Genomic DNA, 72,089 nt, shown 5'->3' with positions numbered 1-72,089 from the left:
CAAGTTACAGACTAAGCTAAGCAAAAGTGAACCAGGCCTTTTTACTGTGAAAACGGCACTTTGGGACTGTGAAAGTGACATTTTGGCCCTGTTGTCCCAAACTGCCCCAGCACTTCCCACATTGCTCAAAGTGGCTAGCTTTCATCCCAACACAGTTTATAGGGCCATACGGTACATAGTTTTCAAGTTACAGACTAAGCTAAGCAAAATTAATATTTTTTTTTTTACTGTGAAAATGGCACTTTGGGACTGTGAAAGGGTTACGGTTAGGGTTAGGGTTTTGGCCCTGTTGTCCCAAACTGCCCCAGCACTTCCCACATTGCTCAAAGTGGCTAGCTTTCATCCCAACACAGTTTATAGGGCCATACGGTACATAGTTTTCAAGTTACAGACTAAGCTAAGCAAAAGTGAACCAGGCCTTTTTACTGTGAAAATGGCACTTTGGGACTGTGAAAGTGACATTTTGGCCCTGTTGTCCCAAACTGCCCCAGCACTTCCCACATTGCTCAAAGTGGCTAGCTTTCATCCCAACACAGTTTATAGGGCCATACGGTACATAGTTTTCAAGTTACAGACTAAGCTAAGCAAAATGAATCTTTTTTTTTTTACTGTGAAAATGGCACTTTGGGACTGTGAAAGGGTTGGGGTTAGGGTTAGGGTTTTGGCCCTGTTGTCCCAAACTGCCCCAGCACTTCCCACATTGCTCAAAGTGGCTAGCTTTCATCCCAACACAGTTTATAGGGCCATACGGTACATAGTTTTCAAGTTACAGACTAAGCTAAGCAAAATGAATCTTTTTTTTTTTACTGTGAAAATGGCACTTTGGGACTGTGAAAGGGTTAGGGTTAGGGTTAGGGTTTTGGCCCTGTTGTCCCAAACTGCCCCAGCACTTCCCACATTGCTCAAAGTGGCTAGCTTTCATCCCAACACAGTTTATAGGGCCATACGGTACATAGTTTTCAAGTTACAGACTAAGCTAAGCAAAAGTGAACCAGGCCTTTTTACTGTGAAAATGGCACTTTGGGACTGTGAAAGTGACATTTTGGCCCTGTTGTCCCAAACTGCCCCAGCACTTCCCACATTGCTCAAAGTGGCTAGCTTTCATCCCAACACAGTTTATAGGGCCATACGGTACATAGTTTTCAAGTTACAGACTAAGCTAAGCAAAATTAATCTTTTTTTTTTTACTGTGAAAATGGCACTTTGGGACTGTGAAAGGGTTGGGGTTAGGGTTAGGGTTTTGGCCCTGTTGTCCCAAACTGCCCCAGCACTTCCCACATTGCTCAAAGTTGCTAGCTTTCATCCCAACACAGTTTATAGGGCCATACGGTACATAGTTTTCAAGTTACAGACTAAGCTAAGCAAAAGTGAACCAGGCCTTTTTACTGTGAAAATGGCACTTTGGGACTGTGAAAGTGACATTTTGGCCCTGTTGTCCCAAACTGCCCCAGCACTTCCCACATTGCTCAAAGTGGCTAGCTTTCATCCCAACACAGTTTATAGGGCCATACGGTACATAGTTTTCAAGTTACAGACTAAGCTAAGCAAAATGAATCTTTTTTTTTTTACTGTGAAAATGGCACTTTGGGACTGTGAAAGGGTTGGGGTTAGGGTTAGGGTTTTGGCCCTGTTGTCCCAAACTGCCCCAGCACTTCCCACATTGCTCAAAGTGGCTAGCTTTCATCCCAACACAGTTTATAGGGCCATACGGTACATAGTTTTCAAGTTACAGACTAAGCTAAGCAAAATGAATCTTTTTTTTTTTACTGTGAAAATGGCACTTTGGGACTGTGAAAGGGTTAGGGTTAGGGTTAGGGTTTTGGCCCTGTTGTCCCAAACTGCCCCAGCACTTCCCACATTGCTCAAAGTGGCTAGCTTTCATCCCAACACAGTTTATAGGGCCATACGGTACATAGTTTTCAAGTTACAGACTAAGCTAAGCAAAAGTGAACCAGGCCTTTTTACTGTGAAAATGGCACTTTGGGACTGTGAAAGTGACATTTTGGCCCTGTTGTCCCAAACTGCCCCAGCACTTCCCACATTGCTCAAAGTGGCTAGCTTTCATCCCAACACAGTTTATAGGGCCATACGGTACATAGTTTTCAAGTTACAGACTAAGCTAAGCAAAATGAATCTTTTTTTTTTTACTGTGAAAATGGCACTTTGGGACTGTGAAAGGGTTAGGGTTAGGGTTAGGGTTTTGGCCCTGTTGTCCCAAACTGCCCCAGCACTTCCCACATTGCTCAAAGTGGCTAGCTTTCATCCCAACACAGTTTATAGGGCCATACGGTACATAGTTTTCAAGTTACAGACTAAGCTAAGCAAAAGTGAACCAGGCCTTTTTACTGTGAAAATGGCACTTTGGGACTGTGAAAGTGACATTTTGGCCCTGTTGTCCCAAACTGCCCCAGCACTTCCCACATTGCTCAAAGTGGCTAGCTTTCATCCCAACACAGTTTATAGGGCCATACGGTACATAGTTTTCAAGTTACAGACTAAGCTAAGCAAAATGAATCTTTTTTTTTTTACTGTGAAAATGGCACTTTGGGACTGTGAAAGGGTTGGGGTTAGGGTTAGGGTTTTGGCCCTGTTGTCCCAAACTGCCCCAGCACTTCCCACATTGCTCAAAGTGGCTAGCTTTCATCCCAACACAGTTTATAGGGCCATACGGTACATAGTTTTCAAGTTACAGACTAAGCTAAGCAAAAGTGAACCAGGCCTTTTTACTGTGAAAATGGCACTTTGGGACTGTGAAAGTGACATTTTGGCCCTGTTGTCCCAAACTGCCCCAGCACTTCCCACATTGCTCAAAGTGGCTAGCTTTCATCCCAACACAGTTTATAGGGCCATACGGTACATAGTTTTCAAGTTACAGACTAAGCTAAGCAAAATTAATCTTTTTTTTTTTACTGTGAAAATGGCACTTTGGGACTGTGAAAGGGTTGGGGTTAGGGTTAGGGTTTTGGCCCTGTTGTCCCAAACTGCCCCAGCACTTCCCACATTGCTCAAAGTTGCTAGCTTTCATCCCAACACAGTTTATAGGGCCATACGGTACATAGTTTTCAAGTTACAGACTAAGCTAAGCAAAAGTGAACCAGGCCTTTTTACTGTGAAAATGGCACTTTGGGACTGTGAAATGACATTTTGGCCCTGTTGTCCCAAACTGCCCCAGCACTTCCCACATTGCTCAAAGTGGCTAGCTTTCATCCCAACACAGTTTATAGGGCCATACGGTACATAGTTTTCAAGTTACAGACTAAGCTAAGCAAAATGAATCTTTTTTTTTTTACTGTGAAAATGGCACTTTGGGACTGTGAAAGGGTTGGGGTTAGGGTTAGGGTTTTGGCCCTGTTGTCCCAAACTGCCCCAGCACTTCCCACATTGCTCAAAGTGGCTAGCTTTCATCCCAACACAGTTTATAGGGCCATACGGTACATAGTTTTCAAGTTACAGACTAAGCTAAGCAAAATGAATCTTTTTTTTTTTACTGTGAAAATGGCACTTTGGGACTGTGAAAGGGTTAGGGTTAGGGTTAGGGTTTTGGCCCTGTTGTCCCAAACTGCCCCAGCACTTCCCACATTGCTCAAAGTGGCTAGCTTTCATCCCAACACAGTTTATAGGGCCATACGGTACATAGTTTTCAAGTTACAGACTAAGCTAAGCAAAAGTGAACCAGGCCTTTTTACTGTGAAAATGGCACTTTGGGACTGTGAAAGTGACATTTTGGCCCTGTTGTCCCAAACTGCCCCAGCACTTCCCACATTGCTCAAAGTGGCTAGCTTTCATCCCAACACAGTTTATAGGGCCATACGGTACATAGTTTTCAAGTTACAGACTAAGCTAAGCAAAATGAATCTTTTTTTTTTTACTGTGAAAATGGCACTTTGGGACTGTGAAAGGGTTAGGGTTAGGGTTAGGGTTTTGGCCCTGTTGTCCCAAACTGCCCCAGCACTTCCCACATTGCTCAAAGTGGCTAGCTTTCATCCCAACACAGTTTATAGGGCCATACGGTACATAGTTTTCAAGTTACAGACTAAGCTAAGCAAAAGTGAACCAGGCCTTTTTACTGTGAAAATGGCACTTTGGGACTGTGAAAGTGACATTTTGGCCCTGTTGTCCCAAACTGCCCCAGCACTTCCCACATTGCTCAAAGTGGCTAGCTTTCATCCCAACACAGTTTATAGGGCCATACGGTACATAGTTTTCAAGTTACAGACTAAGCTAAGCAAAATGAATCTTTTTTTTTTTACTGTGAAAATGGCACTTTGGGACTGTGAAAGGGTTGGGGTTAGGGTTAGGGTTTTGGCCCTGTTGTCCCAAACTGCCCCAGCACTTCCCACATTGGTCAAAGTGGCTAGCTTTCATCCCAACACAGTTTATAGGGCCATACGGTACATAGTTTTCAAGTTACAGACTAAGCTAAGCAAAAGTGAACCAGGCCTTTTTACTGTGAAAACGGCACTTTGGGACTGTGAAAGTGACATTTTGGCCCTGTTGTCCCAAACTGCCCCAGCACTTCCCACATTGCTCAAAGTGGCTAGCTTTCATCCCAACACAGTTTATAGGGCCATACGGTACATAGTTTTCAAGTTACAGACTAAGCTAAGCAAAAGTGAACCAGGCCTTTTTACTGTGAAAATGGCACTTTGGGACTGTGAAAGTGACATTTTGGCCCTGTTGTCCCAAACTGCCCCAGCACTTCCCACATTGCTCAAAGTGGCTAGCTTTCATCCCAACACAGTTTATAGGGCCATACGGTACATAGTTTTCAAGTTACAGACTAAGCTAAGCAAAATGAATCTTTTTTTTTTTACTGTGAAAATGGCACTTTGGGACTGTGAAAGGGTTAGGGTTAGGGTTAGGGTTTTGGCCCTGTTGTCCCAAACTGCCCCAGCACTTCCCACATTGCTCAAAGTGGCTAGCTTTCATCCCAACACAGTTTATAGGGCCATACGGTACATAGTTTTCAAGTTACAGACTAAGCTAAGCAAAAGTGAACCAGGCCTTTTTACTGTGAAAATGGCACTTTGGGACTGTGAAAGTGACATTTTGGCCCTGTTGTCCCAAACTGCCCCAGCACTTCCCACATTGCTCAAAGTGGCTAGCTTTCATCCCAACACAGTTTATAGGGCCATACGGTACATAGTTTTCAAGTTACAGACTAAGCTAAGCAAAATTAATCTTTTTTTTTTTACTGTGAAAATGGCACTTTGGGACTGTGAAAGGGTTGGGGTTAGGGTTAGGGTTTTGGCCCTGTTGTCCCAAACTGCCCCAGCACTTCCCACATTGGTCAAAGTGGCTAGCTTTCATCCCAACACAGTTTATAGGGCCATACGGTACATAGTTTTCAAGTTACAGACTAAGCTAAGCAAAATGAATCTTTTTTTTTTTACTGTGAAAATGGCACTTTGGGACTGTGAAAGGGTTAGGGTTAGGGTTAGGGTTTTGGCCCTGTTGTCCCAAACTGCCCCAGCACTTCCCACATTGCTCAAAGTGGCTAGCTTTCATCCCAACACAGTTTATAGGGCCATACGGTACATAGTTTTCAAGTTACAGACTAAGCTAAGCAAAAGTGAACCAGGCCTTTTTACTGTGAAAATGGCACTTTGGGACTGTGAAAGTGACATTTTGGCCCTGTTGTCCCAAACTGCCCCAGCACTTCCCACATTGCTCAAAGTGGCTAGCTTTCATCCCAACACAGTTTATAGGGCCATACGGTACATAGTTTTCAAGTTACAGACTAAGCTAAGCAAAATGAATCTTTTTTTTTTTACTGTGAAAATGGCACTTTGGGACTGTGAAAGGGTTGGGGTTAGGGTTAGGGTTTTGGCCCTGTTGTCCCAAACTGCCCCAGCACTTCCCACATTGGTCAAAGTGGCTAGCTTTCATCCCAACACAGTTTATAGGGCCATACGGTACATAGTTTTCAAGTTACAGACTAAGCTAAGCAAAAGTGAACCAGGCCTTTTTACTGTGAAAATGGCACTTTGGGACTGTGAAAGTGACATTTTGGCCCTGTTGTCCCAAACTGCCCCAGCACTTCCCACATTGCTCAAAGTGGCTAGCTTTCATTCCAACACAGTTTATAGGGCCATACGGTACATAGTTTTCAAGTTACAGACTAAGCTAAGCAAAATGAATCTTTTTTTTTTTACTGTGAAAATGGCACTTTGGGACTGTGAAAGGGTTGGGGTTAGGGTTAGGGTTTTGGCCCTGTTGTCCCAAACTGCCCCAGCACTTCCCACATTGGTCAAAGTGGCTAGCTTTCATCCCAACACAGTTTATAGGGCCATACGGTACATAGTTTTCAAGTTACAGACTAAGCTAAGCAAAAGTGAACCAGGCCTTTTTACTGTGAAAACGGCACTTTGGGACTGTGAAAGTGACATTTTGGCCCTGTTGTCCCAAACTGCCCCAGCACTTCCCACATTGCTCAAAGTGGCTAGCTTTCATCCCAACACAGTTTATAGGGCCATACGGTACATAGTTTTCAAGTTACAGACTAAGCTAAGCAAAAGTGAACCAGGCCTTTTTACTGTGAAAATGGCACTTTGGGACTGTGAAAGTGACATTTTGGCCCTGTTGTCCCAAACTGCCCCAGCACTTCCCACATTGCTCAAAGTGGCTAGCTTTCATCCCAACACAGTTTATAGGGCCATACGGTACATAGTTTTCAAGTTACAGACTAAGCTAAGCAAAATGAATCTTTTTTTTTTTACTGTGAAAATGGCACTTTGGGACTGTGAAAGGGTTAGGGTTAGGGTTAGGGTTTTGGCCCTGTTGTCCCAAACTGCCCCAACACTTCCCACATTGCTCAAAGTGGCTAGCTTTCATCCCAACACAGTTTATAGGGCCATACGGTACATAGTTTTCAAGTTACAGACTAAGCTAAGCAAAAGTGAACCAGGCCTTTTTACTGTGAAAATGGCACTTTGGGACTGTGAAAGTGACATTTTGGCCCTGTTGTCCCAAACTGCCCCAACACTTCCCACATTGCTCAAAGTGGCTAGCTTTCATCCCAACACAGTTTATAGGGCCATACGGTACATAGTTTTCAAGTTACAGACTAAGCTAAGCAAAAGTGAACCAGGCCTTTTTACTGTGAAAATGGCACTTTGGGACTGTGAAAGTGACATTTTGGCCCTGTTGTCCCAAACTGCCCAAGCACTTCCCACATTGCTCAAAGTGGCTAGCTTTCATCCCAACACAGTTTATAGGGCCATACGGTACATAGTTTTCAAGTTACAGACTAAGCTAAGCAAAATGAATCTTTTTTTTTTTACTGTGAAAATGGCACTTTGGGACTGTGAAAGGGTTGGGGTTAGGGTTAGGGTTTTGGCCCTGTTGTCCCAAACTGCCCCAGCACTTCCCACATTGCTCAAAGTGGCTAGCTTTCATCCCAACACAGTTTATAGGGCCATACGGTACATAGTTTTCAAGTTACAGACTAAGCTAAGCAAAATGAATCTTTTTTTTTTTTACTGTGAAAATGGCACTTTGGGACTGTGAAAGGGTTAGGGTTAGGGTTAGGGTTTTGGCCCTGTTGTCCCAAACTGCCCCAGCACTTCCCACATTGCTCAAAGTGGCTAGCTTTCATCCCAACACAGTTTATAGGGCCATACGGTACATAGTTTTCAAGTTACAGACTAAGCTAAGCAAAAGTGAACCAGGCCTTTTTACTGTGAAAATGGCACTTTGGGACTGTGAAAGTGACATTTTGGCCCTGTTGTCCCAAACTGCCCCAGCACTTCCCACATTGCTCAAAGTGGCTAGCTTTCATCCCAACACAGTTTATAGGGCCATACGGTACATAGTTTTCAAGTTACAGACTAAGCTAAGCAAAATGAATCTTTTTTTTTTTACTGTGAAAATGGCACTTTGGGACTGTGAAAGGGTTAGGGTTAGGGTTAGGGTTTTGGCCCTGTTGTCCCAAACTGCCCCAGCACTTCCCACATTGCTCAAAGTGGCTAGCTTTCATCCCAACACAGTTTATAGGGCCATACGGTACATAGTTTTCAAGTTACAGACTAAGCTAAGCAAAAGTGAACCAGGCCTTTTTACTGTGAAAATGGCACTTTGGGACTGTGAAAGTGACATTTTGGCCCTGTTGTCCCAAACTGCCCCAGCACTTCCCACATTGCTCAAAGTGGCTAGCTTTCATCCCAACACAGTTTATAGGGCCATACGGTACATAGTTTTCAAGTTACAGACTAAGCTAAGCAAAATTAATCTTTTTTTTTTTACTGTGAAAATGGCACTTTGGGACTGTGAAAGGGTTGGGGTTAGGGTTAGGGTTTTGGCCCTGTTGTCCCAAACTGCCCCAGCACTTCCCACATTGCTCAAAGTGGCTAGCTTTCATCCCAACACAGTTTATAGGGCCATACGGTACATAGTTTTCAAGTTACAGACTAAGCTAAGCATAATGAATCTTTTTTTTTTTACTGTGAAAATGGCACTTTGGGACTGTGAAAGGGTTAGGGTTAGGGTTAGGGTTTTGGCCCTGTTGTCCCAAACTGCCCGAGCACTTCCCACATTGCTCAAAGTGGCTAGCTTTCATCCCAACACAGTTTATAGGGCCATACGGTACATAGTTTTCAAGTTACAGACTAAGCTAAGCAAAAGTGAACCAGGCCTTTTTACTGTGAAAATGGCACTTTGGGACTGTGAAAGTGACATTTTGGCCCTGTTGTCCCAAACTGCCCCAGCACTTCCCACATTGCTCAAAGTGGCTAGCTTTCATCCCAACACAGTTTATAGGGCCATACGGTACATAGTTTTCAAGTTACAGACTAAGCTAAGCAAAAGTGAACCAGGCCTTTTTACTGTGAAAATGGCACTTTGGGACTGTGAAAGTGACATTTTGGCCCTGTTGTCCCAAACTGCCCCAGCACTTCCCACATTGCTCAAAGTGGCTAGCTTTCATCCCAACACAGTTTATAGGGCCATACGGTACATAGTTTTCAAGTTACAGACTAAGCTAAGCAAAATGAATCTTTTTTTTTTTACTGTGAAAATGGCACTTTGGGACTGTGAAAGGGTTGGGGTTAGGGTTAGGGTTTTGGCCCTGTTGTCCCAAACTGCCCCAGCACTTCCCACATTGCTCAAAGTGGCTAGCTTTCATCCCAACACAGTTTATAGGGCCATACGGTACATAGTTTTCAAGTTACAGACTAAGCTAAGCAAAATGAATCTTTTTTTTTTTACTGTGAAAATGGCACTTTGGGACTGTGAAAGGGTTAGGGTTAGGGTTAGGGTTTTGGCCCTGTTGTCCCAAACTGCCCCAGCACTTCCCACATTGCTCAAAGTGGCTAGCTTTCATCCCAACACAGTTTATAGGGCCATACGGTACATAGTTTTCAAGTTACAGACTAAGCTAAGCAAAAGTGAACCAGGCCTTTTTACTGTGAAAATGGCACTTTGGGACTGTGAAAGTGACATTTTGGCCCTGTTGTCCCAAACTGCCCCAGCACTTCCCACATTGCTCAAAGTGGCTAGCTTTCATCCCAACACAGTTTATAGGGCCATACGGTACATAGTTTTCAAGTTACAGACTAAGCTAAGCAAAATGAATCTTTTTTTTTTTACTGTGAAAATGGCACTTTGGGACTGTGAAAGGGTTAGGGTTAGGGTTACGGTTTTGGCCCTGTTGTCCCAAACTGCCCCAGCACTTCCCACATTGCTCAAAGTGGCTAGCTTTCATCCCAACACAGTTTATAGGGCCATACGGTACATAGTTTTCAAGTTACAGACTAAGCTAAGCAAAAGTGAACCAGGCCTTTTTACTGTGAAAACGGCACTTTGGGACTGTGAAAGTGACATTTTGGCCCTGTTGTCCCAAACTGCCCCAGCACTTCCCACATTGCTCAAAGTGGCTAGCTTTCATCCCAACACAGTTTATAGGGCCATACGGTACATAGTTTTCAAGTTACAGACTAAGCTAAGCAAAATGAATCTTTTTTTTTTTACTGTGAAAATGGCACTTTGGGACTGTGAAAGGGTTAGGGTTAGGGTTAGGGTTTTGGCCCTGTTGTCCCAAACTGCCCCAGCACTTCCCACATTGCTCAAAGTGGCTAGCTTTCATCCCAACACAGTTTATAGGGCCATACGGTACATAGTTTTCAAGTTACAGACTAAGCTAAGCAAAAGTGAACCAGGCCTTTTTACTGTGAAAATGGCACTTTGGGACTGTGAAAGTGACATTTTGGCCCTGTTGTCCCAAACTGCCCCAGCACTTCCCACATTGATCAAAGTGGCTAGCTTTCATCCCAACACAGTTTATAGGGCCATACGGTACATAGTTTTCAAGTTACAGACTAAGCTAAGCAAAAGTGAACCAGGCCTTTTTACTGTGAAAATGGCACTTTGGGACTGTGAAAGTGACATTTTGGCCCTGTTGTCCCAAACTGCCCCAGCACTTCCCACATTGCTCAAAGTGGCTAGCTTTCATCCCAACACAGTTTATAGGGCCATACGGTACATAGTTTTCAAGTTACAGACTAAGCTAAGCAAAATGAATCTTTTTTTTTTTACTGTGAAAATGGCACTTTGGGACTGTGAAAGGGTTGGGGTTAGGGTTAGGGTTTTGGCCCTGTTGTCCCAAACTGCCCCAGCACTTCCCACATTGCTCAAAGTGGCTAGCTTTCATCCCAACACAGTTTATAGGGCCATACGGTACATAGTTTTCAAGTTACAGACTAAGCTAAGCAAAATGAATCTTTTTTTTTTTACTGTGAAAATGGCACTTTGGGACTGTGAAAGGGTTAGGGTTAGGGTTAGGGTTTTGGCCCTGTTGTCCCAAACTGCCCCAGCACTTCCCACATTGCTCAAAGTGGCTAGCTTTCATCCCAACACAGTTTATAGGGCCATACGGTACATAGTTTTCAAGTTACAGACTAAGCTAAGCAAAAGTGAACCAGGCCTTTTTACTGTGAAAATGGCACTTTGGGACTGTGAAAGTGACATTTTGGCCCTGTTGTCCCAAACTGCCCCAGCACTTCCCACATTGCTCAAAGTGGCTAGCTTTCATCCCAACACAGTTTATAGGGCCATACGGTACATAGTTTTCAAGTTACAGACTAAGCTAAGCAAAATGAATCTTTTTTTTTTTACTGTGAAAATGGCACTTTGGGACTGTGAAAGGGTTAGGGTTAGGGTTACGGTTTTGGCCCTGTTGTCCCAAACTGCCCCAGCACTTCCCACATTGCTCAAAGTGGCTAGCTTTCATCCCAACACAGTTTATAGGGCCATACGGTACATAGTTTTCAAGTTACAGACTAAGCTAAGCAAAAGTGAACCAGGCCTTTTTACTGTGAAAATGGCACTTTGGGACTGTGAAAGTGACATTTTGGCCCTGTTGTCCCAAACTGCCCCAGCACTTCCCACATTGCTCAAAGTGGCTAGCTTTCATCCCAACACAGTTTATAGGGCCATACGGTACATAGTTTTCAAGTTACAGACTAAGCTAAGCAAAATGAATCTTTTTTTTTTTACTGTGAAAATGGCACTTTGGGACTGTGAAAGGGTTAGGGTTAGGGTTACGGTTTTGGCCCTGTTGTCCCAAACTGCCCCAGCACTTCCCACATTGCTCAAAGTGGCTAGCTTTCATCCCAACACAGTTTATAGGGCCATACGGTACATAGTTTTCAAGTTACAGACTAAGCTAAGCAAAAGTGAACCAGGCCTTTTTACTGTGAAAACGGCACTTTGGGACTGTGAAAGTGACATTTTGGCCCTGTTGTCCCAAACTGCCCCAGCACTTCCCACATTGCTCAAAGTGGCTAGCTTTCATCCCAACACAGTTTATAGGGCCATACGGTACATAGTTTTCAAGTTACAGACTAAGCTAAGCAAAATGAATCTTTTTTTTTTTACTGTGAAAATGGCACTTTGGGACTGTGAAAGGGTTAGGGTTAGGGTTAGGGTTTTGGCCCTGTTGTCCCAAACTGCCCCAGCACTTCCCACATTGCTCAAAGTGGCTAGCTTTCATCCCAACACAGTTTATAGGGCCATACGGTACATAGTTTTCAAGTTACAGACTAAGCTAAGCAAAAGTGAACCAGGCCTTTTTACTGTGAAAATGGCACTTTGGGACTGTGAAAGTGACATTTTGGCCCTGTTGTCCCAAACTGCCCCAGCACTTCCCACATTGCTCAAAGTGGCTAGCTTTCATCCCAACACAGTTTATAGGGCCATACGGTACATAGTTTTCAAGTTACAGACTAAGCTAAGCAAAAGTGAACCAGGCCTTTTTACTGTGAAAATGGCACTTTGGGACTGTGAAAGTGACATTTTGGCCCTGTTGTCCCAAACTGCCCCAGCACTTCCCACATTGCTCAAAGTGGCTAGCTTTCATCCCAACACAGTTTATAGGGCCATACGGTACATAGTTTTCAAGTTACAGACTAAGCTAAGCAAAATTAATCTTTTTTTTTTTACTGTGAAAATGGCACTTTGGGACTGTGAAAGGGTTAGGGTTAGGGTTAGGGTTTTGGCCCTGTTGTCCCAAACTGCCCCAGCACTTCCCACATTGCTCAAAGTGGCTAGCTTTCATCCCAACACAGTTTATAGGGCCATACGGTACATAGTTTTCAAGTTACAGACTAAGCTAAGCAAAAGTGAACCAGGCCTTTTTACTGTGAAAATGGCACTTTGGGACTGTGAAAGTGACATTTTGGCCCTGTTGTCCCAAACTGCCCCAGCACTTCCCACATTGCTCAAAGTGGCTAGCTTTCATCCCAACACAGTTTATAGGGCCATACGGTACATAGTTTTCAAGTTACAGACTAAGCTAAGCAAAATGAATCTTTTTTTTTTTACTGTGAAAATGGCACTTTGGGACTGTGAAAGGGTTGGGGTTAGGGTTAGGGTTTTGGCCCTGTTGTCCCAAACTGCCCCAGCACTTCCCACATTGCTCAAAGTGGCTAGCTTTCATCCCAACACAGTTTATAGGGCCATACGGTACATAGTTTTCAAGTTACAGACTAAGCTAAGCAAAATGAATCTTTTTTTTTTACTGTGAAAATGGCACTTTGGGACTGTGAAAGGGTTAGGGTTAGGGTTAGGGTTTTGGCCCTGTTGTCCCAAACTGCCCCAGCACTTCCCACATTGCTCAAAGTGGCTAGCTTTCATCCCAACACAGTTTATAGGGCCATACGGTACATAGTTTTCAAGTTACAGACTAAGCTAAGCAAAAGTGAACCAGGCCTTTTTACTGTGAAAATGGCACTTTGGGACTGTGAAAGTGACATTTTGGCCCTGTTGTCCCAAACTGCCCCAGCACTTCCCACATTGCTCAAAGTGGCTAGCTTTCATCCCAACACAGTTTATAGGGCCATACGGTACATAGTTTTCAAGTTACAGACTAAGCTAAGCAAAATGAATCTTTTTTTTTTTACTGTGAAAATGGCACTTTGGGACTGTGAAAGGGTTGGGGTTAGGGTTAGGGTTTTGGCCCTGTTGTCCCAAACTGCCCCAGCACTTCCCACATTGCTCAAAGTGGCTAGCTTTCATCCCAACACAGTTTATAGGGCCATACGGTACATAGTTTTCAAGTTACAGACTAAGCTAAGCAAAATGAATCTTTTTTTTTTTACTGTGAAAATGGCACTTTGGGACTGTGAAAGGGTTAGGGTTAGGGTTAGGGTTTTGGCCCTGTTGTCCCAAACTGCCCCAGCACTTCCCACATTGCTCAAAGTGGCTAGCTTTCATCCCAACACAGTTTATAGGGCCATACGGTACATAGTTTTCAAGTTACAGACTAAGCTAAGCAAAAGTGAACCAGGCCTTTTTACTGTGAAAATGGCACTTTGGGACTGTGAAAGTGACATTTTGGCCCTGTTGTCCCAAACTGCCCCAGCACTTCCCACATTGCTCAAAGTGGCTAGCTTTCATCCCAACACAGTTTATAGGGCCATACGGTACATAGTTTTCAAGTTACAGACTAAGCTAAGCAAAATGAATCTTTTTTTTTTTACTGTGAAAATGGCACTTTGGGACTGTGAAAGGGTTGGGGTTAGGGTTAGGGTTTTGGCCCTGTTGTCCCAAACTGCCCCAGCACTTCCCACATTGCTCAAAGTGGCTAGCTTTCATCCCAACACAGTTTATAGGGCCATACGGTACATAGTTTTCAAGTTACAGACTAAGCTAAGCAAAATGAATCTTTTTTTTTTTACTGTGAAAATGGCACTTTGGGACTGTGAAAGGGTTAGGGTTAGGGTTAGGGTTTTGGCCCTGTTGTCCCAAACTGCCCCAGCACTTCCCACATTGCTCAAAGTGGCTAGCTTTCATCCCAACACAGTTTATAGGGCCATACGGTACATAGTTTTCAAGTTACAGACTAAGCTAAGCAAAAGTGAACCAGGCCTTTTTACTGTGAAAATGGCACTTTGGGACTGTGAAAGTGACATTTTGGCCCTGTTGTCCCAAACTGCCCCAGCACTTCCCACATTGCTCAAAGTGGCTAGCTTTCATCCCAACACAGTTTATAGGGCCATACGGTACATAGTTTTCAAGTTACAGACTAAGCTAAGCAAAATTAATCTTTTTTTTTTTACTGTGAAAATGTCACTTTGGGACTGTGAAAGGGTTAGGGTTAGGGTTAGGGTTTTGGCCCTGTTGTCCCAAACTGCCCCAGCACTTCCCACATTGCTCAAAGTGGCTAGCTTTCATCCCAACACAGTTTATAGGGCCATACGGTACATAGTTTTTAAGTTACAGACTAAGCTAAGCAAAAGTGAACCAGGCCTTTTTACTGTGAAAACGGCACTTTGGGACTGTGAAAGTGACATTTTGGCCCTGTTGTCCCAAACTGCCCCAGCACTTCCCACATTGCTCAAAGTGGCTAGCTTTCATCCCAACACAGTTTATAGGGCCATACGGTACATAGTTTTCAAGTTACAGACTAAGCTAAGCAAAAGTGAACCAGGCCTTTTTACTGTGAAAATGGCACTTTGGGACTGTGAAAGTGACATTTTGGCCCTGTTGTCCCAAACTGCCCCAGCACTTCCCACATTGCTCAAAGTGGCTAGCTTTCATCCCAACACAGTTTATAGGGCCATACGGTACATAGTTTTCAAGTTACAGACTAAGCTAAGCAAAATTAATCTTTTTTTTTTTACTGTGAAAATGGCACTTTGGGACTGTGAAAGGGTTAGGGTTAGGGTTAGGGTTTTGGCCCTGTTGTCCCAAACTGCCCCAGCACTTCCCACATTGCTCAAAGTGGCTAGCTTTCATCCCAACACAGTTTATAGGGCCATACGGTACATAGTTTTCAAGTTACAGACTAAGCTAAGCAAAAGTGAACCAGGCCTTTTTACTGTGAAAACGGCACTTTGGGACTGTGAAAGTGACATTTTGGCCCTGTTGTCCCAAACTGCCCCAGCACTTCCCACATTGCTCAAAGTGGCTAGCTTTCATCCCAACACAGTTTATAGGGCCATACGGTACATAGTTTTCAAGTTACAGACTAAGCTAAGCAAAAGTGAACCAGGCCTTTTTACTGTGAAAATGGCACTTTGGGACTGTGAAAGTGACATTTTGGCCCTGTTGTCCCAAACTGCCCCAGCACTTCCCACATTGCTCAAAGTGGCTAGCTTTCATCCCAACACAGTTTATAGATTCGTAATAATATACTTTAATAATATACTTTAATAATATACTTAATAATATACTTTAATAATATAGTTTAATAATATACTTTAATAATATAGTTTAATAATATACTTAATAATATAGTTTAATAATATAGTTTAATAATATACTTAATAATATACTTAATAATATAGTTTAATAATATACTTTAATAATATACTTGAATAATATACTTTAATAATATAGTTTAATAATATAGTTTAATAATATACTTTAATAATATACTTTAATAATATAGTTGAATAATATACTTTAATAATATACTTTAATAATATACTTTAATAATATAGTTAATAATATAGTTTAATAATATACTTTAATAATATACTTAATAATATACTTAATAATATAGTTTAATAATATACTTTAATAATATACTTTAATAATATACTTAATAATATACTTTAATAATATACTTTAATAATATACTTTAATAATATACTTTAATAATATACTTTAATAATATACTTTAATAATATACTTTATACTATAGTTTAATAATATAGTTTAATAATATAGTTTAATAATATACTTTAATAATATAGTTTAATAATATACTTTAATAATATAGTTTAATAATATACTTAATAATATAGTTTAATAATATACTTTAATAATATAGTTTAATAATATAGTTTAATAATATACTTTAATAATATACTTTAATAATATAGTTTAATAATATAGTTTAATAATATAGTTTAATAATATAGTTTAATAATATAGTTTAATAATATACTTAATAATATAGTTTAATAATATACTTTAATAATATACTTTAATAATATAGTTTAATAATATACTTTAATAATATAGTTTAATAATATACTTTAATAATATAGTTTAATAATATACTTAATAATATAGTTTAATAATATACTTTAATAATATACTTTAATAATATACTTTAAAAAATATACTTTAATAATATACTTAATAATATACCTAATAATATACTTTAATAATATACTTTAATAATATACTTAATAATATAGTTTAATAATATACTTTAATAATATACTTTAATAATATAGTTTAATAATATACTTAATAATATAGTTTAATAATATACTTAATAATATACTTTAATAATATACTTTAATAATATAGTTTAATAATATACTTAATAATATACTTAATAATATACTTTAATAATATACTTTAATAATATACTTTAATAATATACTTTAATAATATACTTAATAATATACTTAATAATATAGTTTAATAATATACTTTAATAATATACTTAATAATATACTTTAATAATATAGTTTAATAATATACTTTAATAATATACTTTAATAATATACTTTAATAATATAGTTTAATAATATACTTGAATAATATACTTTAATAATATACTTTAATAATATAGTTGAATAATATACTTTAATAATATACTTTAATAATATACTTTAATAATATACTTTAATAATATACTTAATAATATACTTTAATAATATACTTTAATAATATACTTTAATAATATAGTTTAATAATATACTTAATAATATACTTTAATAATATACTTTAATAATATACTTTAATAATATACTTAATAATATAGTTTAATAATATACTTAATAATATACTTAATAATATAGTTTAATAATATAGTTTAATAATATAGTTTAATAATATACTTGAATAATATACTTTAATAATATACTTAATAATATACTTTAATAATATACTTTAATAATATACTTTAATAATATAGTTGAATAATATACTTTAATAATATACTTTAATAATATACTTTAATAATATAGTTAATAATATAGTTTAATAATATACTTTAATAATATACTTAATAATATACTTAATAATATAGTTTAATAATATACTTTAATAATATACTTAATAATATAGTTGAATAATATCCTTTAATAATATCCTTTAATAATATACTTTAATAATATACTTAATAATATACTTTAATAATATACTTTAATAATATACTTAATAATATACTTTAATAATATACTTTAATAATATACTTTAATAATATACTTTAATAATATAGTTTAATAATATACTTTAATAATATACTTTAATAATATAGTTTAATAATATACTTTAATAATATACTTTAATAATATAGTTTAATAATATACTTAATAATATAGTTTAATAATATACTTTAATAATATACTTAATAATATACTTAATAATATAGTTTAATAATATACTTAATAATATAGTTTAATAATATACTTTAATACTATAGTTGAATAATATATTTTAATAATATACTTTAATAATATAGTTGAATAATATAGTTTAATAATATACTTTAATAATATAGTTTAATAATATAGTTTAATAATATACTTAAAATATAGTTTAATAATATAGTTTAATAATATACTTAATAATATAGTTTAATAATATAGTTTAATAATATAGTTTAATAATATAGTTTAATAATATAGTTTAATAATATAGTTTAATAATATACTTAATAATATAGTTTAATAATATAGTTTAATAATATACTTTAATAATATAGTTTAATAATATACTTTAATAATATACTTTAATAATATAGTTTAATAATATAGTTTAATACTATAGTTTAATAATATAGTTTAATAATATATACTTTAATAATATAGTTTAATAATATAGTATAATAATATACTTTAATAATATACTTTAATAATATAGTTTAATAATATAGTTTAATAATATAGTTAAATAATAAAGTTTAATAATATACTTTAATAATATACTTTAATAATATAGTTTAATAATATAGTTTAATAATATAGTTTAATAATATAGTTTAATAATATACTTTAATAATATAGTTTAATAATATACTTTAATAATATAGTTTAATAATATAGTTTAATAATATACTTAATAATATACTTTAATAATATAGTTTAATAATATACTTAATAATATACTTTAATAATATAGTTGAATAATATAGTTTAATAATATACTTTAATAATATAGTTTAATAATATAGTTTAATAATATACTTAATAATATAGTTTAATAATATAGTTTAATAATATACTTAATAATATACTTAATAATATACTTTAATAATATACTTTAATAATATACTTTAATAATATACTTTAATAATATACTTTAATAATATACTTTAATAATATACTTTAATAATATAGTTAATAATATACTTTAATAATATAGTTGAATAATATAGTTTAATAATATACTTTAATAATATAGTTTAATAATATAGTTTAATAATATACTTAATAATATAGTTTAATAATATAGTTTAATAATATACTTAATAATATACTTAATAATATAGTTTAATAATATACTTTAATAATATACTTTAATAATATACTTAATAATATACTTTAATAATATACTTTAATAATATACTTTAATAATATACTTTAATAATATACTTTAATAATATACTTTAATAATATAGTTTAATAATATACTTAATAATATACTTTAATAATATACTTTAATAATATACTTTAATAATATACTTTAATAATATACGTTAATAATAAATTTTAATAATATAGTTTAATAATATACTTAATAAAATACTTTAATAATATACTTTAATAATATACCTAATAATATAGTTTAATAATATAGTTTAATAATATACTTGAATAATATACTTGAATAATATACTTTAATAATATACTTTAATAATATACTTGAATAATATACTTTAATAATATACTTTAATAATATACTTAATAATATAGTTTAATAATATACTTTAATAATATACTTAATAATATACTTAATAATATACTTTAATAATATACTTTAATAATATAGTTTAATAATATAGTTTAATAATATAGTTTAATAATATAGTTTAATAATAAAGTTTAATAATATACTTTAATAATATACTTTAATAATATAGTTGAATAATATACTTTAATAATATACTTTAATAATATACTTTATTAATATAGTTAATAATATAGTTTAATAATATAGTTTAATAATATACTTAATAATATACTTAATAATATAGTTTAATAATATACTTTAATAATATACTTAATCATATAGTTGAATAATATCCTTTAATAATATACTTTAATAATATACTTTAATAATATACTTTAATAATATAGGTTAATAATATACTTTAATAATATAGTTGAATAATATACTTAATAATATACTTAATAATATACTTTAATAATATACTTTAATAATATACTTTAATAATATAGTTGAATAATATACTTAATAATATACTTAATAATATACTTTAATAATATACTTTAATAATATACTTTAATAATATACTTTAATAATATAGTTTAATAATATAGTTTAATAATATACTTAATAATATACTTTAATAATATACTTTAATAATATAGTTTAATAATATAGTTTAATAATATACTTTAATAATATACTTTAATAATATACTTTAATAATATAGTTGAATAATATACTTTAATAATATAGTTTAATAATATAGTTTAATAATATAGTTTAATAATATACTTAATAATATAGTTTAATAATATAGTTTAATAATATAGTTTAATAATATAGTTTAATAATATAGTTTAATAATATACTTTAATAATATACTTTAATAATATACTTTAATAATATACTTTAATAATATAGTTTAATAATATACTTAATAATATACTTTAATAATATACTTTAATAATATACTTTAATAATATACTTTAATAATATAGTTTAATAATATACTTTAATAATATAGTTGAATAATATACTTTAATAATATACTTTAATAATATACTTTAATAATATACTTTAATAATATACTTAATAATATAGTTTAATAATATAGTTTAATAATATAGTTTAATAATATAGTTTAATAATATAGTTTAATAATATACTTTAATAATATACTTTAATAATATACTTTAATAATATACTTTAATAATATACTTTAATAATATACTTTAATAATATACTTTAATAATATACTTTAATAATTTACTTAATAATATACTTTAATAATATAGTTTAATAATATACTTTAATAATATACTTTAATAATATACTTTAATAATATACTTTAATAATATAGTTTAATAATATACTTAATAATATAGTTTAATAATATAGTTTAATAATATACTTTAATAATAAAGTTTAATAATATACTTTAATAATATACTTTAATAATATAGTTTAATAATATACTTTAATAGTATACTTTAATAATATAGTTGAATAATATACTTTAATAATATACTTTAATAATATACTTAATAATATACTTTAATAATATACATTAATAATATAGTTTAATAATATAGTTTAATAATATAGTTTAATACTATAGTTTAATAATATAGTTTAATAATATAGTTTAATAATATACTTTAATAATATAGTTTAATAATATACTTTAATAATATAGTTTAATAATATACTTAATAATATACTTTAATAATATAGTTTAATAATATACTTTAATAATATACTTTAATAATATACTTTAATAATATACTTTAATAATATACTTAATATTATACTTTAATAATATAGTTTAATAATATACTTTAATAATATAGTTTAATAATATACTTAATAATATAGTTTAATAATATAGTTTAATAATATACTTAATAATATACTTAATAATATAGTTTAATAATATAGTTTAATAATATAGTTTAATAATATACTTAATAATATACTTTAATAATATACTTAATAATATAGTTTAATAATATAGTTTAATAATATACTTAATAATATAGTTTAATAATATAGTTTAATAATATAGTTTAATAATATAGTTTAATAATATAGTTTAATAATATAGTTTAATAATATACTTTAATAATATACTTTAATAATATACTTTAATAATATACTTAATAATATACTTTAATAATATACTTTAATAATATAGTTTAATAATATACTTTAATAATATACTTTAATAATATAGTATAATAATATACTTTAATAATATACTTTAATAATATACTTTAATAATATAGTTTAATAATATAGTTAAATAATAAAGTTTAATAATATACTTTAATAATATAGTTTAATAATATAGTTTAATAATATACTTTAATAATATACTTTAATAATATACTTTAATAATATAGTTTAATAATATACTTTAATAATATAGTTTAATAATATACTTAATAATATACTTTAATAATATAGTATAATAATATACTTAATAATATACTTTAATAATATAGTTGAATAATATAGTTTAATAATATACTTTAATAATATAGTTTAATAATATAGTTTAATAATATACTTAATAATATAGTTTAATAATATAGTTTAATAATATACTTAATAATATAAATAATAATATACTTTAATAATATACTTTAATAATATACTTTAATAATATACTTTAATAATATACTTTAATAATATACTTTAATAATATAGTTAATAATATACTTTAATAATATAGTTGAATAATATAGTTTAATAATATACTTTAATAATATAGTTTAATAATATAGTTTAATAATATACTTAATAATATAGTTTAATAATATAGTTTAATAATATACTTAATAATATACTTAATAATATAGTTTAATAATATACTTTAATAATATACTTTAATAATATACTTAATAATATACTTTAATAATATACTTTAATAATATACTTTAATAATATACTTTAATAATATACTTAATAATATACTTTAATAATATACTTTAATAATATACTTTAATAATATACTTTAATAATATACTTTAATAATAAAATGTAATAATATAGTTTAATAATATACTTAATAAAATACTTTAATAATATACTTTAATAATATACCTAATAATATAGTTTAATAATATAGTTTAATAATATACTTGAATAATATACTTGAATAATATACTTTAATAATATACTTTAATAATATACTTGAATAATATACTTTAATAATATACTTTAATAATATACTTAATAATATAGTTTAATAATATACTTTAATAATATACTTAATAATATACTTAATAATATACTTTAATAATATACTTTAATAATATAGTTTAATAATATACTTTATAATATACTTAATAATATACTTAATAATATAGTTTAATAATATACTTAATAATATACTTTAATAATATACTTTAATAATATACTTTAATAATATACAATATACTTAATAATATAGTTTAATAATATAGTTTAATAATATAGTTTAATAATATAGTTTAATAATAAAGTTTAATAATATACTTTAATAATATACTTTAATAATATAGTTGAATAATATACTTTAATAATATACTTTAATAATATACTTTATTAATATAGTTAATAATATAGTTTAATAATATAGTTTAATAATATACTTAATAATATACTTAATAATATAGTTTAATAATATAGTTTAATAATATACTTAATAATATAGTTGAATAATATCCTTTAATAATATACTTTAATAATATACTTTAATAATATACTTTAATAATATAGGTTAATAATATACTTTAATAATATAGTTGAATAATATACTTAATAATATACTTAATAATATACTTTAATAATATACTTTAATAATATACTTTAATAATATACTTTAATAATTTAGTTTAATAATATAGTTTAATAATATAGTTTAATAATATACTTAATAATATACTTTAATAATATACTTTAATAATATAGTTTAATAATATAGTTTAATAATATAGTTTAATAATATACTTTAATAATATACTTTAATAATATACTTTAATAATATAGTTGAATAATATACTTTAATAATATACTTTAATAATATACTTTAATAATATAGTTTAATAATATACTTAATAATATACTTTAATAATATAGTTTAATAATATAGTTTAATAATATAGTTTAATAATATACTTAATAATATACTTTAATAATATACTTTAATAATATACTTTAATAATATACTTTTAATAATATACTTTAATAATATACTTTAATAATATACTTTAATAATATACTATAATAATATACTTTAATAATATACTTTAATAATATACTTTTAATAATATACTTTAATAATATAGTTTAATAATATACTTTAATAATATACTATAATAATATACTTTAATAATATACTTTAATAATATACTTTAATAATTTACTTTAATAATATACTTTTAATAATATACTTTAATAATATAGTTGAATAATATACTTTAATAATATACTATAATAATATAGTTTAATAATATAGTTTAATAATATACTTAATAATATAGTTTAATAATATACTTTATAATATACTTAATAATATACTTAATAATATAGGTTAATAATATACTTAATAATATACTTTAATAATATACTTAATAATATACTTTAATAATATACAATATACTTAATAATATAGTTTAATAATATAGTTAAATAATAAAGTTTAATAATATACTTTAATAATATACTTTAATAATATAGTTTAATAATATACTTTAATAATATACTTTAATAATATAGTTTCATAATATAGTTTAATAATATACTTTAATAATATACTTTAATAATATAGTATAATAATATACTTAATAATATAGTTTAATAATATAGTTTCATAATATACTTTAATAATATACTTTAATAATATACTTTAATAATATACTTTAAAAATATACTTTAATAATATACTTTAATAATATAGTTTAATAATATAGTTTAATAATATAGTTTAATAATATAGTTTAATAATATACTTTAATAATATACTTTAATAATATACTTTAATAATTTACTTAATAATATAGTTTAATAATATAGTTTAATAATATACTTTAATAATATACTTTAATAATATACTTAATAATATAGTTTAATAATATACTTTAATAATATACTTTAATAATATACTTTAATAATATAGTTTAATAATAAAGTTTAATAATATACTTTAATAATATACTTTAATAATATAGTTTAATAATATACTTTAATAGTATACTTTAATAATATAGTTTAATAATATACTTTAATAGTATACTTTAATAATATAGTTGAATAATATACTTTAATAATATACTTTAATAATATAGTTTAATAATAAAGTTTAATAATATACTTTAATAATATACTTTAATAATATAGTTTAATAATATACTTTAATAGTATACTTTAATAATATAGTTTAATAATATACTTTAATAGTATACTTTAATAATATAGTTGAATAATATACTTTAATAATATACTTTAATAATATAGTTTAATAATATAGTTTAATAATATAGTTTAATAATATACTTTAATAATATAGTTTAATAATATAGTTGAATAATATAGTTTAATAATATACTTTAATAATATAGTTTAATAATATAGTTTAATAATATACTTAATAATATACTTTAATAATATAGTTTAATAATATAGTTTAATAATATAGTTTAATAATATACTTAATAATATACTTTAATAATATACTTTAATAATATACTTTAATAATATACTTAATAATATAGTATAATAATATAGTTTAATAATATACTTTAATAATATACTTTAATAATATAGTTTAATAATAAAGTTTAATAATATACTTTAATAATATACTTTAATAATATAGTTTAATAATATACTTTAATAGTATACTTTAATAATATAGTTGAATAATATACTTTAATAATATACTTTAATAATATAGTTTAATAATATAGTTTAATAATATACTTAATAATATAGTTTAATAATATACTTTAATAATATAGTTTAATAATATAGTTTAATAATATAGTTTAATACTATAGTTTAATAATATAGTTTAATAATATAGTTTAATAATATACTTAATAATATACTTTAATAATATACTTTAATAATATACTTTAATAATATACTTTAATAATATACTTAATAATATACTTTAATAATATAGTTTAATAATATACTTTAATAATATAGTTTAATAATATAGTTTAATAATATAGTTTAATAATATACTTTAATAATATAGTTGAATAATATAGTTTAATAATATACTTTAATAATATACTTTAATAATATACTTTAATAATATACTTTAATAATATAGTTAATAATATACTTTAATAATATAGTTGAATAATATAGTTTAATAATATACTTTAATAATATAGTTTAATAATATAGTTTAATAATATACTTAATAATATAGTTTAATAATATAGTTTAATAATATACTTAATAATATACTTAATAATATAGTTTAATAATATACTTTAATAATATACTTTAATAATATACTTAATAATATACTTTAATAATATACTTTAATAATATACTTTAATAATATACTTTAATAATATACTTAATAATATACTTTAATAATATACTTTAATAATATACTTTAATAATATACTTTAATAATATACTTTAATAATAAAATGTAATAATATAGTTTAATAATATACTTAATAAAATACTTTAATAATATACTTTAATAATATACCTAATAATATAGTTTAATAATATAGTTTAATAATATACTTGAATAATATACTTGAATAATATACTTTAATAATATACTTTAATAATATACTTGAATAATATACTTTAATAATATACTTTAATAATATACTTAATAATATAGTTTAATAATATACTTTAATAATATACTTAATAATATACTTAATAATATACTTTAATAATATACTTTAATAATATAGTTTAATAATATACTTTATAATATACTTAATAATATACTTAATAATATAGTTTAATAATATACTTAATAATATACTTTAATAATATACTTTAATAATATACTTTAATAATATACAATATACTTAATAATATAGTTTAATAATATAGTTTAATAATATAGTTTAATAATATAGTTTAATAATAAAGTTTAATAATATACTTTAATAATATACTTTAATAATATAGTTGAATAATATACTTTAATAATATACTTTAATAATATACTTTATTAATATAGTTAATAATATAGTTTAATAATATAGTTTAATAATATACTTAATAATATACTTAATAATATAGTTTAATAATATAGTTTAATAATATACTTAATAATATAGTTGAATAATATCCTTTAATAATATACTTTAATAATATACTTTAATAATATACTTTAATAATATAGGTTAATAATATACTTTAATAATATAGTTGAATAATATACTTAATAATATACTTAATAATATACTTTAATAATATACTTTAATAATATACTTTAATAATATACTTTAATAATTTAGTTTAATAATATAGTTTAATAATATAGTTTAATAATATACTTAATAATATACTTTAATAATATACTTTAATAATATAGTTTAATAATATAGTTTAATAATATAGTTTAATAATATACTTTAATAATATACTTTAATAATATACTTTAATAATATAGTTGAATAATATACTTTAATAATATACTTTAATAATATACTTTAATAATATAGTTTAATAATATACTTAATAATATACTTTAATAATATAGTTTAATAATATAGTTTAATAATATAGTTTAATAATATACTTAATAATATACTTTAATAATATACTTTAATAATATACTTTAATAATATACTTTTAATAATATACTTTAATAATATACTTTAATAATATACTTTAATAATATACTATAATAATATACTTTAATAATATACTTTAATAATATACTTTTAATAATATACTTTAATAATATAGTTTAATAATATACTTTAATAATATACTATAATAATATACTTTAATAATATACTTTAATAATATACTTTAATAATTTACTTTAATAATATACTTTTAATAATATACTTTAATAATATAGTTGAATAATATACTTTAATAATATACTATAATAATATAGTTTAATAATATAGTTTAATAATATACTTAATAATATAGTTTAATAATATACTTTATAATATACTTAATAATATACTTAATAATATAGGTTAATAATATACTTAATAATATACTTTAATAATATACTTAATAATATACTTTAATAATATACAATATACTTAATAATATAGTTTAATAATATAGTTAAATAATAAAGTTTAATAATATACTTTAATAATATACTTTAATAATATAGTTTAATAATATACTTTAATAATATACTTTAATAATATAGTTTCATAATATAGTTTAATAATATACTTTAATAATATACTTTAATAATATAGTATAATAATATACTTAATAATATAGTTTAATAATATAGTTTCATAATATACTTTAATAATATACTTTAATAATATACTTTAATAATATACTTTAAAAATATACTTTAATAATATACTTTAATAATATAGTTTAATAATATAGTTTAATAATATAGTTTAATAATATAGTTTAATAATATACTTTAATAATATACTTTAATAATATACTTTAATAATTTACTTAATAATATAGTTTAATAATATAGTTTAATAATATACTTTAATAATATACTTTAATAATATACTTAATAATATAGTTTAATAATATACTTTAATAATATACTTTAATAATATACTTTAATAATATAGTTTAATAATAAAGTTTAATAATATACTTTAATAATATACTTTAATAATATAGTTTAATAATATACTTTAATAGTATACTTTAATAATATAGTTTAATAATATACTTTAATAGTATACTTTAATAATATAGTTGAATAATATACTTTAATAATATACTTTAATAATATAGTTTAATAATAAAGTTTAATAATATACTTTAATAATATACTTTAATAATATAGTTTAATAATATACTTTAATAGTATACTTTAATAATATAGTTTAATAATATACTTTAATAGTATACTTTAATAATATAGTTGAATAATATACTTTAATAATATACTTTAATAATATAGTTTAATAATATAGTTTAATAATATAGTTTAATAATATACTTTAATAATATAGTTTAATAATATAGTTGAATAATATAGTTTAATAATATAGTTTAATAATATAGTTTAATAATATAGTTTAATAATATACTTAATAATATACTTTAATAATATAGTTTAATAATATAGTTTAATAATATAGTTTAATAATATACTTAATAATATACTTTAATAATATACTTTAATAATATACTTTAATAATATACTTAATAATATAGTATAATAATATAGTTTAATAATATACTTTAATAATATACTTTAATAATATAGTTTAATAATAAAGTTTAATAATATACTTTAATAATATACTTTAATAATATAGTTTAATAATATACTTTAATAGTATACTTTAATAATATAGTTGAATAATATACTTTAATAATATACTTTAATAATATAGTTTAATAATATAGTTTAATAATATACTTAATAATATAGTTTAATAATATACTTTAATAATATAGTTTAATAATATAGTTTAATAATATAGTTTAATACTATAGTTTAATAATATAGTTTAATAATATAGTTTAATAATATACTTAATAATATACTTTAATAATATACTTTAATAATATACTTTAATAATATACTTTAATAATATACTTAATAATATACTTTAATAATATAGTTTAATAATATACTTTAATAATATAGTTTAATAATATAGTTTAATAATATAGTTTAATAATATACTTTAATAATATAGTTGAATAATATAGTTTAATAATATACTTTAATAATATACTTTAATAATATACTTTAATAATATACTTAATAATATAGTTTAATAATATAGTTTAATAATATACTTAATAATATACTTAATAATATAGTTTAATAATATAGTTTAATAATATACTTTAATAATATACTTAATAATATAGTTTAATAATATACTTAATAATATAGTTTAATAATATACTTAATAATATACTTTAATAATATAGTTTAATAATATAGTTTAATAATATAGTTTAATAATATAGTTTAATAATATACTTTAATAATATAGTATAATAATATACTTTAATAATATACTTTAATAATATAGTATAATAATATACTTTAATAATATACTTTAATAATATACTTTAATAATATACTTTAATAATATACTTAATATTATACTTTAATAATATAGTTTAATAATATACTTTAATAATATAGTTTAATAATATAGTTTAATAATATACTTTAATAATATAGTTTAATATTATAGTATAATAATATACTTAATAATATACTTTAATAATATACTTTAATAATATACTTTAATAATATAGTTTAATAATATACTTTAATAATATAGTTGAATAATATACTTTAATAATATACTTTAATAATATACTTTAATAATATACTTTAATAATATACTTAATAATATAGTTTAATAATATAGTTTAATAATATACTTTAATAATATACTTTAATAATATACTTTAATAATATACTTTAATAATATACTTTAATAATATACTTTAATAATATACTTTAATAATATACTTTAATAATATACTTTAATAATTTACTTAATAATATACTTTAATAATATACTTTAATAATATACTTTAATAATATACTTTAATAATATACTTTAATAATATACTTTAATAATATACTTAATAATATAGTTTAATAATATAGTTTAATAATATAGTTTAATAATATAGTTTAATAATAAAGTTTAATAATATACTTTAATAATATAGTTTAATAATATACTTTAATAGTATACTTTAATAATATAGTTGAATAATATACTTTAATAATATACTTTAATAATATACTTAATAATATACTTTAATAATATACTTTAATAATATAGTTTAATAATATAGTTTAATACTATAGTTTAATAATATAGTTTAATAATATAGTTTAATAATATACTTTAATAATATAGTTTAATAATATACTTTAATAATATAGTTTAATAATATACTTAATAATATACTTTAATAATATAGTTTAATAATATAGTTTAATAATATACTTTAATAATATACTTTAATAATATACTTTAATAATATACTTTAATAATATACTTAATATTATACTTTAATAATATACTTAATATTATACTTTAATAATATAGTTTAATAATATACTTAATAATATAGTTTAATAATATAGTTTAATAATATACTTAATAATATACTTAATAATATAGTTTAATAATATACTTTAATAATATACTTTAATAATATACTTAATAATATAGTTTAATAATATACTTAATAATATAGTTTAATAATATAGTTTAATAATATACTTAATAATATACTTTAATAATATAGTTTAATAATATACTTTAATAATATACTTTAATAATATACTTTAATAATATACTTTAATAATATACTTTAATAATATACTTAATAATATACTTTAATAATATACTTTAATAATATAGTTTAATAATATACTTTAATAATATACTTTAATAATATACTTTAATAATATACTTTAATAATATAGTTTAATAATATAGTATAATAATATACTTTAATAATATACTTTAATAATATAGTTTAATAATATAGTTTAATAATATAGTTAAATAATAAAGTTTAATAATATACTTTAATAATATACTTTAATAATATAGTTTAATAATATAGTTTAATAATATAGTTTAATAATATAGTTTAATAATATACTTTAATAATATAGTTTAATAATATACTTTAATAATATAGTTTAATAATATAGTTTAATAATATACTTAATAATATACTTTAATAATATAGTTTAATAATATACTTAATAATATACTTTAATAATATAGTTGAATAATATAGTTTAATAATATACTTTAATAATATAGTTTAATAATATAGTTTAATAATATACTTAATAATATAGTTTAATAATATAGTTTAATAATATACTTAATAATATACTTAATAATATACTTTAATAATATACTTTAATAATATACTTTAATAATATACTTTAATAATATACTTTAATAATATACTTTAATAATATAGTTAATAATATACTTTAATAATATAGTTGAATAATATAGTTTAATAATATACTTTAATAATATAGTTTAATAATATAGTTTAATAATATACTTAATAATATAGTTTAATAATATAGTTTAATAATATACTTAATAATATACTTAATAATATAGTTTAATAATATACTTTAATAATATACTTTAATAATATACTTAATAATATACTTTAATAATATACTTTAATAATATACTTTAATAATATACTTTAATAATATACTTTAATAATATACTTTAATAATATAGTTTAATAATATACTTAATAATATACTTTAATAATATACTTTAATAATATACTTTAATAATATACGTTAATAATAAAATGTAATAATATAGTTTAATAATATACTTAATAAAATACTTTAATAATATACTTTAATAATATACCTAATAATATAGTTTAATAATATAGTTTAATAATATACTTGAATAATATACTTGAATAATATACTTTAATAATATACTTTAATAATATACTTGAATAATATACTTTAATAATATACTTTAATAATATACTTAATAATATAGTTTAATAATATACTTTAATAATATACTTAATAATATACTTAATAATATACTTTAATAATATACTTTAATAATATAGTTTAATAATATAGTTTAATAATATAGTTTAATAATATAGTTTAATAATAAAGTTTAATAATATACTTTAATAATATACTTTAATAATATAGTTGAATAATATACTTTAATAATATACTTTAATAATATACTTTATTAATATAGTTAATAATATAGTTTAATAATATAGTTTAATAATATACTTAATAATATACTTAATAATATAGTTTAATAATATACTTTAATAATATACTTAATCATATAGTTGAATAATATCCTTTAATAATATACTTTAATAATATACTTTAATAATATACTTTAATAATATAGGTTAATAATATACTTTAATAATATAGTTGAATAATATACTTAATAATATACTTAATAATATACTTTAATAATATACTTTAATAATATACTTTAATAATATAGTTGAATAATATACTTAATAATATACTTAATAATATACTTTAATAATATACTTTAATAATATACTTTAATAATATACTTTAATAATATAGTTTAATAATATAGTTTAATAATATAGTTTAATAATATACTTAATAATATACTTTAATAATATACTTTAATAATATAGTTTAATAATATAGTTTAATAATATACTTTAATAATATACTTTAATAATATACTTTAATAATATAGTTGAATAATATACTTTAATAATATAGTTTAATAATATAGTTTAATAATATACTTAATAATATAGTTTAATAATATAGTTTAATAATATAGTTTAATAATATAGTTTAATAATATAGTTTAATAATATACTTTAATAATATACTTTAATAATATACTTTAATAATATAGTTTAATAATATAGTTTAATAATATACTTAATAATATACTTTAATAATATACTTTAATAATATACTTTAATAATATAGTTTAATAATATAGTTTAATAATATACTTTAATAATATAGTTGAATAATATACTTTAATAATATACTTTAATAATATACTTTAATAATATACTTTAATAATATACTTAATAATATAGTTTAATAATATAGTTTAATAATATAGTTTAATAATATAGTTTAATAATATAGTTTAATAATATACTTTAATAATATACTTTAATAATATACTTTAATAATATACTTTAATAATATACTTTAATAATATACTTTAATAATATACTTTAATAATATACTTTAATAATTTACTTAATAATATACTTTAATAATATAGTTTAATAATATACTTTAATAATATACTTTAATAATATACTTTAATAATATACTTTAATAATATAGTTTAATAATATACTTAATAATATAGTTTAATAATATAGTTTAATAATATACTTTAATAATATAGTTTAATAATAAAGTTTAATAATATACTTTAATAATATAGTTTAATAATATACTTTAATAGTATACTTTAATAATATAGTTGAATAATATACTTTAATAATATACTTTAATAATATACTTAATAATATACTTTAATAATATACATTAATAATATAGTTTAATAATATAGTTTAATAATATAGTTTAATACTATAGTTTAATAATATAGTTTAATAATATAGTTTAATAATATACTTTAATAATATAGTTTAATAATATACTTTAATAATATAGTTTAATAATATACTTAATAATATACTTTAATAATATACTTTAATAATATACTTTAATAATATACTTTAATAATATACTTTAATAATATACTTTAATAATATACTTAATATTATACTTTAATAATATAGTTTAATAATATACTTTAATAATATAGTTTAATAATATACTTAATAATATAGTTTAATAATATAGTTTAATAATATACTTAATAATATACTTAATAATATAGTTTAATAATATAGTTTAATAATATAGTTTAATAATATACTTAATAATATACTTTAATAATATACTTAATAATATAGTTTAATAATATAGTTTAATAATATACTTAATAATATAGTTTAATAATATAGTTTAATAATATAGTTTAATAATATAGTTTAATAATATAGTTTAATAATATACTTTAATAATATACTTTAATAATATACTTTAATAATATACTTTAATAATATACTTAATAATATACTTTAATAATATACTTTAATAATATAGTTTAATAATATAGTTTAATAATATACTTTAATAATATACTTTAATAATATAGTATAATAATATACTTTAATAATATACTTTAATAATATAGTTTAATAATATAGTTTAATAATATAGTTAAATAATAAAGTTTAATAATATACTTTAATAATATAGTTTAATAATATAGTTTAATAATATACTTTAATAATATACTTTAATAATATACTTTAATAATATAGTTTAATAATATACTTTAATAATATAGTTTAATAATATAGTTTAATAATATACTTAATAATATACTTTAATAATATAGTATAATAATATACTTAATAATATACTTTAATAATATAGTTGAATAATATAGTTTAATAATATACTTTAATAATATAGTTTAATAATATAGTTTAATAATATACTTAATAATATAGTTTAATAATATAGTTTAATAATATACTTAATAATATACTTAATAATATACTTTAATAATATACTTTAATAATATACTTTAATAATATACTTTAATAATATACTTTAATAATATACTTTAATAATATAGTTAATAATATACTTTAATAATATAGTTGAATAATATAGTTTAATAATATACTTTAATAATATAGTTTAATAATATAGTTTAATAATATACTTAATAATATAGTTTAATAATATAGTTTAATAATATACTTAATAATATACTTAATAATATAGTTTAATAATATACTTTAATAATATACTTTAATAATATACTTAATAATATACTTTAATAATATACTTTAATAATATACTTTAATAATATACTTTAATAATATACTTAATAATATACTTTAATAATATACTTTAATAATATACTTTAATAATATACTTTAATAATATACTTTAATAATAAAATGTAATAATATAGTTTAATAATATACTTAATAAAATACTTTAATAATATACTTTAATAATATACCTAATAATATAGTTTAATAATATAGTTTAATAATATACTTGAATAATATACTTGAATAATATACTTTAATAATATACTTTAATAATATACTTGAATAATATACTTTAATAATATACTTTAATAATATACTTAATAATATAGTTTAATAATATACTTTAATAATATACTTAATAATATACTTAATAATATACTTTAATAATATACTTTAATAATATAGTTTAATAATATACTTTATAATATACTTAATAATATACTTAATAATATAGTTTAATAATATACTTAATAATATACTTTAATAATATACTTTAATAATATACTTTAATAATATACAATATACTTAATAATATAGTTTAATAATATAGTTTAATAATATAGTTTAATAATATAGTTTAATAATAAAGTTTAATAATATACTTTAATAATATACTTTAATAATATAGTTGAATAATATACTTTAATAATATACTTTAATAATATACTTTATTAATATAGTTAATAATATAGTTTAATAATATAGTTTAATAATATACTTAATAATATACTTAATAATATAGTTTAATAATATAGTTTAATAATATACTTAATAATATAGTTGAATAATATCCTTTAATAATATACTTTAATAATATACTTTAATAATATACTTTAATAATATACTTTAATAATATAGGTTAATAATATACTTTAATAATATAGTTGAATAATATACTTAATAATATACTTAATAATATACTTTAATAATATACTTTAATAATATACTTTAATAATATACTTTAATAATTTAGTTTAATAATATAGTTTAATAATATAGTTTAATAATATACTTAATAATATACTTTAATAATATACTTTAATAATATAGTTTAATAATATAGTTTAATAATATAGTTTAATAATATACTTTAATAATATACTTTAATAATATACTTTAATAATATAGTTGAATAATATACTTTAATAATATACTTTAATAATATACTTTAATAATATAGTTTAATAATATACTTAATAATATACTTTAATAATATAGTTTAATAATATAGTTTAATAATATAGTTTAATAATATACTTAATAATATACTTTAATAATATACTTTAATAATATACTTTAATAATATACTTTTAATAATATACTTTAATAATATACTTTAATAATATACTTTAATAATATACTATAATAATATACTTTAATAATATACTTTAATAATATACTTTTAATAATATACTTTAATAATATAGTTTAATAATATACTTTAATAATATACTATAATAATATACTTTAATAATATACTTTAATAATATACTTTAATAATTTACTTTAATAATATACTTTTAATAATATACTTTAATAATATAGTTGAATAATATACTTTAATAATATACTATAATAATATAGTTTAATAATATAGTTTAATAATATACTTAATAATATAGTTTAATAATATACTTTATAATATACTTAATAATATACTTAATAATATAGGTTAATAATATACTTAATAATATACTTTAATAATATACTTAATAATATACTTTAATAATATACAATATACTTAATAATATAGTTTAATAATATAGTTAAATAATAAAGTTTAATAATATACTTTAATAATATACTTTAATAATATAGTTTAATAATATACTTTAATAATATAGTTTCATAATATAGTTTAATAATATACTTTAATAATATACTTTAATAATATAGTATAATAATATACTTAATAATATAGTTTAATAATATAGTTTCATAATATAGTTTAATAATATACTTTAATAATATACTTTAATAATATACTTTAAAAATATACTTTAATAATATACTTTAATAATATAGTTTAATAATATAGTTTAATAATATAGTTTAATAATATAGTTTAATAATATACTTTAATAATATACTTTAATAATATACTTTAATAATTTACTTAATAATATAGTTTAATAATATAGTTTAATAATATACTTTAATAATATACTTTAATAATATACTTAATAATATAGTTTAATAATATACTTTAATAATATACTTTAATAATATACTTTAATAATATAGTTTAATAATAAAGTTTAATAATATACTTTAATAATATACTTTAATAATATAGTTTAATAATATACTTTAATAGTATACTTTAATAATATAGTTTAATAATATACTTTAATAGTATACTTTAATAATATAGTTGAATAATATACTTTAATAATATACTTTAATAATATAGTTTAATAATAAAGTTTAATAATATACTTTAATAATATACTTTAATAATATAGTTTAATAATATACTTTAATAGTATACTTTAATAATATAGTTTAATAATATACTTTAATAGTATACTTTAATAATATAGTTGAATAATATACTTTAATAATATACTTTAATAATATAGTTTAATAATATAGTTTAATAATATAGTTTAATAATATACTTTAATAATATAGTTTAATAATATAGTTGAATAATATAGTTTAATAATATAGTTTAATAATATAGTTTAATAATATAGTTTAATAATATACTTAATAATATACTTTAATAATATAGTTTAATAATATAGTTTAATAATATAGTTTAATAATATACTTAATAATATACTTTAATAATATACTTTAATAATATAGTTTAATATACTTAATAATATAGTTTAATAATATAGTTTAATAATATAGTTTAATAATATAGTTTAATAATATACTTTAATAATATACTTTAATAATATAGTTGAATAATATACTTTAATAATATAGTTTAATAATATAGTTTAATAATATAGTTTAATAATATACTTAATAATATACTTTAATAATATACTTTAATAATATAGTTTAATAATATAGTTTAATAATATACTTAATAATATACTTTAATAATATAGTTTAATAATATAGTTTAATAATATACTTTAATAATATACTTTAATAATATACTTTAATAATATACTTTAATAATATACTTTTAATAATATACTTTAATAATATAGTTTAATAATATACTTAATAATAAAGTTTAATAATATACTTTAATAATATACTTTAATAATATACTTTTAATAATATACTTTAATAATATACTTTAATAATATACTTTAATAATATACTTAATAATATACTTTAATAATATACTTTAATAATATACTTTAATAATATACTTTAATAATATACTTTAATAATAAAATGTAATAATATAGTTTAATAATATACTTAATAAAATACTTTAATAATATACTTTAATAATATACCTAATAATATAGTTTAATAATATAGTTTAATAATATACTTGAATAATATACTTGAATAATATACTTTAATAATATACTTTAATAATATACTTGAATAATATACTTTAATAATATACTTAATAATATAGTTTAATAATATACTTTAATAATATACTTAATAATATACTTAATAATATACTTTAATAATATACTTTAATAATATAGTTTAATAATATACTTTATAATATACTTAATAATATACTTAATAATATAGTTTAATAATATACTTAATAATATACTTTAATAATATACTTTAATAATATACAATATACTTAATAATATAGTTTAATAATATAGTTTAATAATATAGTTTAATAATATAGTTTAATAATAAAGTTTAATAATATACTTTAATAATATACTTTAATAATATAGTTGAATAATATACTTTAATAATATACTTTAATAATATACTTTATTAATATAGTTAATAATATAGTTTAATAATATAGTTTAATAATATACTTAATAATATACTTAATAATATAGTTTAATAATATACTTTAATAATATACTTAATAATATAGTTGAATAATATCCTTTAATAATATACTTTAATAATATACTTTAATAATATACTTTAATAATATACTTTAATAATATAGGTTAATAATATAGTTGAATAATATAGTTTAATAATATAGTTTAATAATATAGTTTAATAATATAGTTTAATAATATACTTAATAATATACTTTAATAATATAGTTTAATAATATAGTTTAATAATATAGTTTAATAATATACTTAATAATATACTTTAATAATATACTTTAATAATATAGTTTAATATACTTTAATAATATACTTTATTAATATAGTTAATAATATAGTTTAATAATATAGTTTAATAATATACTTAATAATATACTTAATAATATAGTTTAATAATATACTTTAATAATATACTTAATAATATAGTTGAATAATATCCTTTAATAATATACTTTAATAATATACTTTAATAATATACTTTAATAATATACTTTAATAATATAGTTTAATAATATAGTTGAATAATATAGTTTAATAATATAGTTTAATAATATAGTTTAATAATATAGTTTAATAATATACTTAATAATATACTTTAATAATATAGTTTAATAATATAGTTTAATAATATAGTTTAATAATATACTTAATAATATACTTTAATAATATACTTTAATAATATACTTTAATATACTTAATAATATAGTTTAATAATATAGTTTAATAATATAGTTTAATAATATAGTTTAATAATATACTTTAATAATATACTTTAATAATATAGTTGAATAATATACTTTAATAATATAGTTTAATAATATAGTTTAATAATATAGTTTAATAATATACTTAATAATATACTTTAATAATATACTTTAATAATATAGTTTAATAATATAGTTTAATAATATACTTAATAATATACTTTAATAATATAGTTTAATAATATAGTTTAATAATATACTTTAATAATATACTTTAATAATATACTTTAATAATATACTTTAATAATATACTTTAATAATATACTTTTAATAATATACTTTAATAATATAGTTTAATAATATACTTAATAATAAAGTTTAATAATATACTTTAATAATATACTTTAATAATATACTTTTAATAATATACTTTAATAATATACTTTAATAATATACTTTAATAATATACTTAATAATATACTTTAATAATATACTTTAATAATATACTTTAATAATATACTTTAATAATATACTTTAATAATAAAATGTAATAATATAGTTTAATAATATACTTAATAAAATACTTTAATAATATACTTTAATAATATACCTAATAATATAGTTTAATAATATAGTTTAATAATATACTTGAATAATATACTTGAATAATATACTTTAATAATATACTTTAATAATATACTTGAATAATATACTTTAATAATATACTTAATAATATAGTTTAATAATATACTTTAATAATATACTTAATAATATACTTAATAATATACTTTAATAATATACTTTAATAATATAGTTTAATAATATACTTTATAATATACTTAATAATATACTTAATAATATAGTTTAATAATATACTTAATAATATACTTTAATAATATACTTTAATAATATACTTTAATAATATACAATATACTTAATAATATAGTTTAATAATATAGTTTAATAATATAGTTTAATAATATAGTTTAATAATAAAGTTTAATAATATACTTTAATAATATACTTTAATAATATAGTTGAATAATATACTTTAATAATATACTTTAATAATATACTTTATTAATATAGTTAATAATATAGTTTAATAATATAGTTTAATAATATACTTAATAATATACTTAATAATATAGTTTAATAATATACTTTAATAATATACTTAATAATATAGTTGAATAATATCCTTTAATAATATACTTTAATAATATACTTTAATAATATACTTTAATAATATACTTTAATAATATAGGTTAATAATATACTTTAATAATATAGTTGAATAATATACTTAATAATATACTTAATAATATACTTTAATAATATAGTTTAATAATATACTTTAATAATATACTTTAATAATATAGTTTAATAATATAGTTTAATAATATAGTTTAATAATATACTTAATAATATACTTTAATAATATACTTTAATAATATAGTTTAATAATATAGTTTAATAATATACTTTAATAATATACTTTAATAATATACTTTAATAATATAGTTGAATAATATACTTTAATAATATACTTTAATAATATAGTTTAATAATATACTTAATAATATACTTTAATAATATAGTTTAATAATATAGTTTAATAATATAGTTTAATAATATACTTAATAATATACTTTAATAATATACTTTAATAATATACTTTAATAATATACTTTAATAATATACTTTAATAATATACTTTTAATAATATACTTTAATAATATAGTTTAATAATATACTTTAATAATATACTATAATAATATACTTTAATAATATAGTTTAATAATATACTTTTAATAATATACTTTAATAATATAGTTTAATAATATACTTTAATAATATACTATAATAATATACTTTAATAATATACTTTAATAATATACTTTAATAATATACTTTAATAATATACTTTTAATAATATACTTTAATAATATAGTTGAATAATATACTTTAATAATATACTATAATAATATAGTTTAATAATATAGTTTAATAATATACTTAATAATATAGTTTAATAATATACTTTATAATATACTTAATAATATACTTAATAATATAGTTTAATAATATACTTAATAATATACTTTAATAATATACTTAATAATATACTTTAATAATATACAATATACTTAATAATATAGTTTAATAATATAGTTTAATAATATAGTTAAATAATAAAGTTTAATAATATACTTTAATAATATACTTTAATAATATAGTTTAATAATATAGTTTAATAATATACTTTAATAATATAGTTGAATAATATACTTTAATAATATACTTTAATAATATACTTTAATAATATAGTATAATAATATACTTAATAATATAGTTTAATAATATAGTTTCATAATATAGTTTAATAATATACTTTAATAATATACTTTAATAATATACTTTAAAAATATACTTTAATAATATACTTTAATAATATACTTTAATAATATAGTTTAATAATATAGTTTAATAATATAGTTTAATAATATACTTTAATAATATACTTTAATAATATACTTTAATAATTTACTTAATAATATAGTTTAATAATATAGTTTAATAATATACTTTAATAATATACTTTAATAATATACTTAATAATATAGTTTAATAATATACTTTAATAATATACTTTAATAATATACTTTAATAATATAGTTTAATAATAAAGTTTAATAATATACTTTAATAATATAGTTTAATAATATAGTTTAATAATATACTTTAATAGTATACTTTAATAATATAGTTTAATAATATACTTTAATAGTATACTTTAATAATATAGTTGAATAATATACTTTAATAATATACTTTAATAATATAGTTTAATAATAAAGTTTAATAATATACTTTAATAATATACTTTAATAATATAGTTTAATAATATACTTTAATAGTATACTTTAATAATATAGTTGAATAATATACTTTAATAATATACTTTAATAATATACTTTAATACTATAGTTGAATAATATACTTTAATAATATACTTTAATAATATAGTTTAATAATATAGTTTAATAATATACTTAATAATATACTTTAATAATATACTTTAATAATATAGTTTAATAATATAGTTTAATAATATACTTTAATAATATAGTTTAATAATATAGTTGAATAATATAGTTTAATAATATAGTTTAATAATATAGTTTAATAATATAGTTTAATAATATACTTAATAATATACTTTAATAATATAGTTTAATAATATAGTTTAATAATATAGTTTAATAATATACTTAATAATATACTTTAATAATATACTTTAATAATATACTTTAATATACTTAATAATATAGTTTAATAATATAGTTTAATAATATAGTTTAATAATATACTTAATAATATACTTTAATAATATACTTTAATAATATAGTTTAATAATATAGTTTAATAATATAGTTTAATAATATACTTTAATAATATACTTTAATAATATAGTTGAATAATATACTTTAATAATATAGTTTAATAATATAGTTTAATAATATAGTTTAATAATATACTTAATAATATACTTTAATAATATACTTTAATAATATAGTTTAATAATATAGTTTAATAATATACTTAATAATATACTTTAATAATATAGTTTAATAATATAGTTTAATAATATAGTTTAATAATATAGTTTAATAATATACTTTAATAATATACTTTAATAATATACTTTAATAATATACTTTTAATAATATACTTTAATAATATAGTTTAATAATATACTTAATAATAAAGTTTAATAATATACTTTAATAATATACTTTAATAATATACTTTTAATAATATACTTTAATAATATAGTTTAATAATATACTTAATAATAAAGTTTAATAATATACTTTATAATATACTTAATAATATACTTAATAATATAGTTTAATAATATACTTAATAATATACTTTAATAATATAGTTGAATAATATACTTTAATAATATACTATAATAATATACTTTAATAATATAGTTTAATAATATACTTAATAATATAGTTTAATAATATACTTTATAATATACTTAATAATATACTTAATAATATAGTTTAATAATATACTTAATAATATACAATATACTTAATAATATAGTTTAATAATATACTTTATAATATACTTAATAATATACTTAATAATATAGTTTAATAATATACTTAATAATATACTTTAATAATATAGTTGAATAATATACTTTAATAATATACTATAATAATATACTTTAATAATATAGTTTAATAATATACTTAATAATATAGTTTAATAATATACTTTATAATATACTTAATAATATACTTAATAATATAGTTTAATAATATACTTAATAATATACAATATACTTAATAATAAAGTTTAATAATATACTTTATAATATACTTAATAATATACTTAATAATATAGTTTAATAATATACTTAATAATATACTTTAATAATATAGTTGAATAATATACTTTAATAATATACTATAATAATATACTTTAATAATATAGTTTAATAATATACTTAATAATATAGTTTAATAATATACTTTATAATATACTTAATAATATACTTAATAATATAGTTTAATAATATACTTTAATAATATACAATATACTTAATAATATAGTTTAATAATATAGTTTAATAATATAGTTTAATAATATAGTTAAATAATAAAGTTTAATAATATACTTTAATAATATACTTTAATAATATAGTTTAATAATATAGTTTAATAATATAGTTTAATAATATAGTTGAATAATATACTTTAATAATATACTTTAATAATATACTTTAATAATATAGTATAATAATATACTTAATAATATAGTTTAATAATATAGTTTAATAATATAGTTTAATAATATACTTTAATAATATACTTTAATAATATACTTTAAAAATATACTTTAATAATATACTTTAATAATATAGTTTAATAATATAGTTTAATAATATAGTTTAATAATATACTTTAATAATATACTTTAATAATATACTTTAATAATATACTTTAATAATTTACTTAATAATATAGTTTAATAATATAGTTTAATAATATACTTTAATAATATACTTTAATAATATACTTTAATGATATACTTAATAATATAGTTTAATAATATAGTTTAATAATATACTTTAATAATATAGTTTAATAATAAAGTTTAATAATATACTTTAATAATATAGTTTAATAATATAGTTTAATAATATACTTTAATAGTATACTTTAATAATATAGTTGAATAATATACTTTAATAATATACTTTAATAATATAGTTTAATAATATAGTTTAATAATATACTTAATAATATAGTTTAATAATATACTTTAATAATATAGTTTAATAATATAGTTTAATAATATAGTTTAATACTATAGTTTAATAATATACTTTAATAATATAGTTTAATAATATACTTAATAATATACTTAATAATATAGTTTAATAATATACTTTAATAATATACTTTAATAATATACTTAATAATATAGTTTAATAATATACTTAATAATATAGTTTAATAATATACTTAATAATATAGTTTAATAATATAGTTTAATAATATAGTTTAATAATATACTTTAATAATATACTTTAATAATATAGTATAATAATATAGTTTAATAATATACTTTAATAATATAGTATAATAATATACTTTAATAATATACTTTAATAATATACTTTAATAATATACTTTAATAATATACTTTAATAATATACTTAATATTATACTTTAATAATATAGTTTAATAATATACTTTAATAATATAGTTTAATAATATAGTTTAATAATATACTTTAATAATATAGTTTAATAATATACTTTAATAATATAGTTTAATAATATAGTTTAATAATATACTTAATAATATACTTTAATAATATAGTTTAATAATATACTTTAATAATATACTTTAATAATATAGTTTAATAATATAGTTTAATAATATACTTTAATAATATACTTTAATAATATACTTTAATAATATACTTTAATAATATAGTTTAATAATATACTTTAATAATATAGTATAATAATATAGTTTAATAATATACTTTAATAATATAGTATAATAATATACTTTAATAATATACTTTAATAATATACTTTAATAATATACTTTAATAATATACTTAATATTATACTTTAATAATATAGTTTAATAATATACTTTAATAATATAGTTTAATAATATAGTTTAATAATATACTTTAATAATATAGTTTAATAATATACTTTAATAATATAGTTTAATAATATAGTTTAATAATATACTTAATAATATACTTTAATAATATAGTTTAATAATATACTTTAATAATATACTTTAATAATATAGTTTAATAATATAGTTTAATAATATACTTTAATAATATACTTTAATAATATACTTTAATAATATAGTTTAATAATATACTTTAATAATATACTTTAATAATATACTTTAATAATATACTTTAATAATATACTTTAATAATATACTTTAATAATATACTTTAATAATTTACTTAATAATATACTTTAATAATATACTTTAATAATATAGTTTAATAATATACTTTAATAATATACTTTAATAATATAGTTTAATAATATACTTAATAATATAGTTTAATAATATAGTTTAATAATATACTTTAATAATATACTTTAATAATATAGTTTAATAATAAAGTTTAATAATATACTTTAATAATATACTTTAATAATATAGTTTAATAATATACTTTAATAATATACTTTAATAATATAGTTTAATAATATACTTTAATAGTATACTTTAATAATATAGTTGAATAATATACTTTAATAATATACTTTAATAATATACTTAATAATATAGTTTAATAATATACTTTAATAATATAGTTTAATAATATAGTTTAATAATATAGTTTAATACTATAGTTTAATAATATAGTTTAATAATATAGTTTAATAATATAGTTTAATAATATAGTTTAATAATATAGTTTAATAATATACTTAATAATATACTTTAATAATATACTTTAATAATATAGTTTAATAATATACTTTAATAATATACTTTAATAATATACTTTAATAATATACTTTAATAATATAGTTGAATAATATAGTTTAATAATATACTTTAATAATATACTTTAATAATATACTTAATAATATACTTTAATAATATACTTTAATAATATAGTTTAATAATATACTTTAATAATATACTTTAATAATATACTTTAATAATATAGTTTAATAATATAGTATAATAATATACTTTAATAATATAATTTAATAATATAGTTTAATATTATAGTTTAATAATATAGTTAAATAATAAAGTTTAATAATATACTTTAATAATATACTTTAATAATATACTTTAATAATATACTTTAATAATATACTTTAATAATATACTTAATAATATAGTTTAATAATATAGTTTAATAATATACTTTAATAATATACTTTAATAATATAGTTGAATAATATACTTTAATAATATAGTTTAATAATATACTTTAATAATATAGTTTAATAATATACTTAATAATATACTTTAATAATATAGTTTAATAATATAGTTTAATAATATAGTTTAATAATATACTTAATAATATACTTTAATAATATACTTTAATAATATACTTTAATATTATACTTTAATAATATACTTTAATAATATACTTTAATAATATACTTTAATAATATACTTTTAATAATATACTTTAATAATATAGTTTAATAATATACTTAATAATAAAGTTTAATAATATACTTTATAATATACTTAATAATATAGTTTAATAATATAGTTTAATAATATAGTTTAATAATATACTTAATAATATACTTTAATAATATACTTTAATATTATACTTTAATAATATACTTTAATAATATACTTTAATAATATACTTTAATAATTTACTTAATAATATACTTTAATAATATACTTTAATAATATAGTTTAATAATATACTTTAATAATATACTTTAATAATATAGTTTAATAATATACTTAATAATATAGTTTAATAATATAGTTTAATAATATACTTTAATAATATACTTTAATAATATAGTTTAATAATAAAGTTTAATAATATACTTTAATAATATACTTTAATAATATAGTTTAATAATATACTTTAATAATATACTTTAATAATATAGTTTAATAATATACTTTAATAGTATACTTTAATAATATAGTTGAATAATATACTTTAATAATATACTTTAATAATATACTTAATAATATAGTTTAATAATATACTTTAATAATATAGTTTAATAATATAGTTTAATAATATAGTTTAATACTATAGTTTAATAATATAGTTTAATAATATAGTTTAATAATATAGTTTAATAATATAGTTTAATAATATAGTTTAATAATATACTTAATAATATACTTTAATAATATACTTTAATAATATAGTTTAATAATATACTTTAATAATATACTTTAATAATATACTTTAATAATATACTTTAATAATATAGTTGAATAATATAGTTTAATAATATACTTTAATAATATACTTTAATAATATACTTAATAATATACTTTAATAATATACTTTAATAATATAGTTTAATAATATACTTTAATAATATACTTTAATAATATACTTTAATAATATAGTTTAATAATATAGTATAATAATATACTTTAATAATATAATTTAATAATATAGTTTAATATTATAGTTTAATAATATAGTTAAATAATAAAGTTTAATAATATACTTTAATAATATACTTTAATAATATACTTTAATAATATACTTTAATAATATACTTTAATAATATACTTAATAATATAGTTTAATAATATAGTTTAATAATATACTTTAATAATATACTTTAATAATATAGTTGAATAATATACTTTAATAATATAGTTTAATAATATACTTTAATAATATAGTTTAATAATATACTTAATAATATACTTTAATAATATAGTTTAATAATATAGTTTAATAATATAGTTTAATAATATACTTAATAATATACTTTAATAATATACTTTAATAATATACTTTAATATTATACTTTAATAATATACTTTAATAATATACTTTAATAATATACTTTAATAATATACTTTTAATAATATACTTTAATAATATAGTTTAATAATATACTTAATAATAAAGTTTAATAATATACTTTATAATATACTTAATAATATACTTAATAATATAGTTTAATAATATACTTAATAATATACTTTAATAATATACTTTAATAATATACTTTAATAATATACTTTAATAATATAGTTGAATAATATACTTTAATAATATACTATAATAATATACTTTAATAATATAGTTTAATAATATACTTAATAATATAGTTTAATAATATACTTTATAATATACTTAATAATATACTTAATAATATAGTTTAATAATATACTTAATAATATACTTTAATAATATACTTAATAATATACTTTAATAATATACAATATACTTAATAATATAGTTTAATAATATAGTTTAATAATATAGTTTAATAATATAGTTAAATAATAAAGTTTAATAATATACTTTAATAATATACTTTAATAATATACTTTAATAATATACTTTAATAATATACTTTAATAATATAGTTGAATAATATACTTTAATAATATACTTTAATAATATACTTTAATAATATAGTATAATAATATACTTAATAATATAGTTTAATAATATAGTTTAATAATATAGTTTAATAATATACTTTAATAATATACTTTAATAATATACTTTAAAAATATACTTTAATAATATACTTTAATAATATACTTTAATAATATAGTTTAATAATATACTTTAATAATATACTTTAATAATATACTTTAATAATATACTTTAATAATATACTTTAATAATTTACTTAATAATATAGTTTAATAATATAGTTTAATAATATACTTTAATAATATACTTTAATAATATACTTAATAATATAGTTTAATAATATACTTTAATAATATACTTTAATAATATAGTTTAATAATAAAGTTTAATAATATACTTTAATAATATACTTTAATAATATAGTTTAATAATATACTTTAATAGTATACTTTAATAATATAGTTGAATAATATACTTTAATAATATAGTTTAATAATATACTTAATAATATACTTTAATAATATACTTTAATAATATAGTTTAATAATATAGTTTAATAATATAGTTTAATAATATAGTTGAATAATATAGTTTAATAATATAGTTTAATAATATAGTTTAATAATATAGTTTAATAATATACTTAATAATATACTTTAATAATATAGTTTAATAATATAGTTTAATAATATAGTTTAATAATATACTTAATACTATACTTTAATAATATACTTTAATAATATAGTTTAATATACTTAATAATATAGTTTAATAATATAGTTTAATAATATAGTTTAATAATATACTTAATAATATACTTTAATAATATACTTTAATAATATAGTTTAATAATATAGTTTAATAATATAGTTTAATAATATACTTTAATAATATACTTTAATAATATAGTTGAATAATATACTTTAATAATATAGTTTAATAATATACTTAATAATATACTTTAATAATATACTTTAATAATATAGTTTAATAATATAGTTTAATAATATACTTAATAATATACTTTAATAATATAGTTTAATAATATAGTTTAATAATATACTTTAATAATATACATTAATAATATACTTTTAATAATATACTTTAATAATATAGTTTAATAATATACTTAATAATAAAGTTTAATAATATACTTTATAATATACTTAATAATATACTTAATAATATAGTTTAATAATATACTTAATAATATACTTTAATAATATAGTTGAATAATATACTTTAATAATATACTATAATAATATACTTTAATAATAGAGTTTAATAATATAGTTTAATAATATACTTAATAATATACTTTATTAATATAGTTGAATAATATACTTTAATAATATACTATAATAATATACTTTAATAATAGAGTTTAATAATATACTTAATAATATAGTTTAATAATATACTTTATAATATACTTAATAATATACTTAATAATATAGTTTAATAATATACTTAATAATATACTTTAATAATATACTTTAATAATATACTTTAATAATATACAATATACTTAATAATATACTTTAATAATATAGTTTAATAATATAGTTTAATAATATAGTTAAATAATAAAGTTTAATAATATACTTTAATAATATACTTTAATAATATAGTTTAATAATATAGTTTAATAATATACTTTAATAATATAGTTGAATAATATACTTTAATAATATACATTAATAATATACTTTAATAATATAGTATAATAATATACTTAATAATATAGTTTAATAATATAGTTTAATAATATAGTTTAATAATATACTTTAATAATATACTTTAATAATATACTTTAAAAATATACTTTAATAATATACTTTAATAATATACTTTAATAATATAGTTTAATAATATAGTTTAATAATATAGTTTAATAATATACTTTAATAATATACTTTAATAATATACTTTAATAATTTACTTAATAATATAGTTTAATAATATACTTTAATAATATAGTTTAATAATATACTTTAATAATATACTTAATAATATAGTTTAATAATATAGTTTAATAATATACTTTAATAATATACTTTAATAATATAGTTTAATAATAAAGTTTAATAATATACTTTAATAATATACTTTAATAATATAGTTTAATAATATACTTTAATAGTATACTTTAATAATATAGTTGAATAATATACTTTAATAATATACTTTTATAATATAGTTTAATAATATAGTTTAATAATATACTTAATAATATAGTTTAATAATATACTTTAATAATATAGTTTAATAATATAGTTTAATACTATAGTTTAATAATATAGTTTAATAATATAGTTTAATAATATACTTAATAATATACTTTAATAATATACTTTAATAATATACTTTAATAATATACTTTAATAATATACTTAATAATATACTTTAATAATATAGTTTAATAATATACTTTAATAATATACTTTAATAATATACTTTAATAATTTACTTAATAATATAGTTTAATAATATACTTTAATAATATACTTTAATAATATACTTTAAAGTGGCTGTAAAGCAAATTATGCTATTTTCTTATAGACATATTACACATGTAACACGGTCATCTATGAAACCCTGGAAAAAAAATTGGAACTTTATTTTACAGCACTGTGGAATAAGACCATTTCGCGTTTTTTGATCATATCTGCGGGGGGATCGAGATTGTCATATCACCGCGTGACGTATCACGGTGATATTTAAATATGTAATGAGCCCACTGACGAAACTCCGCCCCCAACCTGGCTAGCTAGCTACTACCCTACCAGAGCCTATACTAGCTACTAGCTTAGCTTGCTGTGCTGCTGCTGTTGACTGTTGTTGTTGTCGTCCAGACTCCCCACGCTCCCTCTACCACCACCACAGCACTTTTTCCAGTTTGTTGGTCTAGCTTTTGGCCTTTTTTTCTCGTTATCATGGCTCCTTGGCGAAAATGCGTTTTACCTGCCTGCCATGCTCGCCAAGGGGGTTCCATTTGTTTATTTGCGTTCCCCAAAAAAGAGGAAATGAGACAGAGGTGGATGGCGTTTGTGATGCGCCACGGCGGGAGAGGTGTGCAATTCACCACCTCCACTGCCTACCTATGCAGCCAACATTTCACCGCCGAATGTTTCTCCAACTGGCAACGGAGACAGCTCGGTTTTACAGACAACCCACTGATGTTGATTAGTGGTGCCGAGCCGAACATATATGTCGCCGCTGGGGCCGGACTCCCTCCAACTCCTCTTCCCCCACCTGTATCACTATCTACCGTCGTCAACAGGCCTGTTGCTTCCCATGTAAGTTTCCAGCAGTACTTGTTATTATAATTATACTTTTTTATTTTTTATGTGTAGTAGTTTGGGCTCTATTTTCTGCTAAACAACAAAATGGTCAATGTTACGTAGCGTTTGTAGTGTGTATCGTATCATCCACTGTAACATAGTGCATACTTAGTCCATGATTTGACCATCGACCAAATACAGAAAGTATTGCACTGTACCGGAAAGTGATGGTAGTAGCAGTCTGGTTGCAGTGTTTCCTATGAGTAATTTGGAAATGTCACGCTCTGCTCTTTGATAAAGTTATGCCTGTGTTGTGTTGAAATGAAATGAAATAATTTGTCAAAGTCTCCAAAACATTTTTCTGGTGATGATAAACAGAACACAATAGAACATGTGCAAATGCAATGCATCTTCACTGACTGTCACAAAACACCATGTGCATTTCATGTATTGTGTATTGTGTATAAGTGTACAGGGGCATAAGGGGCGGTCTCAAGACTGATGCTACAGTTATATAGGCCATTACAAGTGGACATTCACATTATTATATTTTCTACATACAGATTTACAAGGGTGTTATTGATCAAGTCATAGCCTGCACTATTGTTTTCATGAGCAGAAGTAGGCTATGTCTGAACAAGTAATTTATACTGTAATATATTCTGTTAACAAAGCAGGCCCTTCCATCCACAAGAGAGACACAGAGTCAGCGTGACAAAGTCACTACCCGAGAAATTGGGGTTCAGACTGACCGCTCTGTGGGGAGAAGAACAGTTGCAACGCAACTTGCCAGAAGAACCCTCATTAGCAGCAAGAGTGAAGGTTGGTCAAGTTATTATGGTAGTTTGTAATTGTCTGACAGATTCTATTGATGAACAATATAATTTTTTAAGGACAACACTCCTGTCACTTATTGAATAAAATATAACAGAACCTATTCATTAGTTATTCGACACAGACAGTACATTATGCTGCATACTGATATTCATTGTCAAAGTATTTGTATACTATGTGCAGTGACAATAAATGTAATCTAATCTAATTACTGCTGTCACAATATCCTATAATCTATTATTCGGTCATTGGACACAATGTACTAAAGCTTAGTAAAATCCACTAAACTAAATATTATGTCAGACTTAGTTGATTACCACTTCTTATTGGCTTAGAGACAGTAATTATTCATTGTGGGGTTACAATATATTTATACATGGCATGCCATGACATGTATAAATATATATATATCTCTATCGATCTAACTATTCCATTCCTTGACCAACATTGGCTTTGCAACAATAAATTAATTTTTCAGAGTTACTTTGCCCTGTTGAGGTTGTTGATCTTTTGAGAGACTGAGAGGGGGTGAAGTTGGAGTTATCAAACATAATCTGTATGACCCACAGTTTAAAACACAACACTGGTGTTTACACAATGTTCTTTTTGGACGATGTGACGCCTCCTCAGAAGGTGACTGAGAAAGCTCAGTCCAGCAATAACTGAGCTAGCTGCTTCATTGCTCTGTGTACATTTTGCGAGCCATCACAGTCCCTCCTCCTTGGTACAGAGAGACGCTACTTTTGTGGTGGGTGTATTTGGAGGCATCTAAACTGTATATAACACTCTTATTCTTATATGTTCCAGGTTCTCAAGCTACGGTGGCCACTAAGACTGTTGGTGTGGGCACTCTGTTTCAGTTGCCTCTAGGCACATCGCTAAAGAGGAAAGCTTTAGTGCCAGCTCAGAGCCCGGCAGCAAAGCAACCTCTCTTAGAGCTGCTGTCTTCTCAGGAGTCTGAGGTCCCATCCCTCGGTTCAGAAGAGGACCCCACCTACCATCCCAGCACGTCTAAATTAGATGACGACATCAATGAACGGTAAAACATAGTACATATGTATGATAATATATTCCTCATTATTTGATTTCATGCAGTTATGCTAACAAGAGAAAGCCATTTCGATAGCAATATGAGAGATTATACAAGAACAAAGGGGTTCCACCCCGCCTCAAGCCAAATTCTGGCTAGTCCGGTGCATCTCAGGAGTGGGACTGGTATGTGTAGAAGGAAGGCACTGGAACAAACTCTGCAAATAATGTGACACTTCGATGTCAATACATCCTGACCTGATGAAGATGTATTGACATAGAAAAGTTGTCACGTTATTTGCCATCACATTGTAAATATTAAAGGCTTTATTGCTCCAGTGCCTTCATTATTCTAGAAAAGTATACTATACACTTTGTAATAAGTATTTGTATTTGTCAACAGAGAGCCAACACAGCCACAGCACACAGTGAAGTACTTGGTGTATGAAGATTGTCTGCTGGACCTTTTCCGTATCTGCCCCACATGCTCTAGTGTCTGCAAGGTGCGCACATTTGTAAAAGGAACTTTCCTTAGTGTGACACAGACCTGCAGCCATGAGTTTTGTGAATTCAGCCGGAAGTGGAACAGTCAGCCACTGTTGCGCAGCACACCAGCAGGGAATCTGCAGCTATCGGCTGCTGTCTACTTCACAGGCTCTTCTTTCATCCAGACTAACAAGGTTGGTAAGAAATAATGGAGTATTCTCCCGCAGCTTTGTGTTTGAATTTTTCAGTGCATCCCACTCTGCTACAGAGGGATGTGGTATGAACACTGTTACAGAGGAACTTTCATATTTTTCATTGCAGGTGCTCAATGCAATGAACGTCAGAACGTTCAGCAGGATGTCACACCGGAATCACGTTCACCAGTACATCCAGGCTTCTGTGCTGCATAAATGGCGGCTACACCAGGCGGGCTTGCTGGAGGGTCTTAAACGGAACCAAAAAGTATCTCTTGGTGGAGACATGCGAGCGGACAGCCCAGGCCACTGTGCAAAGTACGGCTCTTACTCCATGATGGACCTCGACACCAACAAGATAGTTGATATCCAGCTGGTACAGGTAAATTGTTTGTAAAACTAGAAAATGTGTTCAGTATAGCAATAGCGCAGAACTTCACCAATGAGGCAGATCTGGTATTCATGTGTGTGTTTATGATACACAGAGCAATGAAGTCAAGAGCAGTGTCCATATGGAGAAAGAAGGGCTGATCAGGAGTCTAAAGTACCTTTCCAAAGCTGGCGTGAAGGTGGATTTCCTGGTGACAGACCGACACAACCAGGTCCAAAAATATATGAGGGAGGAAAAACCCACTATTACCCACTATTACGATGTGTGGCATTTATGCAAAGGTAGGAAATTATGGAAAATAGTGTTTATTGATCATTTGTAGCACCGCTGCACCATCCAATAAAATATATTGTATATGTTTTTAAACAGCTTTCACCAAGAAGCTGGTTGCCATGGCAAAGTTGAAAGAATGCGCTAAGGTCAAGCTGTGGAAGAACAGCGTCAAAAACCATCTCTACTGGTCAGCATCTGGTTCTTCCAGTGGAGAGGAAACGGTGGCAAAGTGGTCATCTGTGATCAACCACATCACCAATGTTCATGTCCATGACAATCCACACTTCCCCAAGTGCCTCCATCCCCCCTCGACTGACAAGAACAAGTGGCTGAAGCCTGGTATGCCACTATTCAATAGCAACCTTTTGTCATTAGAATGCTGTTGTAACAAAACTCTCAAGATCAGTGTTGATTTTGGCAGCAAGTTTTGATTTTTTTTTGTCAGTCTTTCGAATAAAATTCCATTTCGCTTTAGTCAACTAAATATAAGATTTTAATCGACAAAATCTACAGTTGATTTAGTTGACTAAAATGTATTTTGGCGGGCTGTCCTCATTTTTCACTTGCTGAAAATAGCCGATCTACAAGCTCACAATGCACCGCAACACATGAGCTTGTAGAGCTGCTATTATCAGCATGCAATACTGGATCTCTTGTCCACTAGTCCCATCCTAACATTTCAGTCTTTGTCGACGAAATTGTGAATCTTCGTTATAGTCATCATAGCTTAGTTTTCATTTCGTTTTCATCATTGAAAATAGTTTGCCGACAAACATTTTTTGTCATAGCTTTAGTCGACGAAATCAACACTGCTCAAGATGTAATCCACTGACTGAATGTATTTTATAATAGTATACTCTTTCCCCCTTTAGGATCAACGGCCATCCGCAAGCTGGAGACGGCATTGACGAATAAGCGCATTCTGGGTGACGTGAAGAAGCTGAGCCCTCTGTACCAGACATCTGCTTTGGAAAGCTACCATAGCGTCATTTTGAGATTTGCTCCGAAAAATGTCGCCTTTTCGTACTTGGGAATGCTTTGCAGGTAAATTATATAATAATCATGTTGTAATCAAGTGTTATGTATTATTTATTATTATAGTGCCATTTCATTTGGAAATATTGAGCATTTGCTGCATATGTGCTGGTTGCCAGTGTTTAAAAAAGGGGGGGGAAAAGCCAGCCACTTGAACAATGTAAAATGTGATCTTCTAGCCATCTAGAAACTAACTTGGGTTCATGATATCATCCCATTCTTCTCATTTCAGGCTTTACCTCGCTGCATTGCATTTCAACGAAAATGCTGGACGTCTCCAAGCGGTAACTGCGTCAGGAGTTCCGCAGCACAAAATAACGTTTCCCAAGGCCAAGAAAGGGGACCACGTTGTCAACAGGGTTAAGACCAACTATACTACAGGTCAGTTACATGCAATACCATGGTCATCAGTGAAACTTTGCATTATAAATGCTCTAGTTGCAATTGAGACCATATGAATTACTCAAACTACTGTACATGCTGTTATGTGCTCTTGTGTATTTTAGAATATGTGACAGAGCTTACAGACCTCCTCTTTGACGAGGTGTTCCCCAACCCTGCACATTTTGTGGCTGAGCTGGAAGAGGTCCCTGTCCCTGGATTCCTGTGCTCACAGTACGAGCATCCAGAGAAGACTGCTGCAGTTGCTGCACATGTGTCCCGCTTCATCCACCCAGAGCCAAATTAAGACGTCAAATAAATACAAAATAAAGAAAGCATTTTGCCTCCAACAATCTGTAATTTTATATTTTAGCTATATACACACACAGCAACATACTTTTTTTTTTTAAACAAAAACCTCTTAGGATTTAGAACAGTGGTTCTCAAAAATATAATTTTAGGATATTTCCATTGGAAAAAAAATTCTTGTATTCAGGCAAATTAAATGGAAGGCCTAAATCCAGTGTATTCGCCATCCTCATCTGGGTATTCATCGTGTATCCGGTGCACAATACAGGATGGCAAAATTCTCCGGTTCCCTGCACCCAGGCATCCCCAGCACCATGACACGAAAGACCTGTAGGCCAGGTAGCGAGCACGCCTGTAATGAGAGAATTAATAAAATGACTTGTGTGCTGTTTTCTTTCCCTGCCTGAGGGTGGTGCTGTTAGCTCTGTTTTGTGTTTCTCAGTTGAGTTACAGCCAGGTGGTGAATGCACTGGAGACTAACTGCATGGCGCCAACTTCAAAATGACACCTGCTAATGCCAGTTCCATTTCTCTTCTTCCGGGTTGTCAACAAGGAAGCTTTGAGAAGGAAGAGAAGTGGTCACGTGACTGGGCTGCGCCATGTTCCTTTCATGGGAGCCCAACTCACACCAGCAGTGCATGGAATACATGGCAGTGAATGGAGCCGGCTGGACCAGCTCATAACAAACATTATTTATGAACGATTGAGACCTTTGTCATATAATCGGTTTCCGGAATATAAAACAAGACATATCACAGGTTGTTTTCGATGTGCATAGTATATAATTTTATCTGAGAATCTAAACAGCAGCAGATATCTGACAGACAGGAAACGGTGGGAAGTCTTGTGATACTTGGTACGTTCAGAAAGGTACTTTGTGCTCTTTAGATACCATACCTCTATAAAAATTACACAGTGTACATACACATCGAAAAGCAACACAGCAGACAATGTGTTACATGTCTTGTTATTTTCCAGAAGTGATTACTTTACAACAGGTCTCAGTCATTCATAAATAATGTTTGTTCATGAGCTGGTCACTGAGCTCTCATTGACTCCAGTGCATTCTGCCAAACCTCCGGGTAGTTTGGCTCCCATGAAGGCGTCCATGAAAGTGTCATGGCGCAGCCCAGTCACGTAACCACTTCGCTTCATTCTCAAAGCTTCCTTGGTTGTCAAGCACACTGCTGTGCTGCCATTTGATCACCAACCTTACTTCATTTACTGGTCTCTGATGAGTATGAGTCTTCTGTCATCTACTGTATATATACTATATGGGTTGCAGGATCACAATCTGCTTCAATGATTGCGTTGATCAGTTTAGTCAGTGTAGTCAGCCTGCTAAACAGATCACCCCAAAGTGGCTTATAATAACACCAAATTGGTTTGGAAGAAAATACTGCAATGTCTCTGAATTGCATACAGTATATAATGGAACCTACATAACCTACTGTGAAGCTGTTCACAAAGTTTACCTAACTTTTGCTACTACAGGGAAAACATGTACTTATTTTATTTGTACTCTTTGAATGCTCTTGCACTCAATATTCTATCCCTTTGTTTGCTGTGTTTTGTTGTTTGAATGTTATGCTATATATATGCTGCTGCAGTCTGTAAGGAAGCCAAACAAATAAGTTTTACTCTTATGTACCTGGTACACAAGATGTAACAAAGTATAACCTTGAACCTACTGGTCAGACAAGTACTGTGCACATTTGTGTACAAAACACTTGACAATTGTCATCTTGATCGGTGTCCCAGAGATCAAATGGGTCTGTGGCCTAATGCATATACAAATGGAGGTTCTTGAAATAACATTGAATGCCTATGACCATACAGCTAAGTGACCATAGTTTATTTTGTATAATGATTATATAACATATTTTTCTTGTCCTACATCTTACCAGTTTTTGTGTGCCATTTGATAAAAGTAATCTATATACATTCCAAATAAATATTTGATGGTCTAACATACTCAGCTCTCTTCTTCGTCCTCAGTCTTCCATGCTCTGCCTCATATTGTCTGAGGGCATTCTGCAGGGACCAGGGGTTCAGGCAGACAGGTTCTAGTCCTGGATGGAGAGTCATGCACTCCAGGTCCTCTGGAAGCTCGCTAAACATATTCTGAAGCTGTTGGAGTATGATATATTTTAGTACTTTACTGGTTCTGTGGTGATCATTGTTGCATTGTTGAAGATGTTTCTTTACATACCACATTGATACTCTTGCAGCAGATATTGTGATTCACATCAGTCATTGGTCTGCATTTCCCACAGATGCACCTGTATGATTACAATTCACAGTGATGTGTACAATTTACAATGTATGCATTTAGCAGACCCTCGATCATCTCCACTATACCGTACATAGACAGCAGAGAGATACTAGTGCCTCAATAACTAGTGTCAATAACTACTATCCCAGGTAAATCAATAACCATAGCATCATGTCGGTATACTATTACAAACAATGAAAAAAATGAAATGAAATCTAGCTGTCATCATGCTACCCAAAGGCCAGTCCACTCGATGCAACTCCATGATGCAACTACTTGCTACCATTATCTCCAAATGGCAGTTGCATGCATTGGTGTGGATTGCCCTTCAATTGGATTATATATTTTGTCAACCATTGAACTAAATTGAGTCATACAGTTTACAATAAGTACAGTTCAGAGCATAATCTTTTGTAGCAATATTTTCTGCTAGGCTAGGCAACAGAACTAAAAACATGATGGCTGGCTGCCAGTTTGATTTATACAAAAAGAATGAACTGGTAAAATGACAATGTTTTTTGTTCTATGCTACTTATAAATAGCATAGGGTATGCTAATGGTATGCACTCCGGACCAGTGCTTGTTGTTCAATTCGTTGTTCAGACAGTGGTAGAATAATAGAGTAGAAGTATGGGGGAAAATAACCCACCATTCTCCTTGAGGTTGAGTTTGAGCTGGTTCCTCTTCATCTGGTTCCTCTGGTTCCTCTGGCTCAAACATGTATGGCTGTACATTGCCGATGGAACTATTTGGTGCATACATGTTTCTCTTTTTCAAAAGACCGGGCGACACGATCTAATACTTAGATTGTTGTCTTCCGCGAATGGGCGTGGCTTAGACACGCGCACGCGCGCGCACACACTCACACACTCACACACACACACACACACACACTCACACACTGTCAACACACACACGTGGCACACTAGCGACCAGCGAGCAACTTCATTGAAACGAGTACAGTCCGTGAGGAAAGCTTGTCGACATAACGTTTGGACGAAACGGGGAGAGATATTTCCCGCGAACTGTACAATGGACACGCCCCTACAGTCCTTGCCAGAGAGGCCAGAAAATATTGCATTGTATTTCATCCATTTTTAAACATCATTCCTGAAACGAAGCGATTTTTTTCATCATTCAAATTTGGTGTGTTGGTTAATAACACATTACTCTGTGGCGTGACAAACTGGGAATACAAATTGTATCATCTTTTTATTTTGCTTTACAGCCACTTTAATAATATACTTTAATAATATAGTATAATAATATACTTAATAATATACTTTAATAATATACTTTAATAATATAGTATAATAATATACTTAATAATATAGTTTAATAATATAGTTTAATAATATAGTTTAATAATATACTTTAATAATATACTTTAATAATATACTTTAAAAATATACTTTAATAATATACTTTAATAATATACTTTAATAATATAGTTTAATAATATACTTTAATAATATACTTTAATAATATACTTTAATAATATACTTTAATAATTTACTTAATAATATAGTTTAATAATATACTTTAATAATATACTTTAATAATATACTTTAATAATATACTCAATAATATAGTTTAATAATATAGTTTAATAATATACTTTAATAATATACTTTATTAATATACTTAATACTATAGTTTAATAATATAGTTTAATAATATAGTTTAATAATATACTTTAATAATATACTTTAATAATATACTTTAATAATATACTTAATAATATACTTTAATAATATAGTTTAATAATATAGTTTAATAATATAGTTTATAATATAGTTTAATAATATACTTTAATAATATACTTTAATAATATAGTTGAATAATATAGTTTAATAATATACTTTAATAATATACTTTAATAATATAGTTTAATAATATACTTAATAATATAGTTTAATAATATAGTTTAATAATATACTTAATAATATACTTAATAATATAGTTTAATAATATACTTTAATAATATACTTTAATAATATACTTAATAATATAGTTTAATAATATACTTAATAATATAGTTTAATAATATACTTAATAATATAGTTTAATAATATAGTTTAATAATATAGTTTAATAATATACTTTAATAATATAGTATAATAATATAGTTTAATAATATACTTTAATAATATAGTATAATAATATACTTTAATAATATACTTTAATAATATACTTTAATAATATACTTTAATAATATACTTTAATAATATACTTAATATTATACTTTAATAATATAGTTTAATAATATACTTTAATAATATAGTTTAATAATATACTTTAATAATATACTTTAATAATATACTTTAATAATATACTTTAATAATATAGTTTAATAATATACTTTAATAATATAGTTTAATAATATAGTTTAATAATATACTTAATAATATAGTTTAATAATATAGTTTAATAATATACTTTAATAATATACTTTAATAATATACTTTAATAATATAGTTTAATAATATACTTTAATAATATAGTTGAATAATATACTTTAATAATATACTTTAATAATATACTTTAATAATATACTTAATAATATAGTTTAATAATATAGTTTAATAATATAGTTTAATAATATAGTTTAATAATATACTTTAATAATATACTTTAATAATATAGTTTAATAATATAGTTTAATAATATACTTTAATAATATACTTTAATAATATACTTTAATAATATACTTTAATAATATACTTTAATAATATACTTAATAATATACTTTAATAATATACTTTAATAATATACTTTAATAATATAGTTTAATAATATAGTTAAATAATAAAGTTTAATAATATACTTTAATAATATACTTTAATAATATAGTTTAATAATATAGTTTAATAATATAGTTTAATAATATACTTTAATAATATAGTTTAATAATATACTTTAATAATATAGTTTAATAATATAGTTTAATAATATACTTAATAATATACTTTAATAATATAGTTGAATAATATACTTTAATAATATACTTTAATAATATAGTTTAATAATATAGTTTAATAATATACTTAATAATATAGTTTAATAATATAGTTTAATAATATACTTAATAATATACTTAATAATATACTTTAATAATATACTTTAATAATATACTTTAATAATATAGTTTAATAATATAGTTTAATAATATAGTTTAATAATATAGTTAATAATATACTTTAATAATATAGTTGAATAATATAGTTTAATAATATACTTTAATAATATACTTTAATAATATAGTTTAATAATATACTTAATAATATAGTTTAATAATATAGTTTAATAATATACTTAATAATATACTTAATAATATAGTTTAATAATATACTTTAATAATATACTTTAATAATATACTTAATAATATACTTAATATTATACTTTAATAATATAGTTTAATAATATAGTTTAATAATATAGTTTAATAATATAGTTTAATAATATAGTTTAATATTATACGTTAATAATATAGTTTAATAATATACTTTAATAATATAGTTTAATAATATAGTTTAATAATATACTTAATAATATACTTTAATAATATAGTTTAATAATATACTTAATAATATACTTTAATAATATAGTTGAATAATATAGTTTAATAATATACTTTAATAATATACTTTAATAATATAGTTTAATAATATACTTAATAATATACTTTAATAATATAGTATAATAATATAGTATAATAATATACTTTAATAATATAGTTTAATAATATACTTTAATAATATACTTTAATAATATACTATAATAATATACTTAATATTATACTTTAATAATATAGTTTAATAATATAGTTTAATAATATAGTTTAATAATATAGTTTAATAATATACTTTAATAATATAGTTTAATAATATACTTTAATAATATACTTTAATAATATAGTTTAATAATATACTTAATAATATAGTTTAATAATATAGTTTAATAATATACTTAATAATATACTTTAATAATATAGTTGAATAATATAGTTTAATAATATACTTTAATAATATAGTTTAATAATATAGTTTAATAATATACTTAATAATATAGTTTAATAATATAGTTTAATAATATACTTAATAATATACTTAATAATATAGTTTAATAATATACTTTAATAATATAGTTTAATAATATACTTAATAATATACTTAATAATATAGTTTAATAATATACTTTAATAATATACTTTAATAATATACTTTAATAATATACTTTAATAATATAGTTTAATAATATAGTTTAATAATATAGTTAATAATATACTTTAATAATATAGTTGAATAATATAGTTTAATAATATAGTTTAATAATATACTTTAATAATATAGTTTAATAATATACTTAATAATATAGTTTAATAATATAGTTTAATAATATACTTAATAATATACTTAATAATATAGTTTAATAATATACTTTAATAATATACTTTAATAATATACTTTAATAATATACTTTAATAATATACTTTAATAATATACTTAATAATATACTTTAATAATATACTTTAATAATATACTTAATAATATACTTAATAATATACTTTAATAATATACTTTAATAATATAGTTGAATAATATACTTTAATAATATACTTTAATAATATACTTTATTAATATAGTTAAATAATATAGTTTAATAATATACTTAATAATATAGTTTAATAATATACTTAATAATATAGTTGAATAATATCCTTTAATAATATACTTTAATAATATACTTTAATAATATACTTTAATAATATAGGTTAATAATATACTTTAATAATATAGTTGAATAATATACTTAATAATATACTTAATAATATACTTTAATAATATACTTTAATAATATACTTTAATAATATACTTTAATAATATACTTAATAATATACTTTAATAATATACTTTAATAATATACTTTAATAATATAGTTTAATATACTTAATAATATAGTTTAATAATATAGTTTAATAATATAGTTTAATAATATACTTAATAATATACTTTAATAATATACTTTAATAATATAGTTTAATAATATAGTTTAATAATATAGTTTAATAATATAGTTTAATAATATACTTTAATAATATAGTTGAATAATATAGTTTAATAATATAGTTTAATAATATAGTTTAATAATATAGTTTAATAATATACTTAATAATATACTTTAATAATATACTTTAATAATATACTTTAATAATATACTTTTTAATATACTTAATAATATACTTAATAATATAGTTTAATAATATACTTAATAATATACTTTAATAATATAGTTTAATAATATACTTTAATAATATACTTTAATAATATAGTTGAATAATATACTTTAATAATATACTATAATAATATACTTTAATAATATAGTTTAATAATATACTTAATAATATAGTTTAATAATATACTTAATAATATACTTAATAATATACTTAATAATATAGTTTAATAATATACTTAATAATATACTTTAATAATATACTTTAATAATATACTTTAATAATATACAATATACTTAATAATATAGTTTAATAATATAGTTTAATAATATAGTTTAATAATATAGTTAAATAATAAAGTTTAATAATATACTTTAATAATATACTTTAATAATATAGTTTAATAATATAGTTTAATAATATAGTTTAATAATATAGTTGAATAATATACTTTAATAATATACTTTAATAATATAGTATAATAATATACTTAATAATATAGTTTAATAATATAGTTTAATAATATAGTTTAATAATATAGTTTAATAATATACTTTAAAAATATACTTTAATAATATACTTTAATAATATACTTTAATAATATACTTTAATAATTTACTTAATAATATACTTTAATAATATACTTTAATAATATACTTTAATAATATACTTTAATAATATACTTTAATAATATACTTTAATAATATACTTAATAATATAGTTTAATAATATAGTTTAATAATATACTTTAATAATATACTTTATTAATATACTTAATACTATAGTTTAATAATATAGTTTAATAATATAGTTTAATAATATACTTAATAATATACTTTAATAATATACTTTAATAATATACTTTAATAATATACTTTAATAATATACTTAATAATATACTTTAATAATATAGTTTAATAATATAGTTTAATAATATAGTTTAATAATATACTTTAATAATATACTTTAATAATATAGTTGAATAATATAGTTTAATAATATACTTTAATAATATACTTTAATAATATAGTTTAATAATATACTTAATAATATAGTTTAATAATATAGTTTAATAATATACTTAATAATATACTTAATAATATAGTTTAATAATATACTTTAATAATATACTTTAATAATATACTTAATAATATAGTTTAATAATATACTTAATAATATAGTTTAATAATATACTTAATAATATAGTTTAATAATATAGTTTAATAATATAGTTTAATAATATAGTTTAATAATATACTTTAATAATATAGTATAATAATATAGTTTAATAATATACTTTAATAATATAGTATAATAATATACTTTAATAATATACTTTAATAATATACTTTAATAATATACTTTAATAATATACTTAATATTATACTTTAATAATATAGTTTAATAATATACTTTAATAATATAGTTTAATAATATACTTTAATAATATACTTTAATAATATACTTAATAATATACTTTAATAATATAGTTTAATAATATAGTTTAATAATTTAGTTTAATAATATAGTTTAATAATATACTTTAATAATATACTTTAATAATATAGTTGAATAATATAGTTTAATAATATACTTTAATAATATAGTTTAATAATATAGTTTAATAATATACTTAATAATATAGTTTAATAATATAGTTTAATAATATACTTAATAATATACTTAATAATATAGTTTAATAATATACTTTAATAATATACTTTAATAATATACTTAATAATATAGTTTAATAATATACTTAATAATATAGTTTAATAATATACTTAATAATATAGTTTAATAATATAGTTTAATAATATAGTTTAATAATATAGTTTAATAATATAGTTTAATAATATAGTTTAATAATATACTTTAATAATATAGTTGAATAATATACTTTAATAATATACTTTAATAATATACTTTAATAATATACTTAATAATATACTTTAATAATATAGTTTAATAATATAGTTTAATAATATAGTTTAATAATATACTTTAATAATATACTTTAATAATATACTTTAATAATATACTTTAATAATATACTTTAATAATATACTTTAATAATATACTTTAATAATATACTTTAATAATATACTTTAATAATATACTTTAATAATATACTTAATAATATACTTTAATAATATACTTTAATAATATAGTTTAATAATATAGTTTAATAATATACTTTAATAATATACTTTAATAATATAGTTTAATAATATAGTTTAATAATATAGTATAATAATATACTTTAATAATATACTTTAATAATATAGTTTAATAATATAGTTTAATAATATAGTTAAATAATAAAGTTTAATAATATACTTTAATAATATACTTTAATAATATAGTTTAATAATATAGTTTAATAATATAGTTTAATAATATACTTTAATAATATAGTTTAATAATATACTTTAATAATATAGTTTAATAATATAGTTTAATAATATACTTAATAATATACTTTAATAATATAGTTTAATAATATACTTAATAATATACTTTAATAATATAGTTGAATAATATAGTTTAATAATATACTTTAATAATATAGTTTAATAATATAGTTTAATAATATACTTAATAATATAGTTTAATAATATAGTTTAATAATATACTTAATAATATACTTAATAATATACTTTAATAATATACTTTAATAATATACTTTAATAATATACTTTAATAATATACTTTAATAATATACTTTAATAATATAGTTAATAATATACTTTAATAATATAGTTGAATAATATAGTTTAATAATATACTTTAATAATATAGTTTAATAATATAGTTTAATAATATACTTAATAATATAGTTTAATAATATAGTTTAATAATATACTTAATAATATACTTAATAATATAGTTTAATAATATAGTTTAATAATATACTTTAATAATATACTTAATAATATACTTTAATAATATACTTTAATAATATACTTTAATAATATACTTTAATAATATACTTTAATAATATACTTTAATAATATAGTTTAATAATATACTTAATAATATACTTTAATAATATACTTTAATAATATACTTTAATAATATACTTTAATAATAAAATTTAATAATATAGTTTAATAATATACTTAATAAAATACTTTAATAATATACTTTAATAATATACCTAATAATATAGTTTAATAATATAGTTTAATAATATACTTGAATAATATACTTGAATAATATACTTTAATAATATACTTGAATAATATACTTTAATAATATACTTTAATAATATACTTAATAATATAGTTTAATAATATACTTTAATAATATACTTAATAATATACTTAATAATATACTTTAATAATATACTTTAATAATATACTTTAATAATATAGTTGAATAATATACTTTAATAATATACTTTAATAATATACTTGAATAATATACTTTAATAATATAGTTTAATAATATACTTAATAATATACTACTTAATAATATACTTAATAATATACTTTAATAATATACTTTAATAATATACTTTAATAATATAGTTGAATAATATACTTTAATAATATACTTAATAATATACTTTAATAATATACTTAATAATATAGTTTAATAATATACTTAATAATATACTTTAATAATATACTTTAATAATATACTTTAATAATATACAATATACTTAATAATATAGTTTAATAATATAGTTTAATAATATAGTTTAATAATATAGTTTAATAATATAGTTTAATAATAAAGTTTAATAATATACTTTAATAATATACTTTAATAATATAGTTGAATAATATACTTTAATAATATACTTTTATAATATACTTTATTAATATAGTTAATAATATAGTTTAATAATATAGTTTAATAATATACTTAATAATATACTTAATAATATAGTTTAATAATATACTTTAATAATATACTTAATAATATAGTTGAATAATATCCTTTAATAATATACTTTAATAATATACTTTAATAATATACTTTAATAATATACTTTAATAATATAGGTTAATAATATACTTTAATAATATAGTTGAATAATATACTTAATAATATACTTAATAATATACTTTAATAATATACTTTAATAATATACTTTAATAATATACTTTAATAATATACTTAATAATATACTTTAATAATATACTTTAATAATATACTTTAATAATATAGTTTAATATACTTAATAATATAGTTTAATAATATAGTTTAATAATATAGTTTAATAATATACTTAATAATATACTTTAATAATATACTTTAATAATATAGTTTAATAATATAGTTTAATAATATAGTTTAATAATATAGTTTAATAATATACTTTAATAATATAGTTGAATAATATACTTTAATAATATACTTTAATAATATACTTTAATAATATACTTTAATAATATACTTTAATAATTTACTTAATAATATAGTTTAATAATATACTTTAATAATATACTTTAATAATATACTTTAATAATATACTTTAATAATATACTTAAATAATATAGTTTAATAATATAGTTTAATAATATACTTAATAATATACTTAATAATATAGTTTAATAATATACTTAATAATATACTTTAATAATATACTTTAATAATAAACTTTAATAATATACAATATACTTAATAATATAGTTTAATAATATAGTTTAATAATATAGTTAAATAATAAAGTTTAATAATATACTTTAATAATATACTTTAATAATATAGTTTAATAATATACTTTAATAATATACTTTAATAATATACTTTAATAATATACTTTAATAATTTACTTAATAATATAGTTTAATAATATACTTTAATAATATACTTTAATAATATACTTTAATAATATACTTTAATAATATACTTAAATAATATAGTTTAATAATATAGTTTAATAATATACTTAATAATATAGTTTAATAATATAGTTTAATAATATACTTTAATAATATACTTTAATAATATAGTTTAATAATATACTTAATAATATAGTTTAATAATATAGTTTAATAATATACTTTAATAATATACTTTAATAATATACTTTAATAATATAGTTTAATAATTACTTTAATAATATACTTTAATAATATACTTTAATAATATACTTTAATAATATACTTTAATAATATACTTTAATAATATAGTTTAATATATACTTAATAATAAAGTTTAATAATATACTTTATAATATACTTAATAATATACTTAATAATATAGTTTAATAATATACTTTAATAATATACTTTAATAATATAGCTTTAATAATATACTTAATAATATACTTAATAATATAGTTTAATAATATACTTTATAATATACTTAATAATATACTTTAATAATATAGTTTAATAATATACTTAATAATATACTTTAATAATATACTTTAATAATATACAATATACTTAATAATATAGTTTAATAATATAGCTTTATAATATAGTTAATAATATAGTTTAATAATATACTTTAATAATATACTTTAATAATATAGTTTAATAATATACTTTAATAATATAGTTTAATAATATACTTTAATAATATACTTTAATATATTAATATACTTTAATAATATAGTTTAATAATATACTTAATAATATAGTTTAATAATATACTTTAATAATATAGTTTAATAATATAGTTTAATAATATACTTTAATAATATACTTTAAAATATACTTTAATAATATACTTTAATAATATACTTTAATAATATACTTTAATAATATAGTTTAATAATATACTTTTAATAATATACTTTAATAATATACTTTAATAATATACTTAATAATATAGTTTAATAATATACTTTAATAATATACTTTAATAATATACTTAATAATATAGTTTAATAATATACTTTAATAATATACTTTAATAATATACTTTAATAATATACTTTAATAATAAAGTTTAATAATATACTTTAATAATATAGTTTAATAATATACTTAATAATATACTTTAATAATATACTTGAATAATATACTTTAATAATATACTTAATAATATAGTTTAATAATATAGTTTAATAATATACTTAATAATATAGTTTAATAATATACTTTAATAATATAGTTTAATAATATAGTTTAATAATATAGTTTAATACTATACTTTTAATAATATAGTTTTAATAATATAGTTTAATAATATACTTAATAATATACTTTAATAATATACTTTAATAATATACTTTAATAATATACTTAATAATATACTTTAATAATATACTTTAATAATATAGTTTAATAATATAGTTTAATAATATAGTTAATAATATACTTTAATAATATACTTTAATAATATACTTTAATAATATACTTTAATAATATACTTTAATAATATAGTTTAATAATATAGCTTTAATAATATACTTTAATAATATAGTTTAATAATATAGTTTAATAATATACTTAATAATATAGCTTTAATAATATAGTTTAATAATATACTTAATAATATACTTAATAATATACTTAATAATATACTTTAATAATATACTTTAATAATATACTTTAATAATATACTTTAATAATATAGTACTTAATAATATAGTTAATAATATACTTAATAATATACTTGAATAATATAGTTTAATAATATACTTTAATAATATAGTTAATAATATAGTTTAATAATATACTTTAATAATATAGTTTAATAATATAGTTTAATAATATACTTTAATAATATACTTAATAATATAGTTTAATAATATACTTTAATAATATACTTTAATAATATACTTAATAATATAGTTTAATAATACTTAATAATATACTTTAATAATATACTTTAATAATATACTTTAATAATATACTTAATAATATACTTTAATAATATACTTTAATAATATACTTTATTAATAATATTAATAATATAGTTTAATAATATACTTAATAATATACTTTAATAATATACTTTAATAATATACTTTAATAATATACTTAATAATATAGCTTTAATAATATACTTTAATAATATAGTTTAATAATATACTTTAATAATATACTTTAATAATATACTTAATAATATAGTTTAATAATATA

The 72,089-nt window shown here is 20.2% G+C and overlaps 1 protein-coding gene across 1 annotated transcript; it reads left to right on the top strand.

Annotated features, from left to right (window-relative positions):
- Nucleotides 1-56,779: 56,779 nt before the first annotated feature.
- LOC308312273 (uncharacterized protein) lies at nt 56,780-57,549 on the top strand. Its single transcript, XM_080794648.1, has 3 exons — nt 56,780-56,848; nt 57,072-57,220; nt 57,346-57,549. Exons 1-3 carry the CDS (start codon nt 56,838-56,840, stop codon nt 57,525-57,527), a joined length of 342 nt encoding a protein of 113 aa, XP_080650774.1. The 5' UTR covers nt 56,780-56,837; the 3' UTR covers nt 57,528-57,549.
- The last annotated feature ends 14,540 nt before the right edge of the window (nt 57,550-72,089 follow it).

Source organism: Protomyctophum bolini (assembly GCF_963924005.1).
Source record: "Protomyctophum bolini genome assembly, contig: SCAFFOLD_76, whole genome shotgun sequence".
In the NCBI taxonomy this organism is placed as follows: Eukaryota; Metazoa; Chordata; class Actinopteri; order Myctophiformes; family Myctophidae; genus Protomyctophum; species Protomyctophum bolini.
The sequence above is the reverse complement of the archived record's forward strand: the minus strand, read 5'-3'. Positions and strand labels throughout refer to the sequence as shown.

What these genes read in the sequence shown, in the direction of transcription:
- LOC308312273 (XM_080794648.1), top strand. An exon ending in TAAGACCAACTATACTACAG is followed by an intron (nt 57,221 to 57,345) that starts GTCAGTTACATG and finishes TGTGTATTTTAG; the next exon opens with AATATGTGACAGAGCTTACA.